The 72,089-nt window shown below is 43.0% G+C and overlaps 2 protein-coding genes, 1 long non-coding RNA gene and 1 pseudogene across 3 annotated transcripts in view; 3 read left to right on the forward strand and 1 right to left on the reverse strand.

Moving 5' to 3' along the window:
* Positions 1-1,974: 1,974 nt before the first annotated feature.
* On the reverse strand, positions 1,975-14,943 carry LOC119844166 (ficolin-2-like). Its single transcript, XM_038374608.2, has 10 exons — positions 14,557-14,943; positions 12,914-13,027; positions 11,761-11,814; positions 11,464-11,499; positions 10,507-10,551; positions 9,606-9,641; positions 8,648-8,775; positions 7,527-7,656; positions 6,785-6,919; positions 1,975-2,437 (listed from the first exon to the last, which is right to left on the reverse strand). The coding sequence occupies exons 1-10, from the start codon at positions 14,636-14,638 to the stop codon at positions 2,190-2,192; spliced, it is 1,008 nt and encodes a 335-aa protein (XP_038230536.1). The 5' UTR covers positions 14,639-14,943; the 3' UTR covers positions 1,975-2,189.
* An 8,891-nt stretch (positions 14,944-23,834) lies between these two features.
* On the forward strand, positions 23,835-43,654 carry LOC122456856. The gene is made up of 3 exons (XR_006275963.1): positions 23,835-24,008; positions 38,546-38,550; positions 43,644-43,654. It is a non-coding gene; the product is annotated as an uncharacterized LOC122456856 (long non-coding RNA).
* A 350-nt stretch (positions 43,655-44,004) lies between these two features.
* Positions 44,005-49,589, forward strand: LOC119844328 (annotated as a pseudogene).
* Positions 49,590-59,622: 10,033 nt separating this feature from the next.
* Positions 59,623-72,089, forward strand: part of LOC119844168 (ficolin-2-like) — a 14,000-nt gene continuing 1,533 nt past the window's right edge. The window contains exons 1-9 of the mRNA XM_043498521.1: positions 59,623-59,885; positions 61,510-61,623; positions 61,973-62,026; positions 64,033-64,068; positions 64,963-65,007; positions 65,870-65,905; positions 66,690-66,817; positions 67,795-67,924; positions 68,511-68,645. Coding sequence (XP_043354456.1) covers positions 59,804-59,885; positions 61,510-61,623; positions 61,973-62,026; positions 64,033-64,068; positions 64,963-65,007; positions 65,870-65,905; positions 66,690-66,817; positions 67,795-67,924; positions 68,511-68,645 — 760 coding nt within the window. The 5' untranslated portion in view covers positions 59,623-59,803. The remainder of the gene's footprint in view (positions 59,886-61,509; positions 61,624-61,972; positions 62,027-64,032; positions 64,069-64,962; positions 65,008-65,869; positions 65,906-66,689; positions 66,818-67,794; positions 67,925-68,510; positions 68,646-72,089) is intronic.

Below are 72,089 nucleotides of genomic sequence, written 5' to 3' on the forward strand. Positions count from 1 at the left end.
GTGACTGAACCTGGAGATAATATGGGGTGGGGAAAGCCTGGGCATAGGAAAGTGGGGGGTGGCTTGGGAGATACGTGGGGCGGTCACGTGCCCTCCACTTTAGATTGTGCCCCCCCACTATGGGGAGGAGCATGAGTCATCTCTGCCTGGGAGCCCTATAAGAATTGGGGCTGACAGCCAGGGACGGGGTTCGACACGTGCAACCCGTGCAATGGCTTCAGCCCTGAGCCAGCCAACGGGCCCCCTGCCATGGCGACTGCGTCGGGTGCTTGTGAAGGTGGGGTCAGGAATCAAGAGGGAGAAGGTAGATAACAGGGGCAGATGAATAGCTGGGGCAGGCTCAGGGCTGCTTGGCCATACAACGTCTGCCCAGCGCAGGCCGCTGCTATTGTTGGGGGGCCTGCAGGAACCCCGAGGAAGAGCCGTGCGCTGAGCCCCACGGCCCACATTTGAATTTGCCCGGGTGGGAGACTCTAAAAGAGTGGCTCTGCTGTGAAGTCTGATGAATAGGACTGGCAATGTATTGGGGGCAGAGCCTCCATTTTGATTGGAGGTCTGTCCCCCCCGCACTCCCCCTTGCTGCCTGCTAGGGCTCTGACTCCAACTCTGCTGGCAGCAGCAGCTGTGGTTTGCGGCGCTGACTCCCGCGGTAGCAGGTCTGGCTTTGGCAGGAGCCGTGGTGATGGCTCTAGCAGCAGCAGCTCTGGTGCAGGGCATGGACCTGGGTGGGGCGTTGGGATGGACGGGGGAGAAGAGCAGGAGGTGCAGAAGCAGGGATGGGGGTTGTGGGGGGTGAGGGAAGAGAGAATGTGGGACATGTGATGGCATATGGGGGTCCACAATAAAAACCTGCACCAAGGCCCATCTTTTTCTTCCTCTGCCCCTGGCACAGGGAGAGGGAGATGGGGGGAGGGATGGGACTAGGGGTCCAGTCAGCATTTGCTGTTAAATTGTTAAATCTTCCGCTGGGAATAATACCAGCATAATGAGGGGAGATTATGGCCTGTTCTGCCTCACAAGGCACCATGGGCTGGGTGATGGGACTTTCTAGTGCAGGTTTAGCCTGAGATCGTCTCAGTGCTCTTCTGTTTCCACCCTCACCCTATTTCAACACTCCCAGCCACAATGCTGCTGGCAGAGGTAGCTCCCCTCTCCTGTACTCCCCAGGGTAGCCAGGCAAATAATGTCCCCTTCTGCGCAGGGCGCACTCTGCCCACAATGTTCACAATGCAGGGCCAGGCACATTTGGGCTTTAATGCTATTGAACTGTCTTGTGTGGACAAACAAATCTGAGACGTGGAACTCATTGAGCAGCCTTTGCTTTATTGACAGAGGGGAAGGTTCTCCAGAGGCAGACGCAGCATCTGAGGGTAATGAGTCCCGAACGCCACAGGAAGAATTGCATGGCAGTGGTAGGAGCTGTGGTTGGTGCTTCTGGTAATGGAATCAAGAGACAGCAGAGCCATGTAGGAGAGGAGACGTAACCTAGACAGAGCTGGCTGACATTTCTCAAATTACGAGTTCTTCTGTGGACAAACAGCTTTTGAAAAAACATGAACATTTTCATGAAGTATCATTGATGTGGTTGTAATGTTTTGTGTGACAGGAAAAAAATCATACTTTTTTAATGCACAAAAGCCAAAAGCAAAAATAGGTTAATTTAGAATCCTTTGAAATGAAAACAACTGAAAAATTCAATTTTCCCCCCACAAAGCTATTTAAATATTTTTTTACCTGCTCTAGTCCTAGTGCACTTTGCTGGGTAAAAAGAAAAGGAGTACTTGTGGCACCTTAGAGACTAATTAATTTATTAGAGCATAAGCTTTTGTGAGCTACAGCTCACTTCATTGGATGCATTTGGTGGAAAAAATACATCCGATGTTTTTTTTTCCACCAAATGCATCCGATGAAGTGAGCTGTATCTCACGAAAGCTTATGCTCAGATAAATTTGTTAGTCTCTAAGGTGCCACAAGTACTCCTTTTCTTTTTGCGAATACAGACTAACACGGCTGCTACTCTGAAACCTGTCATTTTGCTGGGTAAGTGTCTACGATGATGTCTGCCCCCTTGTGGCTCGTGCATAAAGAAAAGATCTTTATTGTCATCTTCAGATTAATGTTTATTATCATAGGCCTATAACTGCTATATAAGAGCTCAGTATAATTATTACAGGTGCCTCCCTGATTGGCTACATGGGCCTGATTTTCATCTCTGCCATCTTGTAGGAGTACCTATCCCCTTTGGATGACATCCAGTTCACCCCATCAGCATAGCTTTCATGGGCTCCTTTCAGGTATAATCCATTCAGGTTGGATGCATGACACTCCTTGTACCACCAGGCTCCTTTAAAGGCTAGTGCACAGTTACCTACAGACCAGTCGTTGTCATTGTCGTGGGTTGAAAACATCATGCCATTGTGCTCCATTAAAGAATCCCCTGTGGAAACAATTGGGTTTATTTATTACCTGTTTTTATAGAGACAATGTGGGTGAGATATTCTCTTCTTGTTTGTTTTTTACATATTTACAGTTCAGTTCTAACAGCCCAGCCTGGCGGTTCTGCAGTGGGTTTACTAAATTTCTCCCTTCCGAGGCAGCAGAAATCTCTGGGGTAAGGAGAGAGATTGCAGTTCTATTTCCAGTGAGGAACATTTTTCACCAGGCCATATTCTGAGGGTATCTCCACACAAGATCGGATAGGAAACTCTTCAACCTGTCATGACTTAACTCAAAGACCAAAGTCAAAAAGGTGCTAATCAGGGAACTTCTTTTAGCTGATTATGCTGCCCTCATAGCCCATGATGAAGATCTGTTACAAGAATTCATGGACCTCCTTTCAAGTACCTGTCAGGCATTTGCTCTCACCATCAGCATCAAGAAAAAGGTTGTATTAGGACAGAGGGTTTCACAAGATCATTCAATCACCTTAAATGCCAACCAGCTAGAAGTAGTCCAAAAGGTTCAGCTATTGGGTTCTACAATGACTACCAACCTCTCACTGGATGAAGAACTAAATATTTGCATTGGAAAGGCTTCCACCACCTTTAGCAGAATAACTAAAAGAGCATGGAACAACTCAAAGCTAACCATCAAGACCAATATGCTAGTGTGCCAATCCTTCATCCTCAGCACTCTCATGTGTGGTGGGCAAATTCGAAGGTCAAATTTACCAAGTGTGACAGCCCTGCTCAAGCAAAGATGACTGCAGTGGTTGGGCCATCCTAGTAGGTTAGAAGACGGACGGATACCCAAGGAGAAGCGATATGAGGAACTATCCAAGGGAACAAGAACAACAGGACGTCCCAAGCTTCACTATAAAGACATATGCAAGCAAGATATGAAAGAATTGATCCTGACCAATGGGAAATCTTGGCAAGTGATCGTAACAAGTGGTGCCATCAGCTCCATCAGAGTATCAAAGTCCATGACAGGAGCTGGCTCCTACAGCTTGAAGAGAAAAGAGCCCACAGGAAGCAAGCAGCTCCCAACCAAGATACATATATTTGCAGCAACTGCCAAAGATCATGCAAATCTTGGATTGGACCATTCAGTCACAGGAGACATTGCAAACGAACTACATCATAGGCTGCAATTCCCACCGTCTCTTGTAGATGAAAGGATGGCAAAAAATGATAGTCTGAGCTTAGTTATACCACTATAAATCCGGAGTAACTCATTGTAGTCAATGTGCTCAGTCCTTATGTGTCCTGAAATAGGTTTGCACCATTGTGATGGTATAATGTGAGCCCAATGTGGTCCTAACCCTAATAGTTTAGCCTGGAGTCTGCTGAGGATTCAGGATCATAGATTCACAGAATCATAGAAATGTCGGGCTGGAAGGGACTTTGAGAAGTCATCTAGTGCAACCCCTAGGCTGAGGCAGCCCCAAGTAAATCTAGACCGTCCCTGAGAGGCGTTTGCCCAACCTGTTCCTTAAAACTTCCAGTGATGCGGATTTCACAACCTCTGTTGGAAGCCTAGTCCAGAGCTTAACTACCCTTATACTTACAAGTGTATTTCTAATATCTAACTTAAATCTACTTATCACAGATTAAGCCGGTGACTACTTGTCCTACCTTCAGTGGACATAGGGAACAATTGATCACAGTTCTCTTTATAACAGCTCTTAACATATTTAAAGGCTGTTACCAGATTTCCCCCCGTCAGTCTTGTTTTCTCAAGACTACACATCACCGGTTTTTTAACTTTTCCTCATAGGTCACGTTTTCTAAACCTTTTATCATTTTTGTTGCTCTCCTCTGAATTCTCTTCAATTTGTCCACATCTTTCCTAAAGTGTGTTGTCCAGAATTGGACACTGTTCTCAGGCCTCACCAGTGCTGAGGAGAGCAGGACAATTACCTACTGTTTCTTACATGCCACACTCTTGTAAATACACCCCAGAATGGTATTAGCTTTTTGTGCAACTACATCACATTGTGCATTTGATTTGTCCTTGCTAAGTGAAAAGTGATTCACTTGTCTTTACTGAATTTCATCTTGTTGAATTCAGACCAATTCTTCAATTTGCCAAGGTCATTTTGCAGTCTAATTCTGTCTTCCAAAGTGCTTGCCACCCCTCCCAGCTTGGTGCCAGCTGCAGATTTTATAAGCATATTCTCCATTCAATTATCCAACTCATTAATAAAAATATTGACTACTACTGGACCCAGGACTGACCCCTGCAAAACCCCATTAGAACCTCCCAGTTTGACAGCAAACCATTGATAACTACTCTTTGAGTACAGTCTTTCAACCTGTTATGCACCCACCTTATGGTCATTTCATCCAGACTGCATTTCCCTAGTTTCCCTATTGATAATGCCATGTGGGATTTTGTCAGAAATCTTACTAAAATCAAAATATATCATGTCTACTGCTTTCCCCTTATCCACTAAGCCAATAACCCTGTCAGAGAAGGAAATTAGGTTGGTTTGACATGATTTGTTCATGAGAAATCCATGGTGGTTATTGCTAATTAATCCGATTGTCCTCTAGATGTTTACAAATTGATTGTTTAATAATTTGAGGGTGTGTCTTTCCAGGTATCAAAGTTCCCTGGGTCCTGTTTGTTCCCCCTTTTAAAGATAGGTACTATGTTTGCCCTTCTCCAGTGGTCTGGGACCTCACCCATCCTCCAGGAGTTCTCCAGAAAATTATTCATGGTTCTGAGATTGTTTCAGCTAGCTCTTTTAGTCCCTTAGGATGATTTTCACCTGGCCCTCCAGACTTGAATACATCTAACTTATCCAAATATTGTTTAACCTTCCTCCTGTATTTGGACTTGCATTCCTTCCCTCTTGTTGTTAATAGTGTGTTAAGTCCCATCACCAATACCCTCTTTAGTGAAGATTGAAACACACTAGTCATGAAACACCTCAGCCTTCTTGATGTCCTCAGTTATTAGCTCTCCATTCCTGCTAGGTAAGGAACTACACTTTCTTTTATCTTTCTCTTGCTGCTAATGTATGTTAAGAACCTCTTCTTGTGGCTTTTTCTTTTCCTTCCTAGGTGTAACTAATTTTGTGCCTTAATCTTTTTGATGTTGTCCCTACATGGGTATGCTACTCTTTTGTACTTCTCCTTCACACTTTGTCCATGTTTCCATTCCTTCCTTTCCTTAGAATAAAGACATCTGTGATTTCATGAACACTTTCACCCAAATTGTATTCCACCTTCAGATTCACAACCATTTCCTCCCTGTTCATCAGAATTAAGTCTAAAATTGCTGGTTCCTCTGGTTACTTCCTCCACAAAATGGTGTCCCCAATACATTTCAAGAACTTGTAAGAAATGTTGTGTTTTTCTTTATTGCTTTTCCAACAAACGTTTGTGTAGTTAAAGTCCCCATTACTGTAGTACACTCATACCAAGAGGTCACTTCTATTTATTATCCTTTTTTTCTTTACCCAGAGACTATCAATTGGTCTGCCTCTCATCTACTCCTGGAGCAGAGAACAAGTGTAAATATTCTTGCTGTATAATTCAACACCTTCTCCCTTTTTACCTTGCCTGTCCCTCCTAAACAAGCTATACCCCACTATACCAAAATTCCAGTAATGAGACTCATCCCACCAAGTTTCTGTGATGCCACTTAAGTAGTAAATTTACAATTGTACTAATCCTTCCAGTTTATTCCCCATCTGTCTGATATTTACTTATAGGTATCTGAGATTCTGAGTATATGCCTCTACTGGTTACCCTCTTCTTCCTCCTCTGACCCTACATACCCCCTCCCCCAAAAAATCTAGCCCTCTTTTTTTATGCTTAGCTGTTGGCTTTTGTCCCCTGCCCTTTTAAAAGCCCTTCTCCCTAGGGGGCTTGTAGGTGTGTCTGAGCAATCCTGCAATGGTATGCAGCAGACTCTGCATGCCACAGAATATTCTTGTCTCTGGTATTCCTGTTTCTGAATAGTTTGCATGAAATGGGGCTTATCTACCCACCCAGGGACTTGTACCAATCCTGGTGTGCCTACTTAGTTTAATTCAGATATTTCTATGGGGCATTAAGATCTAATTTAGGAAAGCAACCAGCAGTAGCTGTGCCTACCTCTGCTCGTTATTCTGCGTTCAATCCTTCACTTGGCTGGATATCCATATTATACTATATATTTTGTTGTCACTAGATCTAGTGTTCTCTAATAGTTCAGCAGGAGAATAACTGATGTTTCCTGAGAGACATCACTTCCACAGATTACCTCGCCTTTTGTTTCTGCCATTGAATATTTTTCATCACTTTTGCTTTCCATTTTTCCATCTGCCATAAAGGATGAGCTCAGAACCTACCTGCAGTGCCATTCACAAAGGGTCCAACGATCAGCGTGTATTTCTCAGTGTCCCCTGAAACTCTGAATGATGAGAATGTAGCAAATTCATAGTTGTTGTCAAAATCTCTGAGATCGATGCGAAGCTCGTTGGGAACTTTAGAAAACAATTTGAAAGCAAAATGTTCAGCAAATTCCATTAGTGTTTATTACTGTTATTGAATGTTTTTATTGCAGAAGCCCCTAAAGGCTCTACGCACAAATCAGGCTCCGTTATGTTGGGACCATTATGATCATCTAGTTTGAATTGCCTGCATCACACACACCACAGAATTTCATCCACTGATTCTTGAATCAAGCAAAATATATTTGTATCGACCTTTATCAATTCATTTTCCATCCACCAACCTGACCTCCCTATTAAAAGACTGCTCCATGTTATGCTTCGCAAAGATAGTTCAGAATCGGTGACCTTATCCAGGCTGTAGCATCCCTTATTGCTGTACTGTGGGCGAACCACCTGAGGACAAAATGCTGCTCCAGGAATCATGACTGGATCCAGCCCAGCTACCATAGCATTATTGGTTTCAATAGCTTTGTGTGGCACGCCTGGCCTGTAAGGAACAGGAAGGGGTGTCTGCAGCAGAAGTGTTACCTCTACTGATAGTACAACTCTATACCCTGTATCCATGGCTAAAGTGTGGGAACAAAACTTGGTGGAGAAGGTTGTTGTAAGGAAAAGAATGCATCAATGATGTCTTTACCAAGGAATGATAACAGATGGATATTTTCGTTCCCCAGCCAGAATTCTGACAGCCGGCTGCCAAAACCTCTTTTGTATGAATTCCAGTCACGGTAAAAGTCCACGGAGCCATCCACCCGTCTCTGGAACACCTGCAGGGAAACAGGAGGTTCTCAGCTGGGAAATCCCATATTGTTTCCCATCCTATATAGAGCAGAAGACCAGAAGCTCTGAGACTGTAAATCATTGGATGAGATTTAACGTGGTCAGGTCTATTTCAGCTCAGATGACTATCACAGAGGGAGGCTTGTCTCAGAGGATCATATTAAATCTTGGCAGCAACAGCACTAGATTAAAGAATCATATGGTCCAAAATCTACAGCACTGGACTGGCAATAAGGAGGCCTGAGATCTATACCCAGTTGTGCTGCTCGAGCAAGTCACATCACCTCTGCTTTCTGCGCGGCCCTATGTCTGCCTTGTCTATGGAGACTGTGAGCTGCAAAGGACGGGGCTGTCTCTCATTATGTGTGTTCAGCACCTAGCGCAATGGGACCCTGATCTTTATCGGATTCTCTAGGCACGACTGGGATATAAATAAGTGTAATAATAAATTAGAAGGTTTAAATGTGATGTGGTTCAAACCCCTCCCATGCTCAGCTCCCTAGAACGCTCTCTCCACTCGTACTCGGAGGTTGCTGGAGTGACAGAGCAGCTGATGCACCAGAAGTGGAAGGAAGAAGGAATTCTGGCTCCGGAGTCTGGGCAGCTATTGAGGAGGCTCTGAGAGCCGGGCAGAGAATAGCCAGGAGAAGGGAAACCTGTGTCAGAGCAGTGACAAATGTCCCCTCAGACGGGGTCTTTTAGACACTAAAGCTCCGGGTTCCCTCCATGAAACCCATTTTGTTCACAACCAAGTTATCTCCACAACCAAGGGCTAGGGAGCATTAAAAGTGCTCAGGAAGTGTCTGTGTTTTTATTTCAGCTACTCATGGGGAGCTAACAACTTTAGAGCTTCTGTTCTCATGCTTTTCTCCTAGCTACAACCCACTGGCTAAGGGCCACCTCCCATTCTTGGGACAGTAAACTGTTTGTTGTTCAAGGAAAAAATATCCAACAAGCTTCATTATGCTCTGTTCTTACAATCCATCCTCCACCATCTGTGTCCATGTCACACAGCACGGTCATGGCTTTACAGTCATGTGGGTAGATGGTGTACCAGCCGCTCATGCGGATCCCTCTAGCTAACAGCTCTTTGCAGTTCTTTGCTCCTGGTTGAAAGAGGAATTGAAAAATTTAAATTAGTTGTATAACTCTCTTTGGAGAAGGGATTCATGGTCTGCTATTTGTTGCACTGAGGGCCAGATCAATTGCAGAATCAGATAACTAGAAAATATTCTTTCAGCCACCATCTTCTCTCCTCCCCACTGTAGTGTTTGGGAATTGGATAGTATCCCTTTAAATAGAACACAAAGGGACCACAAACTATCTTTGGAAACCTACCACAGCAGCAGCATATGTACCTACCAAGGCTTTTCATGCTCTCTGTAGTTAGCAGAACAAATGATTTAGACTCCACTGTGCCAGTCTGGTCTGTATTAACTTTGTTTGCAAGAGGAAAAGATGCAACCACCTGCCTAACCCCATCTGTTCTGTATGAGAACAGCTCAACCTGAACAGAGGATTGGCTCAAACATCTTAAAAACTCATGGAAATTGAATTGTGCACAAAGATTTGTGTTGCAAGTCCCCATGCAGCATTTTCAAATCTCTCTGTGAGTCAGAAGAGCTTCAGGTTATCATATGACTTGGATGAGCATTCACCCCAAAAAAATATCAGATACACACAGGAATAGTCACATCAAACAGTTTGCAAGCGAACCCATTGGCAGAAATGTATTTCTACAAAAGATTCACTGGCCAAATGCTAACAGAAAATACCTTCATTTTAAAAGATCAAAGTCTCTTTGCTCATAGTTTGAGAACAGTAAATGGGGTAAATCACAGATGTATTTTTTGGCAATTTGTCTATCTCTAATGGGTTTTGATGTTTGGGTCTCTGGATGGAATGAGATGACATTTGGTGGTCATAAGAAACTCACCTTTCTTACACTTTCTGTCTTCCAGGTCTTCCTCCACTGGTCATGAAAAGAAACACAGTAGAAAGTGAAATGGAACCAGAAAATATTCTACTTTCTTTTAAACTGTGTAATTGCCCAACAGGTAAAGCTGGGTTAGCAAAGTACTCGATATCTTGAAAATGCACTAGACAGGTTTTTAATTTTGAAAATCCAACTGCTAATGGATTCATACACATCTCTGATCTGAGCCTTCCAGCCTGAACCATCAAGACAGCTCTCATTCGGTAGCTAATGCTATTTTATAACCCTCTTATGAGGCTCCTACTTGCAGAGTTAAGAATTGGTCCTTAATAGACTAAGTTAATTGCTGGTCAGTTCATAGGAGCAATGCCCACAAAGCCAGGGGAGTTGTATGTGCTTACGCTAGCTGTGAACTTGACTCAATATTTTTTAAAAAAAAAATTCCAAGTGACAATGGGAGAATAACAGTTAAATAAAGTACTGGTAGAAAAAGGGTCATTCCTTTAACTGGACATATAAATAGGATCCATTTCTTGTGATTCATACTCCCCACTCCTGGTATGTGCGAAATATAAGGAGGGGTAGGGGAAAGTAACCTTCTCTAGGATACACCTCCAGATCTACAGCTTTCACTTACATTTCAGCTGTTCTCTCTCATACCAAAGGTCATCTGGCTAGTGTTGTTCCGGATGTTACAACACATGGATAGCCTCCTGTTTTTATAGGCACAGCTATTTCTCTCTTTATAGAGCCCAAATCTTACAAGAGGATCACTGAGCTTGATATTGTGGACATGGTAACTATTCCAGAAACAAGCTTCTTCAGCCTCTTAATTTTTAGTGCTGCAAAAATAAAACTGAAATGATGTGTTCAGTATAAAGGAGAATGCAGAGGGTCTCACCAAATGTTCCAGGGACACCTGTAGCTCCCCGGGCTCCTTTATCTCCTAAAAAAAGAACTCAGAATACAATGCTTGTTTTACCTGGAGGTCACCTCCATAATTCACCATCTCACTATAGCAATCACTTGGGTTTAATTGTGTGGAGGGGCTAGTTCAAGGCCTGTGTACCAGCTACACTCCGCACAATCTGTTAAAGTTAGCTTTTTGTGGGACTTAAGTGATGTATGTTGCCAACTCTCAGGATTTGGTCATGAGTCTCATGATAATTATTGTTTTCCTTAAAGCCCAAGCTCCTGGAGTCAAGTGGATGTGACATGATTTCAGACTTCAGTCTTGAAGAAAAAGTAAGTTTCTAGCCCTCAAAGCTACGGTGAAAGCTTCAAAATGTGACCCCAGTGCCCCCTAAATACTCAAAAAGCAGAAGGCAAATAAAAAGAATACCATATCTATTATTTTACATAATCTCATGATTCTGAAACCAGTCTCCTAATTTTTGATGAACCTAACTTAAGTTTTTCAAAAATTTGGGGTTGGCAGTACTGCATTTATCCTATCTTATCTTCTGCATTGGCTGAAATGAAATAGGCTTAGGCTATGTCTACACTGCAGTTGAGATCTATTTCCTGTGACTGCATTGGACTTCATGACATATCAGATATTATACTTAGAGTTGGGTGAAATTTTTGCAGCTAACATTTTATTCACAATTTTGAAATGTTCTAACTCTTCATTTCAGAACAACACTGTGTTTTGACATTTGGCTATTAATCAAAAAGAGGACTTCATGTTTAACCAGAACCAATTTCATTTCAGCTTTTTTGTTTGGCAAGAAGCTGGAAGGAAAAATTGTATAATGAAACGAGGCGGGGGGATTGTTGCTCCCAATTCCTCTATCATGTGAGTAGCGCCATAAAGTGCCCTGCTCTGCAGTGAGAAGAATAATCTGAGGTCTCTCACCTTTCATTCCAGGACGACCAGCAGGACCTCTTTTTCCTGATTGAACAAAAAATAAAATAGTAAAGACTGATCAGAGATAGCAAGATCTTGCAGTGGATCAGAACTGAAGTTGTGTTGCAATAATAAACCCTTAATTGTCAAAAATAGAGTGAAGGGAACTTGTGGTGGTTTTGGAGCCCAGATATTATAGGAATTGATGTTTTATAACTAGCTCTAATAGATATTTGATTAAAAACTTATTTCCTGTTCTTAGGTCACCTATAGGAAAACACAGTTCTCTGCCCTTTGTTACTTTACCTTTTGGGCCAGTTTTTCCCTCCTTTCCAGGGATCCCCAGAGGTCCCCGTTCTCCTGCAAACACAGAAAACTGACTGAATATTTTCCAAGGTAGCATAAATACTGAGTACATAATCCCCACCCACCACCCCAACCTGGAATTACAATAACTCATCTCAGAGTAGCAGCCGTGTTAGTCTGTATTTGCAAAAAGAAAAGGAGTACTTGTGGCACCTTAGAGACTAACAAATTTATTAGAGCATAAGCTTTCGTGAGCTACAGCATCCGATGAAGTGAGCTGTAGCTCACGAAAGCTTATGCTCTAATGAATTTGTTAGTCTCTAAGGTGCCACAAGTACTCCTTTTCTTTTTGCGAATAAATCATCTGTATCAAAATTCAAATCCTGTATCTGCATCTGGCTCGCTGAGTCCCTGATCTCACATCAGGATTCCTTAGCATGGACTCTTACATGGAGGCCCATTGAAGTCAAAGGGACAAGCACATCTTGCTGTTCGGTGAGGGCTAAAGCTGATCAACAACAACAATTTTATACATGCTACCATTAAAAATGTCATGGCTCATGATAATAATCATGATTTCCTCTTCTCTATCCCCCTGATCCAAACTTCTCAGAGCGCTTTTCACAGATCAGTGAAATGTGCCTCAGATAACCACTGGGAGGTAAAGGACCATTATTGCCATTATACAGAGGAGAAAACTGAGGCTCAAAGAGAGTGACTTGACTAAGGTCACACAGCAAGCCAGTGACAGAGACTTGGTTGCCAATCTGACACTTCAAAAGGGAATGGACAATATTTTAAAGCTTGGTTATTCTGAAGCTCCAATCCCTTGCCACGGGATATGGGAGATGGAGGGGAGGTATAGCTCAGTGGTTTGAGAATTGGCCTGCTAAACCCAGGGTTGTGAGCTCAATCCTTGAGGGGACCATTTAGGGATCTGGGGCAAATATTGGGGATTGGTCCTGCTTTGAGCAGGGGGTTGAACTACATGACCTCCTGAGGTCCCTTCCAACCCTGATATTCTATGATTCTATGCCATGTGAGTTTCCTCATATCATGTTTGAGGGGAATCTCCAAAGTCTGAGTATATTACAGAAGTAATTCCCATTTACATCAGCACCAGTCATGCCTTATTCAGTGCCTGGGAACGTACCGCTCGTTCCTGCATTTCCTGGGTCTCCTTTGGGCCCTGTAACACCTGGAATTCCAGGGCAGCCTTGGAGAATGGAGAGTTTATTGGTACTGTTGAAACCCTCTAAGCTCACCTCTGGGGAAAGAAATGAACCCATAATCAATGATTATTAGCTTCTCAGGATCTGAAACTTTCTGCAGAAATCCAGAGGGATAAACTCAGCAAATGACAGCCTAGATAGTTCCTTGGTTTTCTTTTCTCTATTAGTGATAAATCCAACATTTTCTTCAGTTTCATGCATTTCAGAGACAATGCCCTAATATTAAAAGTTGGGGGTTATTACTATTAGTCTTTGTTTTAAGTTATAGTGGAAACAAAAGTTAAAAAGAAGTTATTTAATATTAGTATTAAAAGAAATCACTTCAGACTTAATTTTGATGTACATATCCCTCTGCAGTGTTTCCAACCCGAACATTGCAGCATTGCGTCAGTTCATGAGAATCTTTTAACGAAATTAACTACAGAGAAACAAAAGCGGAATGAAATGCAGAGGAAAAACAAATAGCTGCCGTTCAGTAAAGAAATTGTGCAAAAGTAAAATAATTAAAAAACAGTTGCTCTTACAAACTCAGGTAATACATTTTAAAGAACTAAATATGTTTTTTAACCTAACAGTCCCCTCTCTATATTATACACATTGTGAAATTTAAAATTATTTTTGGGAAATCAGTGGAGAAAAATAGAGACATACCTGTCAACTCCATTGAGCTCTATTGATGTGGAAATTTTTGAGGTAAACAAAATGTGGACATGGTTAATATTACCTGTGATAGATGAACTGTACCTCCTAATTTGAAATAATACATTAATTTATGCATAAGATGGCAAAGCCTATATTCAATCCTTGTTTACCAAACCACCCATTTCCTTTAAAAAGTCTCCACAAATATGACTAAATCTTGCAAAAGGATCACAGGATATCTTGATGAACTAAAATAAACTTCAAATGCTGCTGGATTCTCAACCCAAAGCACAGTTGACATAGAAAGAGTTGTATAGTGGATATGCGGAGATAGATACACAACAGTTGCGATTTTACAAATAATCATCTTAATTTGGTAAAGGTGAATTTTATAAAGCAGAGGGATCTGAAATAATAGACTCACTCTGAGCTTTGAAGACTGAGATTTTATTTTCCAGAATTTAGATCATCTTCCTGTGTGGGTTGGTCAGTCACCAGATTAGAAAGGCTTTGGCCCCAATATGCAAAGGAGGTGGGAGCTTTAGACAGAGAGATTCCAGCAGCAACGTAGGGAGGTTAGAAGATAGTAACTGAGCATGAGGGAGAAGAGGTCAAGTCAAATTTTGAAGAATCTCAATGGAGACAAGAGACAACATTTTCACAATTTGCAAAAACTGTGTCCGATTTCTGAACACCTCTCGTCTGTGTTGTGCACTTCTAGAATATTGATTAATTTCTACAAAGGAATTTTGTACAAAGAAGCTGTTCTTTTCATCATTTTAAAAGCACCATGAGCAGACAAAGCACTTTATAGACGTGTAGAACAACAAACATTCCTAAACAGTTTACAGTTCTCCAGGGTCCAGGTTGGTGAGAGCCACAGTATGAAACACTGTTGGGAACAGGATTGTCTTTCACTCACCTGGGCAAGTATCCTGAGCCTGACAAACCGTTGCTGCTAGACAGAGTAAAGAGAGGAGAGTTTTCTGTCCAGCTCTCCCCATGGCTGGTGCTGGTCTCTGCAATGGCAGCTACACTTGTCTTCTCACCACCTTCTCCTCTCCTTTAGTATTTCAGTCCCTTTAAGCCTTTTATATGCAATAACAATAGAGCCTAGAACAAATAAAGGTCTTTGCCTCCGGCATCTCAGCGCCTCCTTCCCACTCTCCACATTCCAGCAGTTTCCACTGAAATTTTTTTACTGCAGCGGTCACAACTGGAGCTGATTAAATGGCCTGATAGGACATGTTCAATACTGGACCAGCAGCCATTGCTTCCCCTGCACAGCAAATGCAGTATCGTGCAATGACGATTATTGAATGGAGCCAGTCTGAATCTTTCCTCACAAAGTTAATTTATGTCAACATGTCTTCTGAAATAGTAAAATAGTGCCAAATAATGAGCCCAAACTGACTTTCTCCATCCCATTGAAGCCCCTTTTTGGCTTCAGTGGAACCTTTAGGAGAACAAGGAGAGCAGGATTGGATGGATTTACTCGCCAACTGCTCTATTACTATTATGTGTGTGACAGTAGCCACAGGAGGCCTCGTGTCAGATTGCATGCCTCTGTGCTGAGTGCTGTGCAAACCCCCAGTGGGAGCCAGTAATAGAGGGAGAGTTCCAAAACCAGAAGTGACCATTGTGATCATCTCGTCTGACCTCCTGTATTACACAGGCCACAGAACTTCCCCAAAATAATTCCTTACAAAAACACCCAATCTTGCTTTTAAAATGTTCAATGATGGAGAATCTAGCACAACCCTTGGGAAATAGCTCCAGTGGTTAATCACACTCAACATTAAATATTTATACCTTATTTCCAGTCTGAATGTGTCTAGCTTCAACTTCCAGCCATCTCTGCCCCAAAGACCTTACAATCTAAGCAGCCAAGGCAAATGAAGGATGAGAGAAAATAATTATTATCCCGATTTTTGCAGTGTTATGTGTGCCTGTGTGAAAGAAATAATAAATAATAATGATGCATGCCCAGGCCATATCTGCTGATATACCACTGCTGCATTTTTCTACATGTCCATGTGATTTTTCAGTGACTACTGCACGGCAGACACTCAAGATGGCAAATCACTGCCGAGGTTCATTTCTTTATGAGCATGTGTGTTCGCATGAATCCAGTCTGTACAGCAAGAAGGCAGCTGCTGTTCTGCCTGTGTGCAACGGATATTTCCTCTCTTTGCACTGGGGAAGTGTGATGACACTTCCCAATGTAGTGTTGTGGTTTGTAATTGGAATCAGAGATCCAAAGCTGCAAAAGAGACTATTGGACGATAGGGATCTCACTTTGGATAAAGCCGTAAGACTGTGTCAGGCAGCAGAAATCATTCAATAGCATAAAAATTATAGAAGGAAAGGAGAACACTGCCACACTGGATAGAGTGACATGAGAGACAAAAAACTGGCAAGCAGTCAGTCAGTAGAAAACTAACAACAGAGATGCATGAAAATTGCAAAGCACAAGAGTTTGTAAAAACTTCAAAGATTGCTCAGGATGTGGACAAAAAATGCCCTCAACAATGCCCAGCTTTTGGTAAGTGCTGCAATATTTGCAAGAAATACAATCATTGTGCCAACGTCTGCAACCAGGTTCAGCAACTGCGGAAGCGGAAGTGAAGCCTGTATGCTAATGCAAGTGATCCTGGAAGGGAGCACAGACAACAGCTCGGGAGTTCTAGCTAGGAGCTGGTTTCTGAGTAGCAGTCGTGTTAGTCTGTATTCGCAAAAAGAAAAGGAGTACTTGTGGCACCTTAGCGACTAAGGACCAAAGACTGGCCTGTCTCCCAAGATCTGTGAGAATGATGGGTCGTCCTTCAGTATAGGTTGTAGATCCTTGATGATGCGTTGGAGAGGTTTTAGTTGGGGGCTGAAGGTGATGGCTAGTGGCATTCTGTTATTTTCTTTATTGGGCCTGTCCTGTAGTAGGTGACTTCTGGGTACTCTTCTGGCTCTGTCAATCTGTTTCTTCTCTTCAGCAGGTGGGTATTGTAGTTGTAAGAATGCTTGATAGAGATCTTGTAGATGTTTGTTTCTGTCTGAGGAGTTGGAGTAAATGCAATTGTATCGTAGAGCTTGGCTGTAGACAATGGATTGTGTGGTGTGATCTGGGTGAAAGCTGGAGGCATATAGGTAGGAATAGTGGTCAGTAGGTTTCTGGTATACGGTGGTGTTTATGTGACCATCACTTATTAGCACCATAGTGTCCTGGAAATGGATCTCTTGTGTGGACTGGTCCAGGCTGAGGTTGATGGTGGGATGGAAATTATTGAAATCATGGTGAAATTGCTCAAGGGCTTCTTTTCCATGGGTCCAGATGATGAAGATGTCATCAATGTAGCGCAAGTAGAGTAGGGGCATTAGGGGACGAGAGCTGAGGAAGCGTTGTTCTAAGTCAGGCAGAAAAATGTTGGCATACTATGGGGCTATGCAGGTACCCATCGCAGTGCCACTGACTTGAAGGTATACATTGTCCCCAAATGTGAAATAGTTATGGGTGAGGACAAAGTCACAAAGTTCAGCCACCAGGTTTGCCGTGACATTATCGGCAGAAATCACCCAGAAGTCACCTACTACAGGACAGGCCCAACAAAGAAAATAACAGAACGCCACTAGCCATCACCATCATCATTCTCACAGATCTTGGGAGACAGGCCAGTCCTTGCTTACAGACAGTCCCCCAACCTGAAGCAAATACTCACCAGCAACCACACACCACACAACAGAACCACTAAACCAAGAACCTATCCTTGCAACAAAGCCCGTTGCCAACTCTGTCCACATATCTTTTCAGGGGACACCATCATAGGGCCTAATCACATCAGCCACACTATCAGAGGCTTGTTCACCTGCGCATCTACCAATGTGATATATGCCATCATGTGCCAGCAATGCCTCTCTGCCATGTACATTGGTCAAACTAGACAGTCTCTACGTAAAAGAATAAAGGGACACAAATCAGACGTCAAGCATTATAACATTCAAAAACCAGTTGGAGAACACTTCAATCTCTCCGGTCACTCGATTACAGACCTAAGAGTGGCTATTCTTCAACAAAAAAACTTCAAAAACAGACTCCAGTGAGAGACTGCTGAATTGGAATTAATTTGCAAACTGGATACAATTAACTTAGGCTTGAATAGAGACTGGGAATGGATGAGTCATTACACAAAGTAAAACTATTTTCCCATGTTATTTCTCCCCCCCATCCCCCCACTATTCCTCAGATGTTCTTGTCAACTGCTGGAAATGGCCCACCTTGATTATCACTACAAAAGGTTTTCTCCCCCACCCCCCCCACCCGCTGTCCTGCTGGTAATAGTTCATCTTAACCTGTCATCTTAAATGATCACTCCCCTTATAGTGTGTATGGTAACACCCATTGTTTCATGTTCTCTGTGTATATAAATCTCCCCACTGTAGTTTCCACTGAGTGCATCCGATGAAGTGAGCTGTAGCTCACAAAAGCTTACGCTCAAATCAATTTGTTAGTCTCTAAAGTGCCGCAAGTACTCCTTTTCTATCTAGGAGCTGTATCTGAAGAGTTAGAAACAAACAGATGGACAATTTTCTTAGACATGGGATTCTTATAACCTACAAATTGTGCTCTGTCAGGTAAATGTTGTTTCAGGTATTAGTGTCAAAAGATTAGAAAAAACTCAGGGAACATGGTGAGCAAACAGGTCAAACTGAAAGCTTATAATGGAGGAACTCATTCCTATTACAGGTACATGTGTACTAGCAGTGACAGTAAAAGATCAAATGAAATTGTTGGACTTTAAGATAGTGAAAGGGAATAAAGCACCTATACTGGATTTAAAAACACGTCAAGCCCTTAGGCTGATACAAAGAGTGCATGTGGGAGAGGAAGTAAGGGACACATTGTCCAGAACATTTGATAAAACTGTAATAGAAACAGGGGTGGAGTCAGACATAGTGCATGTCAGACGGATAAAAAAAAAATTGTCCAGCCTCAGACAGGAAATAGAAAGAATTTGCTGAGGCTATAGCTAATGGTGAGACTTTACCGAGGGTATTAAGTCTGTTATTACAGGGTTGCCAGGACATTCCATACCATGTCCCTATTTACAGTTTAAAGCAGAACTATCTGTTATTGATGGCATGAGGCTTAGAGGAAATAGGAGAGTAGATGTTACAAGCTGACATTCTGACAAGTATACAGGAAGGGTACTTGGGTATAGCAAATTTTAAATACAGAGCAGAGAGAGACTGTATTGGCCACAAATGGACAATGATAGAGAAAACTGCTAAAATGTGTGAAACATGTCAAAAATACCAACTAAACAGAAAAAAGATCCTATATTTTTACACAATGAACAGTTAAGAGCATGGTATGAAATTGGTATGGATTTATTTACCTATGCTGGTAAATACTGTGTTTTGATGGTGGATTGTTATTCTCTTTGGCTTCAGTGACGATGCTGGTGTTGAGCTGTGATCTTCCCACTTGCCATTACTGAGGGAATCCTGATTAGTTTTTGTTTTCCTCCTAACATGCTTAAATTCAGCGGGTCGCCACTTCTGATCTGAGGTCACAGTTGGATGGGGACCAAGGGGCAGTTCTCCTGTCTGATAATGTTCCACAGTTTGATGGAAATGAATTTAAATAATTGGCTAGCGAGTATGGGGTTAAGCATGGAATGTTGAGTCCCAGGTATCCTCAATCCAACGGTTTTGTGGAGAATGGTGTGAAAATTGTTAAATGGCTTTTGGAAAAGGCCACTGCCACAGGTACAGAGCCATATTTGACTATACTGAACTATAGAGCAGCACCAATGAATCATGGACTGTCACCTGCAGAGAGCCTGTTTGGCAGGAAGCTGAAAACAAAACTCTGTAACTCAGTCGTGATCCCAAAAGGCAAAACTGACTTAGATGCCCATCTATAAAAAGGGAAATAAGGCCAACCCTGGAATTACAGACCAGTCAACTTAACTTCAGTTCCCAGAAAGATAATGGAGCAAATATTTAAACAATCAGTTTGTGAATACAGAGAAGATAATAAGGTGATAAGTAAAGAGTCAGCATGGATTTATCAAGAACAAATCATGTTTTGCCAACCTAATAGCTTTCTTTGACATGGTAACAAGCTTTGTGTATAAGGGGTGTGACGGGGCAAGGCCAGATGGCTATGGAAGAGTAGTGGGAGATAGATATATTAGCTCCAGCCTAAACAAATCCCTGGTACCAGAATAAGTGAAATGGCAGCTGCTCCAGGTCAATTAAGACACCTGGGGCCAATTAAGAACTTTCCAGAAGGCAGGGAGAAGGCTAGGTTGATTGGGACACCTGAAGCCAATCAGGGGCTGGCTGAAACTAGTTAAAAGCCTCCCAGTCAGTCAGGTGGGTGTGCATGTCAGGAGCTGTGGGAGGAAGTTGCGCGGTTGGAGAGGCTGAGTAGTACACACCATATCAGGCACAAGGAAGGAGGCCCTGAGGTAAGGGTGAAGTGGAGCTTGAGGAAGTGAGGGCTGCTGTGGGGGAAGTAGCCCAGGGAATTGTACATGTCATGTTTGTAAAAGGTCAGCTACCATAGCTGATACTATTAGGGTCCCTGGGCTGGAGCCCGGAGTAGAGGGTGGGCCTGGGCTCTCCTCCACCTTTGCCCCCTGATTAATCACTGAGTCTGGGAGACAACAGAGACTGTGCAAGGAAGGATAACTTCTCCTCACCTCCCTTGCTGGCTTATGATGAAAATGGCTCAGTAGACTGTGACCCTTGTCTCTAGAGAAAGAAGGGTTATGTGGAGGGTCACAGTGAGGCTCTGAGGCTAATGAAATCCGGCAGGAAACGCGGGACCAAGGGAGGCAAGGACAGAGCTTTATCACAGGGGGAAGTGTTAGATGTGGTATATCTAGACTTTAGTTAGGCTTTTGATACTGTCCCGCATGACCTCCTACATGTTATGATGCCTCAGGCTGATTTGCTACTTTAAAAAAGTGCCAGGCAAATGAATAGTGTAAAATCAGAGAGACAGGCACTTTTGGGGAGTGTTGTTTTTAACATGCTGGAAGCACCATGGAAAACTGAAAGTATGAAAGCTGGATAAACAGCATAGCCCACTGCACAAAAAATGCAGCTTCAAGCATTTTCCCTTTAAACATTTACACTTGCCTTGGCATGCTATCAATAGGTTAGTGGGATGTGTGGCTTGTGGTCCCCAGTTATTCACACACTTATCCAGGGTCTCTCACCTTTCAGTCCAGATCTCCCAGGATCACCTTTTTCTCCTGATCGCAGAAAAAAACATCAGAGATATGGTATTTGTTGCTTTGAGTCTATAAGCTCAGTTCTCCTGTACAAACACTGCCCTGCTTTGAGGGCAGCGTGGAGCCCTGCCCTGGTGGGAACTCTATGTACATCAGGGAAGTGCAGTGCCCCAGAGACCTTTAAGAGTCCACTTGCTCCTCCACCATGAAGATGACACAGCATATGCATATCCTCTGGCCAGTGTGGATGGGAGGGGAGGACACAGTCCCTGCCTGCCCTGGCCCCATGCCACTCCCGGATGCAGCCAGCATGTCCCCGTGGCCCCAGGGTCTCCACGCGCTGCCGGAATGCCAATTCCGCAGCTTCCATTGGCCAGGAATTACAGCCAATGGGAGCTGTGGGGGTGGTGTCTGCAGGCAGGGGTAGTGCACGGAGACTCCCCCCGCACCAGGGGCGACAGGAACATGCTGGCTGCTTCTGGGAGAAGCGCACAGAGAGGGCAGCACGCAGAGCTCCCTAACCCCGCTTACCTCAGGAAGCTCCTGGGCAGCTGTGTGCAGCGGTGCTAAGGGAGGTTCCTTGCCTGCCCTGGCTCCAAGCCACTCCCAGAAGCCACCAGCATGTCTGGATGTGGCTCCTGGGGTGGGAAGAAGGGCAGGTGGCTCAGAGCCCTGCCCCCATCCTCAGGCACTGCCCCTGCAGCTCCCTTTGGCCATGGTTCCGCATTCCCAGACAATGGGAGCTGCGGGGGCGGTGCTGCAGGCGAGGACAGCGCATGGAGACCCCCTTCCCTTACCCCCCAGGAGCCGCGGCCGAACATGACGGCCACTTCCGGGAGCGGTGCAGGGCCAGGGCAGGCAGGGAACCTGCCTCAGCCCCGCTGTGCCACTGGACTGTTAGTGGCCGATCTCCCAGTTTGGCTGCAGGAGGGTTGGCAACATTAGGGAGCCTGAGATCGACTGTCAGAGATGATCCAGGACTGTGGACCTACTTGAGCAGTAGCCTGATTGACCTGTCGATCACGCTCTACCCGTTGTTGACCACTGCTATAAAATGAAGATGAAAAATGGAAGTTTGTAGAAAAAAATGAAACTCTCCATCTGTCTTATCACGTTCATTGGCCTGGCAAGGACCAAGCTGTGCAAGCTACGCAATTGCTCCAGTGATAAAACTGAATCTTTTGTCACTTGGGACCTTCAAACCTATTTTAACAGGAAGACTCCTCTGGCCTGCTTCATTATTGACTGACTCATCGGTAAGGTATTAGGTTTTGCTCCTTTCAAGGTCAGCAACAGCAGTGGATCTCAACTACTTCCAACCCCAATTTTCTGTTTCTATGATTCTATGAGGTGAAAAGGGGATGTGCCTTTGATGCAAGTGCTACACAGGAACTGATGAAATTATGGACTGATTAAAAGCATTAGTTTGGGTACTAAAAGGAGAAGTTATCAAACCAGTGTGCTAACAGTATTGCTGTATGGTCCGGACCAGGGCTGGCCTTACCATGAGGTGAACTGAAGTGGCTGCCTCAGGTGGCAGACTTTGGGGGGCGGGCGGGGGTAAGGGTGTGGGGGTTGCCAGTAGGACCCAGAGTGTAGAAAATGGCGTCTGCTGCTGTTGCATCTGGATTCTCTCTGCTCTAGATGCACAGAGATGGTGGGGTGCTGTGCTGGAGGAAGGAGGGCACAAGAGACAGAACAGGCAGGCAGGAGAAAAGGTGAGAGGGAATAACAGAAAGCAGCAGGAGCTGCAGGGAGAGAGAGGAGGAGGAGCCTCTTATGTACCTCTCTAGCACCCCCAGGGGCCTGGACCGATTAACCCCAGCTTGTCAGGGAGCTTCCTGTGTCCTGCTGCTTCCCTGAACCCACTTGAGGAGAACAGGCACTTAACTGAAGTAGTAGGATCCAGTTAGGCCCTTAAGATGCTGATATCTTCCCTCACTCAGGCCCTGCTACCAGCCTGCTTATTTGTCCCCTTCAACTGAGTGTTGAGAGCCACTATAGCTGGCAGAGAACAGCAGTCATGAGTGAAAGAAGAAAACGCCCCTCTGGGGCAGCATTCAGAAAAAGAAAGAAAGCAAAGGAAGCTTTTCTATCTAAGCAGGAAGGAGCTCTCCTGAGATACATAGACACAAATGGTCACGGTGAGCCTTCCGGCCCCAGTGGGGATGTGAGTGGTGAGGAGATGCCTGATCTTCCAGTTAGTCAAAGTGCAGGTGACTGACAGCTACTGCGGCATCTATAACTCCATCTCAAATGTATGTAACCATGCACATTCCTGAAGAAAAGTGTAGCTCAGAGAAGAGTGTGTGGTGGAGGTGCAAGAAACAGCTGTTTCTGAGTTAAGTTCCTTAAGTCTAGATGATCCAGGACTGTGGACCTACTTGAGCAGTAGCCTGAGGGACTTCCTTGTAGTACATGGGCCACAGCAAGTGAAAAACTTCATGTTCCCCAAGACAATGAAAATAGAAGTTTCCATCCAACACATTACTGGCGTGAAATCCCCTGGTGACAAAGTGGAGAGGCCATAGCTTATGTACTCAAAAACCCAGAATGCTGCATACTGTTTTTGTTGCAAACTCTTCCAGTCTAATGTTCCAGCCACATTGGGTTCTACAGGAACAAAAAGAAAAGGAGTACTTGTGGCACCTTAGAGACAAACAAATTTATTCATCCGATGAAGTGAGCTGTAGCTCACGAAAGCTTATGCTCAAATAAATTTGTTAGTCTCTAAGGTGCCACAAGTACTCCTTTTCTTTTTGCGAATACAGACTAACACGGCTGCTACTCTGAAACCTACAGGAACAAAGGACTGGAAAAATCTGGCTAGAAATCTGGCATGCCATGAGAAGAGAACAAATCACCAGAGAGCATGAGATGAGGCTAAGGTTAAAGGCCACCATAGATAATCACAGATATCAAGAAAAGATTGCATCAGAGTCTCTTTACTGACAAAATGTTCTGAAAAGGCTCATTGCTTTGTGAGAATGCTTGCTACTCAAAACCTAGCACTGCATGGAACTTCAGATCAGCTGTATGTGCCAAACAATGGAAACTTCCTTAAAATTGTGGAGCTGATGGCTAAGTTTGATGCTGTACTGCAGGAGCATCTTAGAAGAGTCACCACCAAAGAAATGTACATACACCACTACTTGGAAAAACAATTCAAAATGAGATCATACAGTTACTGGCAACAAAAGTCAAACAGAAGATTGTGGCAGATTTGAAGTCTGCAAGATATTACTCTTGCATAATGACAGGTTTCAGAGTAGCAGCCAGGTTAGTCTGTATTCGCAAAAAGAAAAGGAGTACTTGTGGCACCTTAGAGACTAATGTGGGGTGGGGTGGGGGGAGAAATAACAATGCCCTTCTGCCATGTACATTGGTCAAACTGGACAGTCTCTACGTAAAAGAATAAATGGACACAAATCAGACATCAAGAATTATAACATTCAAAAACCAGTTGGAGAACACTTCAATCTCTCCGGTCACTCGATTACAGAACTGAGAGTGGCTATCCTTCAACAAAAAAACGTCAAAAACAGACTCCAGGGAGAGACTGCTGAATTGGAATTAATTTGCAAACTGGATACAATTAACTTAGGCTTGAATAGAGACTGGGAGTGGATGAGTCATTACACAAAGTAAAACTATTTCCCCATGTTATTTCTCTTCCCCTCCCCCCCACTGTTCCTCAGATTTTCTTGTTAACTGCTGGAAATGGCCCACCTTGCTTGTCACCATGAAAGGTTTTCCTCCTCCCCCTTTCCCCCCACTGGTGATGGCTCATCTTAAGTTATCACTCTCCTTACAGTGTGTATGATAAAACCCATTGTTTCATGTTCTCTGTGTGTGTATATAAATCTCCCCACTGTATTTTCCACCGAATGCATCCGATGAAGTGAGCTGTAGCTCACGAAAGCTTATGCTCAAATAAATGTGTTAGTCTCTAAGGTGCCACAAGTACTCCTTTTCTTTTTAAGATATTACTCTGTTATTCTGGACTACACACCTGACATCAGCCATATGGAACAAATGACTTTAATGGTGTGTTTTGTAACAACAACAGAACCTAGTGAAAATGTCCCTGCAATGGTGACTCTCGGAGAGCATTTTTTTGAATGTTTTGTCATTGATGATACTGCAGGAGCTGATATGACAAATGTGCTTCTTAAAAAGCTGGAAGATACGGGAATTGTGATAGCTGACGTGAGAGGTCTGGGCTACGATAATGGTGCCATCATGAGAGGAAAGAACAGAGGAGTGCAGACATGGATCTGAGAGTTAAACCCTCAAACTTTTTTTGTCTCATACAGTTCTCATTCATTGAACTTGGTGGTCAGTGATGCAGCATCAGCTTCTAGTGAGGCCGCTGAATTTTTTAATGTAATTCAAAGCATCTATGTATTTTTTCAACTCATCGATGGCAAATTTTGAAGCAACATCTGGGAACATCCTCTCTGACACTGAAACCACTGAGTGCCACATGATGGGAAAGTTGAGTGGAGGAGATAAAGCCTATCAAACACCAAATTGGGAAGATAGATGATAACATAGTTGCCATTAGGGAGAATTATGCTATGACAGGTACTGTTCGTTGGAGAACAGTGCCAGAGGGAAATGCAATCACCAGAAACATACATAACTGCAAATTTCTGTGTAACTTAGTTTTGTGGCATGACATACTGTCTGAAATAAATGTTGTAAGCAAGAGACTCCAAGGTGTTGACATTGATATATCTGGAGCAATGGAACGTCTGGACAAAGCAATCTCATACCTACAGTCTTACCGGTCAGATGAGGGATTTCAAAACGTTCTGAAGAGTGCACAGAAGTTGGCAGAGGAACTTCACACTGAAGCTATTTTCCCACCCATTCAAGAATACAAGAGTCACAGAAGAAGAAGATATTTTGGTTACAAGGCACAGGATAATCCAATAAGAGACTCCAAACAACAATTCAAAATTGAATTCTTTAACCAGGTGCTAGATTGTGCAATAGAGTGAGTTGAAGAATATTTCATGCAGTTCAAGGAACATAACAGTATATTTGGGATGTTGTATGATATTCCAAAACTCCTCACTATACCTGAAGAAGACCTACACCAGCAATGCAGGGCACTAGAGACAGTGTTGATACCTGATGACATGTGTGATATTGATACAAGTGATTTAGATGATGAACTGAAAGCCCTTTCAAGATACATTTCACAGGATCAACTCCAAAGACTGTTCTGGAATATATGTGCCCAAATAAGATAACCACCCTCTTTCCAAATGCTTTTGTTGCTCTGCACATACTTTTTCCTGTAACAGCTGCCAGTGGAGAACGCAGCTTCTCCAAACTGAAGTTAATAAAAACACATCTACACTCCACAATGACACAGGAGAGGCTGGTTGGCCTTGCAACCATCTCAACAGAGCATGAGCTGGCCCAGACTGTAGACCTGCAGCAGGAAGCAGTTCAAATCTTTGCAACCAAGAAGGCATGGAAAGCACCACTTTGATTATTCAAACAGATAAAAATGCCAGTGTTTACTTTGCAGACAAGAAAAGTTACATTTGCTGTTCAGGTGTTTGAAAGTTAAGTGTTACTTAAAATTTTCAAATGAGGCATTTTAAATTGTTAGTTCTCCTTTATTGGGGTAGGTAGCAGAGCAGTACCATGACAGGAGTAGAACAGGAAGAAGGCAGAATTGAGATCTTCCAAAGTTTTGCCCAAGCGAGGGGGTATGGGTGCGTCATTTGAGCTCCCCACCTCAGGTGCCAAAATGTTATGGACCAGCCCTGATCTGGAAGCAGCTGCATTAAGTGACAGAGATATCAGTAGAGATGAGAATTCTTCAAACGATGACAGGTGTAAAGTGGAATTTCTTTAAGACAAAAGAAGTTAGAGAAAGATGTGAAATCTGGTTATGGGGTTGGCTATAACAGAAAAGATTACAAGGGTGGGGACCCTGCATTCCTTTCTTTGGCATCCTATTGTCTTTGTGTCTTCTGCAAGCACAACCAAGGTGAGTCCAAACTAGCCGTCAGCCACCGATTAGATGCATGAGCAGGAAGCAGCTATCCAAGGAGTCACAACCTTGCTCTGTCCTGCTACATCAGCACTTCAGTGAACAGGGCTAAATGGAAGGCAGAAATCTGGGGGGGGGGCACATGACACCCCCCCATGTGTCACTTCTGAATAAGGCCCGTTGACAAGGAAGTTTACGCTGGGCAGAGGGACTTTCTGCACCTCAAGAACAGTTGGAGCCAGTGAACCCCTGAGTGCTCTTCTTTCTGTGCTATCACTTCACTCACACGCTCTCTCTGGAGCCACAATGCTGCCGGCAGAGACTGCTATTCCTCTTGTGCTCCCCAGCATTGCCAGACAAATTGTCTAGGTCTGGCATGGTGCACTCTGCCCTCACCCTTCTAATGTCCCCAATGCAGAGCCAGGCACATTTTGGTGCTAGTGCTATTGAACTGTCCTGTGTATTTAACAAACATAGCTCGGCTGAACCCATTTCTTAACGTTCGTTGCTTTGCTGACAAAGGGGACAGTTCTGAAGTGAGCTGTAGCTCACGAAAGCTTATGCTCTAATAAATTTGTTAGTCTCTAAGGTGCCACAAGTACTCCTTTTCTTTCTCCAGTGGCAGATACAGCCGCCGAGTGTAATGTCCCACTATCAGCAGGGGAAGACTTACGTGAATACAGAGGAGTTACAGTGTAGCCGCTGCTTCTGGTGCTGGGAGTGGTGGATTGCAGAGCCATATATGAGTGGAGGCATGAGCTAGCTAGAGATGGTCAAAAGTTTTCAAACTGAGAGGCTTTATGTAGGAAAAACAGCCCTTTCCCCTCTGAAAATGAAAATTTTTGCAAAATAGCGACAGGGTTTAATGTTTCTTTTGGCAAAAGCTCCCCCCCAAACCCCCTGCATTTTAATGAAACGTTGGATCGTAATGGTTACTAAAGGTTTTTTCTTTTATTGAAAACTGGGTGTTTGGTAAACGTGAAATTTCAATTGTGGTTTTGACAGTATATTTTGGGGGGATGATAAATTCTACTAAGATTAAAAATCAAGCAAAAATGGGTTTATCTGGAACCTTTTGAACTGAAAACAACTTTGGAGGTTTCTAAGTTTTTCATAAAATTTATGTTTTTTATTTTTCAACCAGCTCTAGTGCTAGTGCAATGCAGCCGCTAAGGGAGCATCATCATGCTGCCCCCTAGTGGCAATTAATTGCTTACACTTAAGGGTTGCTCCTTTAGCTCTGGTGATAACGGGTGGTGCTTGCAATGCTAAAGGTCACGGGTTCTATCCCTACTGATGTGGCTGTAGTGTGACCTTTATGTAGCATCTGTGTCACCTGGATTCTTCAAAACTGGATTGAAAAACAGCAGTGGCCCTGTAATGTAATTTGGTCCCTTTTGTGTGCATGCATTATGAGATGGTCTTTAATTACACAGATCAAATAACATTTTCCCCCATGAGTTCTGTGCCTAATTCAGTTCACAAATTGGACTCAAAAGAGACCTGAAATACGGTTGCATGGGCAATCTTCAATCTTGATGGTTACTGTTCTGTTTGTTCCCTCTGAAGCACCTGGCATTGGCCACTATTAGAAGACAGGATACTGGGATAGATGGACCTTTGGTCTGACCCAGTATGGCCATTCTTACGTTCTTACATGTCCTAATTTTTGAGTGCTTGACTTTGCAATCTTCCAACAAATCTATTCCTTTTCCCCACCACTGCCCTCCCTTAATTTGGAATAAAAATAAAATTTTGTTTGTATAAGAGCATGGGAGTTACATGAGCAACCCAGTATTGAATAGAATCAAATTTTTGTTATTCTGGGTAGATTTGGCTTTTGTCAACTTTAGTTTACACTGGCCCAAATCTTGAGACCCTCATTCAGTATTTACTCGACCAAATAACAGGTCTGTACAGTGGAAGTTTGCCTGATGTATTTTTTAACTTGGAAATTCCTAAAGCAGGTTCTTACGGAAGAGAACTAGAATATGCCCATGGAAGGAAATTGAATAAGGATCTCAAGATGTGGCCCATTGAAAATTCTCTCCTCTCTAGAAGAGCTCATGACAAGAAAGTTAAAATGATGGGCTGTGTAATTCTGATTTATCGTAATATACATGATATGAGCAATTTGCCCTGGAGGGACCTGAACTGCTAGTCACAGAAAACAAAAATGAATGTGACAAGCCTCTCACTTTTTCTCTGCAGGTTTTCTAGAGATGGGCGGATGGGTCATCGTAACTGGGATTCATACAAGAGAGGTTTCGGGAAACAGCTGACAGAATTTTGGTTGGGAAATGACAATAGTCACATGCTGACATCACTTAGTAAAGAAATTACTGGCTCACTTTTGCTTAAGAGCTCCTTCCTGCCATACCCCCGCCCCCCCTTTGTAACATGGCTTAGAGTGATCATAACAATTCCTGTAGCTCTTACATAGTAATTTTCATTGGTAGATCTCAAAGTGCTTTACCAAGTATCATTGCACATAAACCAAGGCACAAAGACACAAAGTAATTTGCCCAAGATCATACAAGCAAGTCTTGCTGGCCAGAAGAGTCAGCAGGTCACTGAATACCCAGCTCCACTGTGGGATTCCACAGGGAACCCAGCCTTTGCAGCTCTGCTCAGCTCTGTCTCTTGTCACATTCCCTCTCCCTGCCCTTCCCCTTATTCCTGATGGTTCCCTCCAGCTCCCATTAGACTCTAAGATCCAGAATTCTGTCCTAATCACTGGGCAAGGAGTCTCATTTGAACCAATGGAGCCAGGACAGAAACTGCATTTGTGTTGTGCTGACTTGCCACTGGACTGGGGCTGGTGGTGGCCATAGAGGAATGGATGCTATAGATTCTGATCTCCTGCCTGGGAGAAGGGTGTTAGATGTGGGTTCTGTTTGCTACTGGAAAGATGAGAGTGGGGGATGGAAACTGGGTTAGCTAAGGCACTCCCAGAGTCAGCCTAGGGGTGACAGGCTGGTGAGTCATGCTCAGGTGGGTGAGGGTCACCACAAATAAACCCAGCATTGTGCAAAGTGTTCTTGGCACGGAGTGAATATTTCACATTACTCCTATGTTCACCAGGAAATAACGAGCTGCGTCTTGACCCCAGAGATGTCGAAAACAGGACCTACTTTGCCAAGGACGAGTGATTCAACATTTTGGGAGAATCAGAACAATACAAACCCATTCTAAGGGACATGCTGGCAGGCAATGCAGGTAGGTGCTGGATGTGCTTACATGCCCATCTAATGGAGACATAGGACATCCTGCAGCAGAAACAAACCAAGTCCCACCCTGGTCCAGGGCTGCAGCACTGAGTTTATAAAATAAAGAAAAAAATGACCCTAAGTTAAATGATAACATTGTCTCTCTAAAGGGACAATGTTTTCATAGATTCATAGATACTAAGGTCAGAAGGGACCATTCTGACATCTAGTCTGACCTCCTGCACAATGCAGGCCACAGAATCTCACCCACCCACTTCTACAAAAAAACCTCACCTATGTCTGAGCTATTGAAGTCCTCAAATCGTGGTTTAAAGACTTCAAGGAGCAGAGAATCCTCCCTCAAGTGACCCGTGCCCCATGCTACAGAGGAAGGCGAAAAACCTCCAGGGCCTCTCCAATCTGCCCTGGAGGAAAATTCCTTCCCGACCCCAAATATGGCGATCAGCTAAACCCTGAGCATATGGGCAAGATTCATCAGCCAGATACTACAGAAAATTCTTTCCTGGGTAACTCAGATCCCATTCATCTAATATCCAATCTCAGGGGATTAGGCCTATTTACCCTGAATATTTAAAGATCAATTACTTACCAAAATCCCATTATCCCATCATACCATCTCCTCCATAAACTTATCGAGTAGAATCTTAAAACCAGATAGATCTTTTGCCCCCACTGCTTCCCTTGGAAGGCTATTCCAAAACTTCACTCCTCTGATGGTTAGAAACCTTCGTCTAATTTCAAGTCTAAACTTCCTGGTGGCCAGTTTATACCCATTTGTTTTTGTGTCCACATTGGTGCTGAGCTTAAATAATTCCTCTCCCTCTCCGATATTTATCCCTCTGATATATTTATAGAGAGCAATCATGTCTCCCCTCAACCTTCTTTTAGTTTGGCTAAACAAGCCAAGCTCCTTAAGTCTCCTTTCATAAGACAAATTTTCCATTCCTCGGATCATCCTAGTAGCCCTTCTCTGTACCTGCTCCAGTTTGAATTCATCCTTCTTAAACATGGGAGACCAGAACTGCACACAGTATTCCAGGTGAGGTCTCACTAGTGCCTTGTATAATGGTACTAAAACCTCCTTATCCCTACTGGAAATACCTCTCCTGATGCATGCCAAAACTGCATTAGCTTTTTTCACAGCCATATCACATTGGCAGCTCATAGTCATCCTATGATCAACCAATACTCCAAGGTCCTTCTCCTCCTCCATTACTTCTAATTGATGCGTCCCCAGTTTATAACTAAAATTCTTATTATTAATCCCTAAATGCATAACCTTACACTTCTCATTATTAAATTTCATCCTATTACTATTACTCCAGTTTACAAGGTCATCCAGATATCCCGATCCTTCTCTGAATTGTCAATACCTCCCAGCTTTGTATCATCCGCAAACTTTATTAGCACATTCCCACTTTTTGTGCCGAGGTCAGTAATAAAAAGATTGGTCCCAAAATTGATCCCTGAGGATCTCCACTAGTAACCTCCCTCCAGCCTGACAGTTAATCTTTCAGTAGGATCCATTGTAGTCTCCCCTTTAACCAATTCTTATCCACCTTTCAGTGTTCATATTGATCCCCATCTTTTCCAATTTAACTAATAATTCCCCATGTGGCACAGTATCAAACGCCTTACTGAAATCTAGGTAAATTAGATCCACTGCATGTCCTTTGTCTAAAAAATCTGTTACTTTCTCAAAAAAAGAAATCAGGTTGGTTTGGCACAATCTACCTTTTGTAAAACCATGTTGTATTTTGTCCCATTTACCATTGACTTCAATGTCCTTAACTATTTTCTCCTTCAAAATTTTTTCCAGGACCTTGCGTACCACAGATATCAAACTAACAGGCCTGTAGTTACCCAGATCACTTTTTTTTCCTTTCTTAAAAATAGGAACTATATTAGCAATTCTCCAATCATACGGTACAACTCCTGAGTTTACAGATTCATTAAAAATTCTTACTAAAAGGCTTGCAATTTCAGGTGCCAATTCCTTTAATATTCTTGGATGAAGATTATCTGGGCCCCCTGATTTAGTCCCATTAAACTGTTTGAGTTTCACTTCTACCTCAGATATGGTAATATCTACCTCCATATCCTCATTCCCATTTGTCATGCCACCATTATCCCTAAAATCCTCTTTAGCCTTATTAAAGACTGAGGCAAAGTATTTGTGTAGTTATTGGGCCATGCCTAGATTATCTTTAACCTCCACTCCATTCTCAGTGTTTAGTGGCCCCACTTCTTCTTTCTTAGTTTTCTTCTTATTTATATGGCTATAGAACCTTTTCTATTGCTTTTGCAAGGTCCAACTCTACTTGACTTTCAGCCTGTCTCACTTTATCCCTACATGTTCTGACCTCAATAAGGTAGCTTTCCTTGCTGATCCCTCCTATCTTTCACTCCCTGTATGCTTTCTGCTTCTTCTTAATCACCTCTCTAAGATGCTTGCTCATCCAGCTTGGTCTACAACTCCTGCCTATGAATTTTTTCCCCTTTCTTGGGATACAGGCTTCTGATAGCTTCTGCAGCTTTGATTTAAAGTAATCCCAGGCCTCCTCTACCTTTAGATCCATAAATTCTTCAGTCCAATCCACTTCCCTAACTAATTTCCTTAATTTTTGAAAGTCATCCCTTTTGAAATCAAAAACCCTAGTTGCAGATTTATTTTTGTTAATCCTTCCGTTCAGTTTGAACTGAATTAGCTCATGATCACTTGAACCAAGATTATCCCCTACAACCATTTCTTCATTGAGGTCCTCACTACTCACCAAAACCAAATCTAAAATGGCATCCCCTCTAGTCGGTTCAGCAACTACTTGATGAAGGAATCCATCAGCTATCGCATCTAGGAAATCTGAGCCCTATTATTATTACTAGCACTGGCTCTCCAGTCTATATCTGGGAAGTTAAAGTCTCCCATGATCACGCAGTTTCCATTAGTATTTACTTTATTAAAAACATTAAAAAGGACTCTTTCCATATCCAAATTAGATCCCGGAGGTCTATAGCACACCCCAAGCACTATCGTAGGAGAGGCTTTACTAGTTATCTTCCCCAATGTAATTTTTGCCCAGACGGACTCTGTTTTATCCATTGCATTGCTTCTTAATTCTTTACATTCTACCTCATCATTGATATACAATGCTACTCCACCACCTTTACCTTTATTTCTGTCTTTCCTAAACAGCACATACCCTTCAATACCTGTAGTCCAGTCATGACTACTATTCCACCATGTTTCTGTTATCCCTATAATATCTGGTTTCACTTCCTGCACCAGTAGCTCTAGTTCCTCCATTTTGTTACCTAGGCTCCTCGCATTGGTGTACAAACATCTTAATTTTTGCTGTTTGGCCTCGCTCACATTTTGTACCCTATTAGGCACAGTCATTCTACAGCCAGTATAACCTATTAGCATCCGATGAAGTGAGCTGTAGCTCACAAAAGCTTATGCTCAAATAAATTTGTTAGTTTCTAAGGTACCACAAGTACTCCTTTTCTTTTTGCAAATACAGACTAACACGGCTGCTACTCTGAAACCTATTAGACTGGTATCCACACTGCCCTTCCTCCTCATATACATTCTCCTACCTACGGCTGTATTCTTTCTTACTTTGTTTTCTTCCCTCTCAATGCTAAAATCTGGCGTAGAGATTACCTGTACATCTCCCAACCATCTCCCCCAAATTCCTAGTTTAAAGCTCTCTTAATCAGTTGTGCCAGCCTCCTTCCTAGAAGTCTATTTCCTTCCCTACTCAGATGAAATCCATCCCGAGAGAACTGTCCTCTGTCCATGAATGCCTCCCAGTGGCCATACATCCCAAAGCCCTCCTTATAGCACCACTGCCTAAACCATCTGTTGATAGTCATAATCTTGTCACACCTTTGTTGCCCTTCTCTAGGAACAGGCAGAATCCCACTAAAGATCACCTGAGCCTCTATTTCCTTAAGTGTCTTCCCCAGCCTATCATAGTCTCCCTTAATACTTTCCAGCAAGAATCTAGCTGTATCATTTGTTCTCACATGAAGGATAATGTTATATGTTGAAATCAGAGCCTTAAAGCTCCAGCTTCTCACCATGGAACTGGGAGGAGAGGGCGAGAAAAGTGCTTCCACCTGTCCTCTGAGACCCTCCAGACCACTTCCTGTTCCTGTTTAAATACCTGCCCTGTGTTTATATCAAGTGAGAACCTCTTCACTCCAATCAGCAGGCGGCGCAGTCCTGAGGGGCAAGCAGGCCCTTGACCTGATCCAAAATCAGTGCATGAGGGTCCTCAGCCCAGTCTCCTCCTGCCCTAAATGCTCTGCAAAGGATCTAGCATAAGCCAATAGGTGCTCATGCTGATAAGGCCAGGGAACTGAAAGGTGCTCATGTATTCCTGTCTGTCTGCCCCGCTCTTCTCGGTGTTAGTCTCCGTGTCTCTTCTCACAGAAATACACAGGCAAATACAGCAGACAAACATTTGTGGATACTCAGGGCATGTGGGAGCGATAGTGTGGGAGCAGTAGGATGTCAAGTCCTATGCATGGGGCTTAGGGGAGGTAACATTGGCTTGCATCCTCTTGCATTTGTCTCTGTGGTGAAGCAATGCTGTTGCTTCATTATCGGAAGCATGTGTTAATAGGTGTTGGCTGATCGCCCTCTCAGTGAGCTGGGGAGCTGGCTTAGTGTTACATTTCCAGTTCTTTCTGAAGTCGGTTTGATAAAGGAAAAGCAGGTGCAGTTTAAAGAGCTGCTGCTTTAGTTTAATGTTTGCTTGTAGCTTGACAGTTGCTAGCATTGTTCTCAATCAATTGGAAATGATGGAGTTGGTGTTTGTGGATGCCACGATTATACCAATCATAGCGCGTATTGAAACCACCAATGAAGTTGCGAATTTGTAAAAAAACTAAAACCAAGTTCATATGGGGGCAGCAATTATTTCAGGGCCAAGGGGCGGCAAAATCATTAATCCGACATTCGGACAACAAAAGTATCCCCCACTCCTTCCATAGCAAAAAATATGAAATGACTTCATTTTATGAAGCAATATAATGGTAGGCCAACAAGTGCTGCTGTACTTCCTGAAAAAGTATGGGTCAGCTTGTCCTTTCCTTGCATCAGTTTATATGCTGGGTCCCCCGAGATCTGGTTAGCCCTGGGCTAAGTACTGTAGTTTATATCTTTGCCTGGGGCCAAATGCTGAACCCTTGGTGCCACGAGTCAAGTGTTCTCCTGAGGATGAAATAAAAGGGTCCCAATCTAGCCATTTAATATGTCCACTTACCTCCCACTGAAGCCAATGTTGCGGGCAGGAAGGCTAAGGCAGGGTCCTATGCTCAAAAGTTATTTCTGCAAAATGTGGACAAAATTCCTTCATTTTTCTAAAGTATGTTACAGTGAAAATTTAGAGCATACACCCTCTTCCATGTGGGTCAGTTATATGCCTGGCTGGTTTTTGTTGTGGATATTTGCTTTGCAGCTATCAATATTAGCTTTGTGAGGCAGGGCGTTGCTGTTATCCCCATTTCACAGGTGGGGAACTGAGGCTTAGAGAGACTGAGTGACTTGCTCAAGGTTACACAGGAACTCTGTGGTGGAGCAGGCAATTTAATACAGGTTTCCTGAGTCTCAGGCTAGTGCCCTAACCACAGGACCACGCCTTCTTTCTGTGGAGAGCATACGGAGAAAGCTGGAGTTTGCCAACAGCATAGGAAATGTTACTCCTGGGGGGATTCAGTGCACAATATTTTAAAATTCTGCATATTTTATTTGTCAAAGTAACACAATATAATCATGCCAGTTTCAATTACTGTATTTTGGTAATTTATTTCAAAATACCTATCAACAAGTATGTCTGTAACAACACAGACAACAAAAAAGATTCAGGAAATGTTTTTTGACAAATAGATTCCTTACGAGGCATATTAATACAGAACTTTGAGTAATGATTCATTTAAACTACAATACAGAACCGTATTTCCCACACCCCTCTGAAGCAGTGCAAAGGCTTGGGGAAGTCAGGGGTAATGAAGGAGCTGAGGGAGAGGGAAGTAATTGCTGGGAAGGAGCCTGGGAGTGAACCAGGAGGGTTGTTGTATGGAACAGTGGGTTTTTTTGGGGGGGGATTGTTAGGGAGTTGGGGAGCCTCCCCCATGCAGACCTTGGCTTACCTCTAGCCTCTCTCATTCAGTCAGGCACATCTGCCCCTGTCTCCATGTGTCCTTGTACCCCTACTCGCCACCCTCCTCTCCCCTTTCCCCATGTGTCCCTGCTCCCCCAGTCCCATTCAGCCCCAACCCCAGCCTGTGACCCCCAGAAGCCCAATTGCAATTGGTTACATTGACCCAAAGCGTCACTGTAACTCACCCATTACACCGACTTAATAACTCCACCTCTGTGAGATTCATAACGCTTTTGGGTCTCTAAGGTGCCACAAGTACTCCTTTTCTTTTTTGCAAATACAGACTAACACGGCTGCTACTCTGAAAATTGAATAGTGATTTGAAGAGGAAAAGAAAGGAGATTTTGCCTTTTTTCACTTTTTCGTGATGTCTAAGGAAGCCCAAACTTTTTCTTTAGCTCTTGGAGTTTTCTTCTGCTGGCTTTTGACCTTAGAAATAGCATGTTGTGCCTTGTCTTCTCAGTTTTGATGGATGTCTCCCATGACAACCCAGAGATATGGACTGGGAGTACATAACCATTTTTTCAGTTCAACCTCTCAATAAAAACATTCAAGTTGATGAAGTAGATGTGGTATATCTTGACTTTAATTAGGCTTTTGATACTGTCCCGCATGACCTCCTACATGTTATGATGCCTCAGGCTGATTTGCTACTTTAAAAAAGTGCCAGGCAAATGAATAGTGTAAAATCAGAGAGACACGCCAATGAAGTGAGCTGTAGCTCACGAAAGCTTATGCTCAAATAAATTTGTTAGTCTCTAAGGTGCCACAAGTCCTCCTTTTCTTTTTGCGAATACAGACTAACACGGCTGCTATTCTGAAATAAATGTAACATACTAGATTGATAGGATTTGAATTAGCAACATCTAACCCTGATGATACAAACAGTCGACCAAGTTTCCATACACAGGCTAGAATGCCCTTTAGCCTGGGACCCGCACTTCCCCTGTTCCGTCTTTGTTCCTCAGATATTTCCAGGAGTTCTCTTGTGTGGGGAGCGAGGCCAAGAGATGATGTCACTCCCACCTTATATAGCTTTTCCATATAGAGGGAATCCTTTTTTTCCAAGCTCAGTTCCCAGTCCAGTTTGTGGGAAACTACAAGCACCAAAATGGAGTTCATTGTCATGTGGTCTGGTCACATGCCCTTGCATGCCCTGCTGAGTCACGGCAGCCATTACTCATAGGCTGTCTGGAGCATTCACAGGAAGACCAAACTCTTTCATAATCCATTGTCTTTGCTGATGGACCATCAGCACTGTCTAGCTTCTTCATTGTTGTACCTGAAAGGCTAGTTGTGGGTGCTACCCAGAGTAAGCACATTTGAAATACAGATATATAGTCAATATTCATAACTCCAGATACAAAAATGATACATGCATGTGACTAGGATAAACATATTCAGCAAATCTTACCTTTTTTATAGATACCTCACAAGACACATTTTGTACAAAATGGATTATAACTATGTCATAATAACAGGTTTCAGAGTAGCAGCCGTGTTAGTCTGTATTCGCAAAAAGAAAAGGAGTACTTGTGGCACCTTAGAGACTAACAAATTTATTAGAGCATAAGCTTTCCGATGAAGTGAGCTGTAGCTCTCGAAAGCTTATGCTCTAATAAATTTGTTAGTCTCTAAGGTGCCACAAGTACTCCTTTTCTTTATGTCATAATAATATCATAATGATACCACTATGATGAATATGCGGTGTAGTGTCACAGCCACCATTTACCTTTGCAAGTAAATGCAAAACTGTTAATGTACAGGGCCGTGTTCTTTCCAGGCTTACAATGGGCTGTAAATGGTATCCATTTGCATGTGGCAGGCAACTTGTCTAACTAAAGAGGAGAAGACATGCAGGAAAGATTTCATTGTGACTCATTGGTATGACAGGTTTCAGAGTGGTAGCTGTGTTAATCTGTATCAGCAAAAAGAATGAGGAGTACTTGTAGCACCTTAGAGACTAACAAATATATATCTATATCTATATCTATATCTATATGTTCCTACTGTATTTTCCATTGCATGCATCTGATGAAGTTGGGTTTTAGCCAACAAAAGCTTATGCCCAAATAAATGTGTTAGTCTCTAAGGTGCCACAAGTACTCCTCATTCTTTTTATTGGTATGAAAGGAGCACTAAGAGACTCTAACCATGATCGGGGTTCTATTGTACTGCAACAATGGGGCTAATAATATTTCCTTTCTCCCACCCTTCACTTAACTTGTCTATTTATGTTGTAATATCTTTGGGGTAGGGACTGTCTCCTAGTAGGGGTATGCACAACAGCTAACATAATAGGGTTCCAATCTGAGATGAGACCTCCAAGGGCTACCGCCATGCAAATAACATTATACCATTTCAGTGTTAGAAGCTGGGACTAGAAATCAGGGGATGGATTACTCAGTAATTTCTCTGTTTTGTTCACTCCCTCTGAAGCATCTGACCCTGGTGACTCTTGGAAGAGAGGATACTGGGACCATTGGTCTGACATAATATGGCTGTACTTATGGTCTCATATTAAATTCACCCAGTCCTGTTCTCCCTCTTCACCCAAAGGTTCCCACTGAAGCCAACAGGGGACTTGAAGTGATGAAGAAGGTCAGATTGGGCTCATTACTTGGGACCCTACTGTAATGTTCCAACAGATTCGTTCACATGAATTAACTTGGGGCGGAAGGGTTAAGACTGGCTCTGTTCAATAATCGTCATTGCAGGAGAGTGCATTTGCCATGTGGATGAAGCAATGGCTGCTACTCTAATATTTGAATGTCTCCTAGCAGACCATTTAATTAGCTATGGCTGTGAAGCCTGCAACATAAACATTTCAGTGGACACTGCTGGAATGTGGAGAGTGGGAAGGAGATGCTGAGACAACAGAGGAGGAGATTAGTGCTCCATGGCTAGTGCATATAAAAGCCTTGCAGAGACTGAACTGCTAAGCAGAGGAAAAATTGGTGAGAAGACAAGCAGAGCTGCCACTGCAGAGACCAGCACCAGCCATGTGGAGAGCTGCCCAGAAAACACTCATCGCTTTGCTCTGCATATCCACTGTTGTTTGTGCTGCTAAAGACACCTATCCAGGTGAGTGACAAACATGTTAACAACAGCATTGCATATTATGGTTCTTGCTAACCTGGAGCCTGTAGAACCAGGAACTCCTTGCATTCAGCTGCCTTAAACATGCCTTCACTACCAAAGGGCAAATGATCACAGAAACATAGGGCTGTAAGGGACCTTGAGAAGTCATCTAGACTACCTTCCTGTACTGAGTCTCTAATCTTGCATCATTAGCCATTAGCATGGACTCTTGCATGGAGGCCCATTGAAGTCATTAGGATGAGCAGATCTTGATGCAGAGTTGGAACCTAATCTGCCAAACAACCATTGTCTACATGCTACCATGTCAGCTTACTCTCCACTCCTTTAACTGAAAAAAGAAAAGGAGTACTTGTGGCACCTTAGAGACTAACAAATTTATTTGAGCATAAGCTTTCGTGAGCTACAGCTCACTTCATTGGATGCATCTGATGAAGTGAGCTGTAGCTCACGAAAGCTTATGCTCAAATAAATTTGTTAAAGTTTTTCCACCGAATGCATCCAATGAAGTGAGCTGTAGTTCACGAAAGCTTATGCTCAAATAAATTTGTTAGTCTCTAAGGTGCCACAAGTACTCCTTTTCTTTTTTGCTGATTTGAAGGTATACATTGTCACCAAATGTGAAATAGTTATGGGTGAGGACAAAGTCACAAAGTTCAGCCACCAGGTTAGCCATGACATTATTGGGGATACTGTTCCTGATAGCTTGTAGTCCATCTTTGTGTGGAATGTTGGTGTAGAGGCTTCTACATCCATAGTGGCCAGGATGGTGTTTTCAGGAAGATCATTGATGGATTGTAGTTTCCTCAGGAAGTCAGTGGTGTCTCAAAGATAGCTGGGAGTGCTGGTAGTGTAGGGCCTGAAGAGGGAGTCTACATAGCCAGACAATCCTGCTGTCAGGGTGCCAATGCCTGAGATGATGGGGCATCCAGGATTTCCAGGTTTATGGATCTTGGGTAGCAGATAGAATACCCCAGGTCAGGGTTCCAGGGGTGTGTCTGTGCGGATTTGTTCTTATGCTTTTTCAGGGAGTTTCTTGAGCAAATGCTGTAGTTTCTTTTGGTAACCCTCAGTGGGATCAGAGGGTAATGGCTTGTAGAAAGTGGTGTTGGAGAGCTTCCTAGCAGCCTTTTGTTCATATTCTGACCTATTCATGATGACGACAGCACCTCCTTTGTCAGCCTTTTTGATTATGATGTCAGAGTTGTTTCTGAGGCTGTGGATGGCATTGTGTTCTGCACGACTGAGGTTATGGGGCAAGTGATGCTGCTTTTCCACAATTTCAGCCCGTGCACGTCGGCAAAAGCACTCTAGGTAGAAGTCCAGTCTATTGTTTCGACCTTCAGGAGGAGTCCACCCAGAATCCTTCTTTTTGTAGTCTTGGTAGGAAGGTCTCTGTGGGTTAGTATGTTGTTCAGAAGTGTGTTGGAAATATTCCTTGAGTCGGAGACATCGAAAATAGGATTCTAGGTCACCACAGAACTGTATCATGTTCGTGGGGGTGGAGGGGCAGAAGGAGAGACCCCGAGATAGGACAGATTCTTCTGCTGGGCTAAGAGTATAGTTGGATAGATTATCAATATTGCTGGGTGGGTTAAGGGAACCACTGTTGTGGCTCCATTGTGGCATGTACCAAAAGGACTGAAGGTAAAAAATCCATTACAATCTACATACCACACAGACTATGCTGACAGCTTGTGCCACACACTCTCAAAGAAACTGCAGAACCACCTGATCAACATCCTCTACAGCAAACAGGGAAAGATTAAGAATGAGCTCTCAAAACTAGATACTCTCATAAAAAAACAACCTTCCACACAAACTTCCTCGTGGCTGGACTTTACAAAAACTAGACAAGCCATTTATAACACACACTTTGCTTCTCTACAAAAGAAAAAGGACACTAAACTATCTAAACTACTACATGCCACAAGGGGCCACAACAGTGGTTCCCTTAACCCACCCAGCAATATTGTTAATCTATCCAACTATACTCTTCTAAGGAAGACTGATGCAGATACTTTATTTTGTTTAGGCAGAGGTGGGTTATTTTATTTCCAAGTTTTGAGGTTTCATTCTCAGTTCACCTTGGAGAATATTCAGTCTGCGTTTTCTGTGTTTGTAGGAGAACAGGGAGCTCAGGGGATCCCTGGGAAGGTGGGGCCAGCTGGCCCAAAGGGTAAAGTAACAAAACATAGACAACTTTGTTCTCTCATAAATAGCAGGAACTTCATTTTTAAACAAATATTAATTATGTGGTAAACCCAGGACAAACAGTGTGGTAAACCCAGGACAAACAGCTACAAAAAAGGGAGGGGTAGTAATTAGTCCCTGGGCATTAAAAGGCCTCTCCCTGTTCACTGGGGATATAACCACCAGGAAAATAAGATCCAACTGGAAAAGGGGTTGCTAGGGAGCTAATTAGGTTCAGCTGGCTCCAACTGGTGAAGACCTTTTTAAACCCTCCCCAGCGTGGAAGGAGAGGGAGGAGATAGTGAGAGAAGTTGTCAGTAGGCTAAGGGCAGCAAGATACCAAACCCTTCAAGGAAGGGAGGCTACGCTTCCTGGTCCCAGAAAGGAAGGAAAACAAACACAAGGGATTGATCAGGGAAAGGAATAACTGGACCCTGTGCTACCTGTAAGGATTTGCCTTGCCCAAGCCGGTGTCTCCAAGGCTAAAAAGGACTGAGTCTGCTGAGGAGAACAAGATACTTTGCCACAATTAGAGCTATTTGTAAAGCACCTATCCCTATAATATCTAGGCATCCAAACCACCATGGCTTCCCAGCTTCCCTTCACTATATATTTGAAAACAGAGGGGCCAAATTCTCCTCAATGTGACCATTGCAACCCTGTTGTTTATTATCACAACAGAACTTCCATTCTGATCCACTATCAAGATCACTGCCTCTCTGATCAGTTCTTATTGTTTATTCAAGGGGAAAGTGGTCCTGCTGGTCCCCCTGCCCTGAAAGGTGAGAAAACTCAGAGGTTCCTTCTCACTGCAGAGCAGGGCACTTTATGGCACTGATCATGGTGAAAAAGGGGATGGGAGCCACATTTTCCTCTCTGTTCCATCGCACAATCCTACTGAGGTATACGAGGGCCTGTGTACTATAGAGGGCAAGGCTAGGCCACGTTATAATGTCTGTTTCACAAGTGCCCAGTCAGTCAAAGGACATAACTGCATGAATCAAATTACGTGTGGCTAATATAGCTTCACTCATTTATTATTATTATTATTAGATAAATGAATAAATAATCTTATTTATTTTATTATGAATTTGTATCACTGTAGTGCGTACAGTCCCCAGTTATGGGTCAGGGCCCCCTTGTGCTAGGCACGGTATAAACAAACAGATACAACCATTTAGCTTGGGAACATTGGAGCCATACTACATAATGTTTTTTTTTTTTTGCCATATGCATGAATTGGTGGAATTGTTGTTTGGATTTAAACAACAATTTGTTAGTACTTAATCAATGGAAAAATGAGGGCAATTTGAGTGAGTGTTTTTCCTGCAGCAGTTCAGGATTAGCACTAAGGGGGAAATTTGACCCGTCCAGAAGGCAAGACAAGGTAAATGCATTCCTTAAGCCCCTCTTCGGTGCACTGAGTGGAAAGTAATTGGTGCTTAGGCCTTGCTCTGGCTCCCTGCCCAGTTAAAGCCCAAGTGGGTGCTGAAGTGAGAACTTGGATCAGGGAGATGATCTCTAAGCACAACAAGGATTTTAATGTGTATTCTTCTCGGCAAGAAAGGAGACCCTGGAGGACCCTAAAACAATAAGCGAGACCCTCTCCTTTATACTGGGAGGATCATTCCAGTTTCATTTCAGAGAAGCTAAAATTCAAGGGGCTCAGAAAACATCCTTTTTGAGTAATTTCCACACCAGAGTGAGCTCACCAATGTTCCTCTAGGTGAGCCTATGCCAGAGTGAAATAGCCCTGCCTGCAAAAACAGGTGGCCATCCAAATGTTGCAGCATCTGCTGTAACTCCAGGCACATGGCCTTGGGTGTTAGAGGGAATATTTATAATGTAAGTGAAATCTATAGATCTGATGGACACCCCAGAGAATGTTACATTCTCCTACCCCTCCTTATACTTCCCAAATGCAGGAAGGGGTGTGTTTGAATCCCAAGGAGTGGATCCTGTTTAAATGTCCATTTAGCATTATTAGTACTTTTTACAGATATTTTACCCTTCGTTTGACCAATATTTTCCCCTTTTCACTTGGAAGCATCATGCTTCTTCAGGCTGAATGGCTCAGGTAACAGATGTCTGTGCCATTTGTCTGAACATAGTTTGCACACCTGCAAACCTTTTATAGCTAATACTTTGCTATCCCAGCTATCACTCTTGGGATGGTTACGCAGTTTAAAAGGTTTCAGAGTAGCAGCCGTGTTAGTCTGTATTCACAAAAAGAAAAGAAGTACTTGTGGCACCTGAGAGACTAACAAATTTATTAGAGCATAAGCTTTCATGAGCTAGTGAGCTGTAGCTCACGAAAGCTTATGCTCTAATAAATTTGTTAGTCTCTAAGGTGCCCCAAGTACTCCTTTTCTTTTTGCAGTTTAAAAGGAAACACATTTTTTCTTGTTTCATTTCTCTTCCATGATGGAGGAGATGGATGATATACAGTGCAAGAAAGGTGAGCATTTCTTAGCACCAGTAAATGTCATCTCATTCTCTCCAGGGAACCCAGACACGAAAGCATAATAGAGGTGGACAAACAAGTTGCAAAGAATACATTTGTGATTTACCCTTTTCCTGGTCTCAGGCCATTGCCAAAGAGACGTTGTTGTTTTCAGAATGAATGTGTTTGCTGTTGCCAATTGGTCAGTGAATCATTTGTGGAAATACAGTTCTGCCAATGGGTTTACTCAGCACTTACTTTATAATGAAAGAGGTGTCAGGGCTCAACCAATTTTTTTACTTTCATATCTGAGGTGACAAGCCCAGAAGTGCTGGGGCTATGAACTGCCGAACCTAGAGGTGCTGGGGCTCTGGCACAAATTAAGCACTGGGTTTCCTTGCAAACTGCTCGCTGCAAGTATGGTTATAATAAGCATTTGATATTCCCTCAGTGTAATTTCTCACCCACGTCATGTGATGATATTTCTCATCCGTAACTGGAAGATCTTCTGTCTCATAGAGAGATTTCAAAACAGCTGCACAGACACTTCCAGTGGAAGTTTTAAGAGAATTTTCTGATTCATGAGTACTTAAGTCACTTTGAGCCAGATCCTTGGTTGTGGCTGAAATCTTCTTGCACAGAACACAGGGCGGAATGGGATGTAGTGTCTTTTATTCTTTACTCCTCAAATTTAACATGAAGAAGCTGCATGGGCACAATGGAGTCTAAATGACTGTGTTTGCTAATTGTTTACAACATGCGAGGCCTGGCTAGAGCCATATGCTGCAGCTCTTGTAGGTTTCTAAATCCAGAAACACTAGAGGGCTCACACACTATTTGAAGGGATACTCCCCGGTTCTTATACACTTGGGGGGGGGGGAGGGAGGAGAGGGTAGCTCAAAGATATCTTTCCAATTACCTGAACTTGCGGCTCATCCAGGAGCAAAAAATTGCAAGGAGCTGTTAGCCCGAGGGAACCTCCTCTATCCCCATGACTGTAACACTGACCGTGCTGTGTGACATGGACACAGATGGTGGAGGATAGATTGTAAGAACAGAGACTAATGAAGCTCTTCATACACTTTTTTCTTGCAGAATAGGTTTCTGTCGTAACATAGAGAGATGCCTCTTAGCCAGTTGGTTGCAGTTTGGAAATAAATATGAAAACAGAAACTCAAACAGGGAGCTGTTTGATCAGCCTGATTAGCTGAAAAAAATATAGGCACTTCCTGATCCCTTTTGATCCTTTCCCACAATGACCTGTTTATCATAGTCTCCAGGTACATTGGTTGTGAACACAATGGGTTTCATGCAGCCTTAGAGTCAAATAATCCCCCTTTGTGAGGGGACATTTGTCACTGGCCTGACACAGTTAACCAGGTTTCCCTTCTCCTGGCTATTCTCTGTCCGGCTCTCAGAGTCTCCTCGATAGCTGCCCCAGACTCTGGAACCAGAATTTGTTCTTCCTTCCACTTTGGTGACAGTCATCATCAGCACTGTCGCTCAGGCGGCCTCTGAATATAAGTGGAGATAGTGTTCTAGGGAGCTGAGGAGACAAAGAGTTTGAACCCTATATATACACATCACATTCAAACTTTCAAATGTATTATCATTTTTATTCTAGTAGTGCCTAGTTCAACTGATCAAGATCAGGTCCCCATTGTGCTGGACCCTGTAAAAACACACAGTGAGAGACAGTCCCTGTGCTCAAGAGCTCCCTGTCTCAATAGACAAGATGGACAAAGGGTAAGAGGGATGCCGGAGGTGATGTGACTTGGCCAAGTGACAGAGCTCAGTATACAACCCAGGCCTCCTGACTCCCAGTCCAATGCAGTCGTGGTTTGATAAGACCCTCTGTGGATAAGTGTTCCCTGAGCCTGAAATAGACCTGAGCAGATGATTTACAGTCTCAGTATTTCCTGTCTTCTGCTCTTTGTAGGAGGGAAAACAATGTGGGATTTCCCAGCTAAGAACCCCCTGTTTCCCCACAGGTATTCCAGAGACAGGTGGATGGCTCGGTTGACTTTTTCCATGACTGGAATTCGTACAAGAGAGGATTTGGCAGCCGGTGGTCAGAATTCTGGCTGGGGAATGACAATATCCACCTGTAAACGTCTCTTGGTTTACATCCCTGATGCATTCTTTTCCTTATAGCAACCTGCTCCACCAAGTCTTTCTCCCACACCCTTCCTTGGGTACTGTATACAGAGCTGTACCAGCGGTAGTGCTGCAGGCACTTGTTACAGCTCAGCCCTTCAAGGAAAGCTATTGAGTCCGATAATGCTGTGGCAGCTGTGCTAGCTCCAGCTATGATTCATGGAGCAGCCTTTGTCCTCTGGTGGTTTACCCATGGAGCAGCAATGAAGGAAGCTACAGAGGGGATGAGGTTATAGATTCTGAGCTATCGTAGTGAAGCACAATATGGAGCACTATAATAGGGAGGCCTGGTTGGTGGATGGAAATTGGGTTAATAAAGATAAATATGAAGATATTGCTTGATGTAGGAATATCTGGGTAAAATCCTTTAGTGTGTGTTATGCAGGAGGTCAGACTAGGTGATCACAGTGGTCCCGGAAGAATGGGGCCTCATACCTGACTGGGACCTCTAGGGGCTTGTGCAATACAATCAATAACAGTAATAAAAGCTCATGGGAGATGCTGAACACTTTGCTTTCATATTGTTTTCTAAAGGAACCAATGAGCTCCGTGTTGATCTCAGAGATTTTGACAACAACTCTCAATTTGCCAATTACGTGTCATTCAAAATTGCAGGAGAGACAGAGAAAAACAACCTAATCCTTGGAGCTTTGGTTGCTGGCACTGCAGGTAAGTTCTTGCATGTCCCACACCTTTCATGGCAGATGGAAAAACCTGGTAATCCAGAGAGATGTAAAATATTCTGTGACAGAAGCCAAATACATCCAACACCAATTACAACATGAGATTTCTATTAAGTACTATACTGTCCCTTTTATACAGCAGGGGTCTCGTGATGGAATACTGTAGTAACAAGTGTTCCGTGCCCCGGCCTCTATATGCAGAGACTGATTGAATAAGTGAAAGGTGATCCCCATGGAAGTGATCTCTCTCTTTCAGGAAGTTCCAGTTACTCTGCTGTGGCGGTATTATTGCAGGAGCACAGATTCTAAAGACACCAAAGATGTGGCGTGATCTGGATAGGCTGCCTAGTGCAGCGACAGAAAGCAGACTTCTAAGCAGAGTTAGGCACAGTCACTGAAGGTTACTTTCCTAAATAGGACTGTAATACCCCTGAGAAAGAAGTTAATTACTCCAAATAGATACACCAGGAGTGATGCATGTCGTGGAGTGGGTGGACATGCCCCCTTTAATGCAAAGAACACATTCAAGCTCTGGAGGCAGCCGTTCTCTAACATGCAGTCTGCTGCTGGATTTCTTAGGGACATTGTGAGGCCTCAGCAGGCCCCTGGTAGGCACTTAGGAGCACATTGCACTCACATTACACCACCACAAAGGTGTGAGTGGCCAGCAGAGCACCCCTGGACTGAGCTCATTGACTGCAACGAGTTACTCTGGATTTATAGTGGTGCAACTTAGATCTGAATTTTACCTGATCAAGACTCTTCCTCCCAGGAAGCAGAACTGGAGTCTCTCTCCTGTACCCCAGGGAGACTTCTGTTGCCTGGTTAAAGGAGAAATTAGTGACCCCACTGCAGAATCTCCAGAATGGGCTGTGGGACCTGAACTGTGCAAACATGGACTAAATACACACAATTGTTTCCATGGTGGATTCATTAACCATCCACAACAACATGCTGTTTACAACCCGAGGCTGTGACAATGACCAGTATTCAAGTAACTGTACCACATCCTTTAAAGGGGCCTGGTTGTGCAAAGAATGTCACTGGTCCAACCTGAATGGATTATATCTGAGAGGAGCCCATGAAAGCTATGCTAATGGGAACTGGAAGACAGGCAAAGGGCAGCAATACTCCTACAAGATGTCAGAGATGAAATTTAGGCCTATGTAGCTGATCAGGGAAGCAGTTATAGTAATTACACTTAGCTCTTATGCAGCAATTATAGGTTGGTCATATTGAATATTTATCTGGAGATGTCTGTTACACCTCTGGTTTTTTTGTTTTTTTGTTTTTTTAAACCATCGTCTCATCTTTACCCTTTACACTCTGTATTTCTGCTGGCCTAATGAGAGATGCAGCCATGTACACAGGGCAGAAATGGGACCTCATTAGCCAGATCCATGTAGTTGGAATCTTGGTGAAAGTCTAATAAATACATGTTTAAATACATACAGACCCAGAGTCATCATTAGGCATAGAACCCATGAACTGCAGCACCACACTTGTAAGCCCTTCCAACCTGAGCTCAAGAACATGTAACGCTTTGCTATAAGTAATAGGCAGTTTGGTTTTTTTGCACAGCAGCAGCTAGAGGACTGCAGCATGACACACATGTAGCCAGTGAGATGCACTGGGAGCACTGGTCATACAAAAAGACAAACCGTTTTTGTGAGAAACTCTGAGCTTTCCAAACTGGTTTTATTTCAAAGGGTGTGTTGACATTTTGCAAAATATGCTTTTATTTTCCCCTTTTTGAAATGTATTATTTAAATGGTATCCTCATTTGCCATTGACCAAAAAGGAGGATTTAATGCGCAATCTTTTTGATAACATATTTGATAAAAAAGGAGATTTAAAAAAAAAAAAAGTTGTGAATTTTTCTTGAAAAACAATGTTACAAACACGTTGATGTTTCACATTTTTCATTTTTGAAAAAAACTGTCCACAGAAAAACTCTTAATGTGAAAAATTTCAATTGTCTCTATCTAGCTCGTGTCTCCATCCCAATTTGGCTCTGCCCTTCTCTGCTTCCAGAGGTAGTCACTCCAGTATACCTCCTACAACAGTTATGCCATTCTTCTCCTGCAAAACATTAATGACTGGAGCACCAGCACCCACTGAAGAACCCTCCCCTCTCTTAATAAATCAGACAGTGGGCTTAAAGATGCCTATTTCACAAACACTTTTTGAGACACAAGGCAGTTCAATAGCATTAGAGCCAAAATCTGCCTGGCCCTGCACTGAGTGTCTATAAAGGGGTTGGAAGACAGAGTAGACACCTGCAAGAAGGGGACATAATTTGTCTGGCTACAGTGGGGAATACAAGAGAGGATAGCAACTTCTGCCGGCAACATTGTGGCTCCAGAGGGCACGTCTGAATGGAGGGATGGTGCAAATAGAAGAGCGCTGAAAGGATTGCTGACTATACCTGGTCTAGAAACTCCTGCTGCTCAGTCCAGGCCTCCTCATGGCAGTATTCTTCCCACCTATGCTGGTATAACCCTAATGTGACTCCATTTCCATCAATCGAGTTACTCCTTATATGAGTGAGTGGGGAATCGGAGACGTTAAATTTCACAAAGGCATGACAGGCTCTAGGGTGCTCCCACTGAGGTCAATGGCAAAACTCTGCACTGTTTGACTCGTGTCAGGGATCAACAGCAGAGGTAGGGGATGACAAGATGTGGCACTGCGGGTGGGTTCTGGGCAGCTCCTGTTTTATCCATTATAGCCCAGAAAAACATGGCAAGGCAAAGAGATGTAGAATATTCTATGGCAGAATCCAAATACATCCCATGCCAATTACAACACGAAATTGCTATGAAGTACTGTCCCTTTCATACACTAGGAGTCTCATGATGGGCTCCTGTAGTAATTGCCCTTTGCCACTGCGTCTATATGCAGAGGCTGATTGAATAAGCGAAAGGTGATATAATCCATGGAAGTGATCTCCCTCTTTCAAGAAATACTATTTATTCTGCTCCTATGGCATTATTGTTGGAGCACAGATTCAGCTATGGTGTAATCTGGATATCCTCCCAAGTGATCTGACTGAAAGCAGAGTTCTTAGCAGAGATGGGTACAGCTACCGCTGATTGTTTTCCTAAATTAGACCTTAATGCCCTTGAGAAACATCTGAATTATATGCAGCAGGAACATCAGGACTGGTACATGTCACTGAGTGGGTGGACATGTGCACTTTTATGCAAACTGCACAGCCTCACTCCCACACACCAGAGGCAGAAACATTGACTGGACTGCAGAGTCCATACTGGAGGTGTACTTAGGCACAGCATGAAGCCTCAATAGGCTCAGTGATAAGTGAACGGGATTCCATTGTGTTCCCATAACACCATCACAAAGGTGCAAACTGATCATGGCGCACCCAAGGATTGACCCCTGACTAAATCCCGAGTAACTCACTGCAATTTGCAGTAGCCCCCTTTTAGTGCACTCCTGATCACTAAAGTTGGTGGAGGCTCTCTGTTTCCTCCCTCCTTGAGTAATATAGGATCTCCCTTTGGGACCAATGAGCCTTGGGTTCCTGATGATTGGTGACTCCTCCTAGGGGTCAGAGATGCAGATGGCTAACACGACAAGGCCTCTTGGATAAATAACTAATATAGCAAATCAGATCTTCCTAACCATATCATTTATTTGTTTCCTGGAACAGGAAAAGGGGCAGCTAAGAGAGGGAAGGGGAGGGAAGGGGTGGTGACTAAATGGCTTCCTGGCCTGCGTTACAACAGCACATTGAAACCCACAACTACAGTGCCTTCAGGCTGGTTGGGGCAGTGAAGCTATAGCTTGAGAGCAGGTTGGCATCACTGTCTGTGCTGTGGGCAGCTTCCCGATTGGCGGGCAGGTGTCCCAGGTGAATCAAGCCATTGTTGAGCCCTGTTCTTCCTCAATAAGGAAGATGCAGTTGCAGATGACGCCTGTTCCTTCAAAACGTAAGTCCTTCAGGAGTCTGTACATCATAAGATTGTGGGGTGACCTCATGAGTCTCTACTGCCCTCAGTGCCCAGCAAGTACCATCATAAATCCCCACAGCATCTCTAGGCTTCAAAAGCACCAACACACTAGACCCTCTATCATAATATATCTTTTGTTTATGCTTATATTGTTTATTCACATAGAATCATAGCATCGTAGAACTGGAAGGGACCTCAAGAGGTCATCTAGACCAGTCCCCTGCACTCATGACTAAGTATTATCTAGACCATCCCTGACAGGTGTTTTCTAACCTGTTCTTAAAAATCTCCAATAATGGAGATTCCACAACCTCCCTAGGCAATTTATTCCAGTGCTTAACCACCCTGACAGGACATTTTTCCTAAAGTCCAACGTAAACCTCCCTTGCTGCAATTTAAGCCCATTGCTTCTTGTCCTGTCCTCAGAAGTTAAGGACAAACATTTTTCTCCCTCCTCATTGTAACAACCTTTTATGTACTTGAAAACTGTTATCATGTCCCCTCTCAGTCTTTGCTTCTCCAGACTAAACAAGCCCAATTCTTTCAATCTTTCCTCATAGGTCATGTTTTCTAGTCATTTAATCATTTTTGTTGTTCTGCCTGGACTTTCTCCAATTTGTCCACATCTTTCCTGAAAAGTGGCTCCCAGAACTGGACACAATACTCCAACTGAGGTCTAAGCAGCATAGAGTAGAGCGGAAGAATTACTTCTCGTGTCTTGCTTACAACACTGCTGCTAATACATCCCAGAATGATATTCACTTTCTTTGCAACAATGTTACACTGTTGACTCATATTTAACCTGTGATCTACTATGACCCCCAGATCCCTTTCTGAAGTAATCCTTCCTAGACAGTCATTTCCCATTTTGTATGAGTGCAACTGATTGTTCCTTCCTAAGTGGAGTACTTTGCATTTGTCCTTATTGAATTTCATCCTATAAACTTCAGACCATTTCTCCAATTTGTCTAGATCATTTTGAATTTTAAGCCTATCCTCCAAAGCACTTGCAAGCCCTCCCAGCTTGGTATCGTCCATAGACTATATAAGTGTATCTCTCTGCCATATCTAAATCATTGATGAAGATACTGAACAGAACCAGACCCAGAACTGATCCCTGTGGGACCCCACTTGATATGCCCTTCCAGCATGACTGTGAATCACTGATAACTACTCTCTGGGAATGATTTTCCAACCAGTTAGGCACCAACCTTATAGTAGCTCCATCTAGGCTGTATTTCCCAAGTTTGGTTATGAGAAGGTCATGCGAGACAGTATCACCTTACTAAAGTCAAGATATACCACATCTACAGCTTCCCCCCATTCATAAGTCTTGTTACCTTGTCAAAGAAAGCTATTAGATTTGACACGATTTGATCTTGACAAATCCACGCTGACTGTTACATATCATCTTATTATCGTCTAGGTGTTTGCAAATTGATTGCTTAATTATTTGCTCAGGGTTATTACCTTTCCAGGTACTGAAGTTAAGATGACTGGTCTGTAATTCCCGGGTGTTGTCCATATTTCCCTTTTTATAGATGGACATCTAAGTCAGTATTGCCATTAGGAGTCACTACTGAGTTAAAGCCTCTTGTTCTCAGCTTCCTGCCAAACGGTCTCTGTGCAGGTGACTGTCCATGATTCACTGGTGCTGCTCTATAGCTCAGAATAGCCAAATATGGATCTGTACCCACGGTAGTGGCCTTTTTCAAAAGCTGTTTTAACAATTTTCATACCATTCTCTATAAAACCATTGAATTGAGGATACCTGGGACTCAAAGTTACATGCTTAAACCCATACTCTCTACTCAATTATTTAAATTCATGTCCATCAAACTGTGGACAATTACCGTACATGAGATCTTCAGGCAGTCCATGCCTGGAAAATATGGATTTCATGCACATTACATGTTTTGATGTGGTATTTTCTCATAAAAGAACCTCTGGATAATGAGAATAACAATCCACCATCAAAACATAGTGTTTACCAGCATAGGTGAATAAATTCACACCAACTTCAGACTATGCTCTTAACTGTTCATTGTTTATCAACCTAGGCTCTTTTTTCTGTCATTTCTGGTATTTTTGACATTCCACACGTTTTAACAGTTTTCTCTGTCATTGTTCATTTGTGGCCAATACCGTCACTCTCTGCTCCGTATTTACATTTTGCTATATCCAAGTACCCTTCCTGTATACTTGTCAGTATGTCAGCTTGTAACATCTACTCTCCTACTTCCTCTAAGCTGCATGCCATCAATAACAGATAGTTCTCCTTGAAACTGTAAACAGGGACATGGTATGGAATGTCCTGGCCACCCTGTAATAATAGCCTTAATACCCTCTGTAAAGTCCCATTATTAGCTGTAGCCCAAGAAAATTCTTTCCAGTTCCTGTCTGAAGCTGGACACTTTGTTTGCATCAGTCTCACAAGTCTGACTCCACCGCTGTTTCTATTACGGTTTTATCAAATGTTCTGGACAATGTGTCCCTTACTTCCTCTCCCACATGTGCTCTTTGTATCAGCCCAAGGGCTGGGCATGTTTTTAAATCCAGTATAGGTGCTTTATTCCCTTTCACTATCTCAAAGTTTATCAGCTCTGTTTGATCTTTTATTGTCACTGGTAGTACACAAGTAGGAATGAAGAAAAGGAGTACTTGTGGCACCTTAGAGACTAACAAATTTATTTGAGCATAAGCTTTCGTGAGCTAAAGCTCACTTCATTGGATGCATCCGATGAAGTGAGCTGTAGCTCATGAAAGCTTATGCTCAAATAAATTTGTTAGTCTCTAAGGTGCCACTAGTACTCCTTTTCTTTTTGTGAATACAGATTAACATGGCTGCTACTCTGAAACCTGTCATTTAGTAGGAATGAGTTTCTCCCATTATAAGTTTAACCTGTTTGCTAGCCATGTTCTCTATTTTTTTCAAACTTTTAACACTAATATCTGAAAGAACATTTACCTGAGCATCAGTGCACAATTTGTAGGTTATAAGAGTCCCATTAGTGTCTAAGGAAATTGTCCATTCATCTCTTCCTTCCTCCAGATATAGCTCTTGGATGGAACTCCTGAGCTATTATCTGTGCTCTTTTCCTGGATTACCACATAAGCATACAGGCTTTGCCTCCTCTTCCACAGTTGCTGATCCTGGTTGCAGACTTTGGCACAATGATTGTATTTCTTACAAATATTGCAGAGCTTACCAAAATGTAGAGGTCGTTTTTTGTCCACGTCTTGAGCAATCCTTTGTTCACATTTTGAGCTTTCCCTTACAAACTCTTGTGCTTTGCCTTTTTCATTCTTCTCTATGTTTTTGTTTTGTACTGACTGACTGCTTGCCAGTTTTTTCTCTCTCTTGTCACTCTATCTAGAGTGGCAGTGTCCTGTTTTCCTTCCATTATTTTTATGTAAGCAGAGTCAGGATGAGCTCCACCCTGACATCTGGTGGTGAGTTGTGGCAAGTTGTGGAAAAGAACTTCAGGGACTGATCTCATTTGCATAGGCACACCCACCCCGCCTAGCATGAGCCCATAGCTGCCCAAATGGTCACTTTAGCTGCTCTGGGACCCCCAGTTTCTCTGTTATTGGGGCAGGAAGAATAAATTGTTATTATCCTGATTATGTGAATCAAGGACAGTGGAACTGTACTTGGCCTTTTGTTATGATGGAGGGACTTGACATCAACTAAGTAGGACTCGCTAGGCAAGGGACATGGGTTCCAAAACTCAGTGAATTGAGAGGGTTGGGTACAGGTATTAGTACATGGTGGTATGGACCCCCTGGTGAGGGCCCTGCATGCTAATAGCACTGCTTTCTCCCTCCACTGTAGAGTGTCAGAGCTAATTTTGATTCCATTAGGAGTCTAGTTACAGGCTGCTGAGCTGAATTCACTTTGGGCTGATGGTGCACCAGCACTCAGGCTCCTCTACTACAAGGTGAAATCACAAAAGAGCTAAAATTACCAAGAGCTGAAATCACTGAGTGTTGTGCTAAGTAGCGGGGGAGCCTGAAGATATATTGTGGAGCAGCTCATGGGAGAGCTGGCAGAGTGGAGTGGCTGGTAGAATGGAGCAGTTTGCGGGATGGCTGGAGCAGCTCACGGGGGCTGGCAGAGCAGAGTGATTCATGGGACAGCTGGTGGAGCAGAACGGAGACCCATGGAGAGGTGGGGCAATCAGCTTCGTACCACATAAAGTGCCCCTTAACCCTCCCACCTCCACCCAGGTTGGGAGGTAAAACTGTGCAAATAAACTTTTGAACTCTGGGGCTGCACTGACCAGGGGCAGAGACTTTTGGGTTGTTGGACTTTTGGGACTTTGGGTGACTTTTGGGTTGCTGGACTCAAGAACTAAAGGGAAAGGAAATGGCCCAATTTGCTTGGGATGGATTTTTGCTCATGGGTTATGTTATGAATCCTGTTGGTGGTGTTCCCCCAATATAATGCCACATTGTTTCTCTCTGTTATTAAAAGGCTTTTACTACTGCGAGAGGGGAAGTATTGCCTCTTAGAGGCGCCCAGCGGGGGGGGGGGGTATATATTTGTCCCAGGTCACTGGGTGGGGGCTCGAGCTGGTTTTGCATTGTGTTATTGGAATGGAACCCCTAGATACTGAACCCAGCCCTTGTTGCTGCCAACTCTGACGAGCAGAAGGGTTACATTTATGCCATTGAATGATTTCTGTTGCCTGACACAGTCTTACTGTTTTATCCAAAGTGAGATAAAACCGTTATTCACCTTCTCGTAACTGTTGTTCTTCGAGATGTGTTGCTCATGTCCATTCCAATTAGGTGTGTGCATGCCACGTGCACAGTCGTCGGATGGTTTTTCCCCTAGCAGCATCTGTCGGGTTGGCTGTGGAGCCCCCTGAAGTCGCACCTTCATGCCAGTGAATATAGGTCCCTACTGACCCACCACCTCTTCAGTTCCTTCTTGCTGGATACTCCAACAGAGGGGAAGGCGGGTGGGTTTGGAATGGATATGAGCAACACATCTCGAAGAACAACAGTTACGAGAAGGTGAGTAACCATTTTTTCTTCTTCACGTGCTTGCTCATGTGAATTCCATTTATGTGACTCCCAAGCCCTAACTAGGAGTGGGGGTTGGAGCTTGTGGAATTGCCGATTGAAGCACCACTCTGCCGAATGCTGCATCATCCCTGGCATGCTGGTAATAGCATAATGAGAGTGAAAGTGTGAACCGAGGACCATGTCGTTACCCTGCAGCTCTCCTGGATCGGGTCCTGGACCAGGAACACTGCTGAGGAGGACTGTGCTCTTGTAGAATGTGCCATTAGTATAGGGGCTGAAACTTTTGCCAGATCATAGCATGCCCGGATACAGGATATGATCCACCATGAAATTGTCTGTGAGGACACTAGAAGGACTTCCATTCTATCTGCAACCGCCATGAACAATTGGTTCGACTTACAGAATGGCTTTGTGTGTTCAATGTAAAAAGCCAGAGCTCGCCGAATGTCCAAGGAGTGCAGCCTTTGCTCCTGAGCATCTGCATGAGGCTTAGAATAAAAGACTGGCAGAAAAATGTCCTGATTGGCATGGAATTGGGAGATAACTTTTGGGAAAGGCGGGTGAGGCCTAAGTTGCACCTTGTCCTTATAAAAAACAGTATAAGGAGGATCGGAGGTTAAGGCTCAGACACTCTCCTTGCTGATGTTATGGTGACTTCCATGATAGATAGAGCAATGAACAAGTCTCTAGAGGTTCTAAGGGGGGGTCCATTAGCCTGGAAAGGTCCCATGCTGGGATAAGTTGCTTAACCTGCAGGTATACAGACCTTTCAGGAAGTGACTGACCATCATGTTGGTGAAGACTGAATGGCCAGTTGCTCCGGGGTAGAAGGCCAAAATGGCAGCCAGGTGGACCTGGAGAGGTGATACCGAGAGGCCCTGATGTTTTAAGTGCAGTAGGTAGTCTAAAATGAATGGTATAGGCACCTACATCGGGGGAGCATGACCTTGAGAACACCATAGTGCAAACCTTTTCCACTTGGCCAGGTAGGTAGCCCTGGTGGAGGGTTTCCTGCTGCCCAGCAGGACCTCCTTAATGGGCTCTGAGCACATCAGCTCCATCGGGTTTAGCCATGGTTTAGCTATGGTGGCCTTTAAACTTAGTCTCATCTCAAGCTCTTTCCACTTATGGAATGCTCTCTGGTGATTTGCTGCCTTCTCATGGCATGCCAGATTTCTAGTCAGATTTTTTTCACTCCTTTGTTCCTGTAGAACCCAATGTGGCTGGAACATTAGACTGGAAGAGTTTGCAACAAAAACAGTATGCAGCATTCTGGGTTTTTGAGTACATAAGCTATGGCCTCTCCACTTTGTCACCATTGAGGATTTCAAGCCAGTAATGTGTTAGATGGAAACTTCTATTTTCATTGTCTTGGGGAACATGAAGTTTTTCACTTGCTGTGGCCCATGCACTATAAGGAAGTCCCTCAGGCTATTGCTCAAGTGGGTCCACAGTCCTGGATCATCTAGACTTAAGGAACTTAACTCAGAAACAGCTGTTTCTTGCACCTCCACCACACTCTCTTCTCTGATCTACACTTTTCTTCAGGAATGTGCATGGTTACATCCATTTGAGATGGAGATATGGATGCTGCAGTAGCTGTCAGGTCACCTGCACTTTGACTAACTGGAAGATCAGGCATCTCCTCACCACTCATATCCTCACTGGGGCTGGAAGGCTCACCGTGACCATTTGTGTCTATGTATCTCAGGAGAGCTCCTTCCTGCTTAGATAGAAAAGCTTCCTTTGCTTTCTTTCTTTTTCTGAATGCTGCCCCAGAGGAGCGTTTTCTTCTTTCACTCATGACTGCTGTTCTCTGCCAGCTATAGTGGCTGTCAACACTCAGTTGAAGGGGACAAATAAGCAGGCTGGTAGCAGGGCCTGAGTGAGGGAAGATATCAGCGTCTTAAGGGCCTAACTGGATCCTACTACTTCAGTTGAGTGCCTGTTCTCCTCAAGTGGGTTCAGGGAAGCAGCAGGACACAGGAAGGTCCCTGAAAAGCTGGGGTTAATCGGTCCAGGCCCCTGGGGGTGCTAGAGAGATACATAAGAGGCTGCTCCTCCTCTCTCTCCCTGCAGCTCCTGCTGCTTTCTATTATTCCATCTCACCTTTTCTCCTGCCTGCCTGTTATGTCTCTTGTGCCCTCCTTCCTCCAGCACAGCACTCCACCATCTCTGTGCATCTAGAGCAGAGAGAATACATATGCATCAGCAGCAGACACCATTTTCTACACTCTGGGTCCTAGTGGCGCCCCCCACAGTCTGGCCACCTCAGTTCACCTCATGGTAAGGCCAGCCCTGGGTCTAAACCCCAAATAAATCTTTTTTACCCTGTATAAAGCTTATACAGAGAAAACTCATAAATTGTTCGCCCTCTATAGCACTGATAGAGAGATATGCACAGCTGTTTGACCACACCCCCAGTTATTAATACATACTCTGGGTTAATTAATAAGTAAAAAGTGATTTTATTAAATACAAAAGTAGGATTTAAGAGGTTCCAAGGAATAAAAGACAGAACAAAGTGAATTAGCAAGCAAAATAAAATAAAACACACAAGTGTAAGCCGAATACAGTAAGAAAGTGATTACAGATGAAATCTCACCCTCAGAGATGTTCCAATAAGCTTCTTTTACAGAATAGTCTCCTTCTAGTCTGGGTCCAGCAATCACTCACCTAACCCCTGTAGTTACTGTCCTTTGTTTTTTTTCTTTCAGGTATCCTTTGGGGGGGTGGAGACGCTACCTCTTGAGCCAGCTGAAGACAAAATGGAGAGGTTTCCAGGAGCTTAAATAGACTCTCTCTTGTGGATGGAAACCCCTTCTCCTCTCCTATGCAGAATCCAGATGCAAAATGGAGTTTTGGAGTCACATGGGCAAGTCATATGTCCATGCATGACTCAGAACTTTACCTGCGGATGGCACATTCCCAGGAAAGCTCAAATGTGGATTGGTGTCTATCAAGGTCCATTGTTCGCCAAATACTTCCGTTTACTTGAATAACCCCTTCACACTATGTTGTTCGAATCTGCCTTACATGCTTTCTACAGCAAACACTTTAAATACAAGCATAGAGCCAATGCTCATAACTTCAGATATAAAAATGATGCATGCATACGAATAGGCTGAATACATGCAGCAGAACATAACCTTTGCAAAGATACATTACATGGCATACTTCTATAAAGTGTTATGGGGTGCAACATCACAGTTTTTCTAAAAGCTCTGCCCTAGGAATTATTTTGGGGAAGTTCTGTGGCCTGTGTAATACAGGAGGTCAGCTGAGATGATCACAGTGGTCACTTCTAGTCTTGGAACTTATCCCTTTATTACTGGCTCCCACTGGGGGTTTCCACAGCACTCAGCACAGTGGGGGTCCAATCTCACACGAAGCCTCCTGTGGCTACTGTCATAAACATAATTGTAATAGAGCAGTCGGCGAGTAAATTCACCCAATCCTGCTCTCCTTGTTCTCCCAAAGGTTCACACTGAAGCCAACAGGGGGCTTCGAAGGGATGGAGAAAGTCAGTTTGGGCTCATTCTTTGGCACCCTATTTTACTATTTCAGAAGACACATTGACAGGAATCAACTTTGTGAGCAAAGATTCAGACTGGCTCCATTCAATAATCATCATTGCACAATACTGCATTTGCTGTGCGGGGGAAGCAACAGCTGCTAGTCCAGTACTGAACGTGTCCTATCAGGCCATTTAATCAACTCCAATTGTGACCGCTGCAGCATAAAAATCTCAGTGGAAACTGCTGGAATGTGGAGAGTGGGAAGGAGGCGCTGAGATCCCCGAGGCAGAGAGCTTTATTTGCTCTAGGCTCTATCGTTATTGCATATAAAAGGCTTAAAGGGACTGAAATACTAAAGGAGAGGAGAAGGTAAGAAGACAAGTGGAGCTGCCATTGCAGAGATCAGCACCAGCCATGGGGACAGTTGCTCAGAAAACTCTCTTCTCTTTATTATGTCTAGCAGCAACAGTTTGTCAGGCTCAGGACACCTGCCCAGGTGAGTGAAAGACAATCCTGTTCCCAACAGCATTTCATACTGTGGTTCTTGCCAACCTGGACCCTGGAGAACTGGGAACTGTTCAGGAATGTTCGTTGTCCTACATGTCTATAAAGTGCTTTGGTTGTTCATGGTGCCTTTAAAAAAATAATAAGAACAGCTTCTTTGTTCAAAATTCCTTTGTCGAAATTAATCTATACTGCAGAAGTGCACAACACAGACTAGAGGTGTTCAGAAATCGGACACAGTTTTCGCAAACCATGTTGTGAAAATGTTGTCTCTTGCCTTCATTGAGATTCTTCAAAATTTGACTTGACCTCTTCTCCCTCATACTCATTTACTATCTCCTAACTTCCCTATGTTGCTGCTGGAATCTCTCTGTCTAAAGCTCCCATCTCCTTTGCATATTGGGACCAAAACCTTTCTAATCTGGCGATGTACCAACCCACACAGGCAGATGAGCTAAATTCTGGAAAAATAAAATCTCAGTCATAAAAGCTCAGAGTGAGCCTATGATTTCAGATCCCTCTGCTTTTTAAAATTCAGCTTTATCAAATTAAGATGATTATTTGTAAAATCGCAACTGTTGTGTATCTATCACCGCAAATCCACTATAGAACTCTTTCCATGTCAACACATTCATTTCTGCACTTTGGGTTGAGAATCCAGTAGCATTTGAAGGTTTTATTTAGTTCATCATAAAATATTGTGATCCTAATGCAAGATTTAGTCAAATTTGTGGAGACCTCATTCAGGCAAATGGTCTCTTTGAAGGAAATGGGTGGTTTGCTAAATAAGGATAGAATACAGGTTTTGCCACCTTATGCATAAATTAATGTATTATTTCAGAGCAGTACTGCTTTCACGTTTCATCTTCTTACATTCATGATCATTTTGAAAATCATTTACTATGTACAATTTATGCCCAAATGTTCTAGATTAGGAGGTAGAGTTCCTATATAACAGGTAATATTACCCATGTCCACATTTTGTTTACCTCAAAATTTTTCACAACAATAGAGCTCATTGGAGTTGACAGGTATGTCCCTATTTTTCTCCACTGATAATATAATATAGAGAGGGACTGTTAGGTTAAAAAACATATTTAGTTCTTTAAAATGTATTACCTGAGCTTGTAAGAACAACTGTTTTTAAAATTGTTACTTTTGCTCAATTTTTTCACTACATGGCAGGTATTTGTTTTTCCTCTGCATTTCAGTCCGCTTTTGTTTCTTTGTAGGTAATTTCGTTAAAAGATTCTCATGAACTGACACAATGCTTCAATGGTCGGGTTGCAAACACTGCAGAGGGATGTTTACCCCAAAATAAAGTCTGAAGTGATTTCTTTTAAATACAAATATTTAATAACATCTTTTAAACTTTTGTTTTCACTATAACTTAAAACAAAGACTAATAGTAATAACCCCCAACTTTTAATATTAGGGTATTGTCTCTGAAATGCATAAAACTGAAAAAAATGTTGGATTTATCACGAATAGAGAAGAGAAAATCAAGGAACTATCTAGGCTTTCATTTGCTGGATTTATCCCTCTGGATTTCTGTAAAATGTTTCAGATCCTGAGAAGCTAACAATCATTGATTATGGGTTCATTTCTTTCCCCAGAGGTGAGATTAGTGGGTTTCAACAGTATTGATAAACTCTCCATTCTCCAAGGCAGCCCTGGAATTCCAGGTGCCTCAGGGCCCAGAGGAGAACCAGGAAATGCAGGAATGAAAGGTACGTTCCCAGGCACTGAATGGGAATCAGGCTTGGCTGGTGCTGATGTAAATGGGAATTACTTTTGTAATATGCTCAGAATTTGGAGATTCCCCTCAACCCTGATATGAGGAAACTCACATGGCACATGACTTCACATGACTCACATAGGCCTCCATGCAAGAGTCCATGCTAGGGGATCCTGATGTGAGATCAGGGATTCAGCGAGCTAGATGCAGATACAGGTTTGAATTTTGACAAAATTCAAATTTGGGTTACTGTAATTCCAGTTTGGGGTGGTAGGTGGGAATTATGTACTGAGTATTTACACTACCCTGGAAAATATTCAGTCAGGTTTTTGTGTTTGCAGGAGAACGGGGACCTCCGGGGATCCCCGGAAAGGTGGGAAAAACTGGCCCAAAAGGTAAAGTAACAAAGGGCAGAGAACTGTGTTTTCCTATAGGTGACCTGAGAATAGGAAATACGTTTTTAATCAAATATCAATTAGACCTAGTGTGGTGTTTAGATGTTGCTTGCAATTATTTGACTTGGGAGCACCTGCTGTTGGGAGTCTGAAAGAACAGGAAACAGGAAGGAGGAGGAAGGAGTTGAGAGGCTGGGAGAGTTACCAAGGGTGCAACAGCAGCTTGGTAAAGAGGTTTCCTTTTTGAAAATAAAGTCCTGTTGAAGCTTGTTAGTACTTTGCTTGGTTGATACAACATTTTGGCAACGAGGATGGATCTTCTGCTTCTGAACCCACCTGCACCCTTTCTGCAAAGCCCAGGTAAGCCTCCAATTGCTTTTACTACCTGGATCCATATGTTTGAGACTTATCTGCTTGCAATCAGTGCTACAGAGATTTCTGAGGTAAGAAAGCGTGCTCTGCTAATCCACTGACTTGGAGCAGAGGGGCAGTGTACATTTTAAACTTTTCCCCTTGCAGATGATAAATATGAGACTGCACTCACTGCATTAAAGAATTTTTTTTGTGCCAAAAGTGAATGTAGTAGCTAATCGCTACAGATTTCGCCAGCATGAGCAGAAATGAGGGGAAACTATAATGCAGTATGTTGCTTCCCTGAGGAGTCTGATTGTAATTTGTGACTTTGGGAATATGGCAGATGAGATGATTAGAGACCAGCTCATTGAGAAAACAACCATGCTTCGTGTAAGAGAACGCTTACTTCTAGAACCACAACTTACACTAGAAAAAGCAATAACCATTGCTACTCAGATTGAGTCAGCTACAGCTGAAGTCAAAATAATGAGCATGGATACAGGAGCCACAGTCCAGGCTGTGACTCCTTTGCGGAAAAGTTCACTACCACTGCAGACACACAATTGCAAGAGGAAAACTAATGAAAAACCACCAAATCAGCAAATTCAAAATACAGTAAAAGCTTGCTTGCTTGTTAGTACCTTGCCTGGTTGATACAACACCTAGTTATAAAACATCAATTCTTATAATATCTGGGCTCCAAAACCACCATAACTTCCCTTCACTCTTGTGAAGGTTCCTTCTACACTCTGAACTCTAGGGTACAGATGTGGGGACCTGCATGAAAACTCCCCTAAGCTTATTTTTACCAGCTTAGGTTAAAACTTCCCCAAGGTACAAACTATTTTACTTTTTGCCCCTGGACTTTATTGCTGCCACTACCAAGCATCTAACAAATATATAACGGAATAAGCCCACTTGGAAATGTCTTTCCCTCCAAAATCCTCCCAAACGCTACCCCCCTTTCCTGGGGAAGGCTTGATAAAAATCCTCACCAATTTGCATAGCTGAACACAGACCCAAACTCTTGGATCTTAAGAACAATGAAAAAGCAATCAGGTTCTTAAAAGAAGAATTTTAATTGAAGAAAAAGTAAAAGAATCACTTCTGTAAAATCAGGATGGTAAATACCTTACAGTGTAATCAGATTCAAAACATAGAGAATCCCTCTAGGGAAAACGTTAAGTTATAAAAAGACACAACAACAGGAATATACATTCCATTCAGCAAAACTTATTTTATCAGCCATTTAAACAAAACAGATTCTAACGCATATCTAGCTAGATTGCTTATTAACCCTTTACAGGAGTTCTGACCTGCATTCCTGCTCTGGTCCCAGCTAAAGCAACACACAGACAGAGAGAACCTTTGTTTCTCCTCCCCCTCCAGCTTTGAAAGTATCTTGTCTCCTCATGGGTCATTTTGGTCAGGTGCCAGCGAGGTTATCCTAGCTTCTTAACCCTTTACAGGTGAAAGGGTTTTTCCTCTGGCCAGAAGGGATTTAAAGGTGTATACCTTTCCCTTTATATTTATGACAACTCTATATTTGACAATAAAGGGTTTATTATTGCAACAGAACTTGAGTTCTGATCCACTGTCAAGCTCTCACTATCTCTGATCAGTCTTTGCTATCTTATTTTTTGTTCAATCAGGAGAAAGAGGTCCTGCTGGTCGCCCTGGAGTGAAAGGTAAGAGACCTCAGATGATTCTTCTCACTGCAGAGCAGGGCACTTTTTGGTGCTATTCATGGTGATAGAGTAATTGGGAGCAACAATCCACCCATTGTACAATTTTTCCTTCTAGCTTCTTGCCAAACAAAAAAGCTGAAATGAAATTGGTTCTAGTTAGACAAGAATGTCCCCTTTTTGTTTTTGTTTAATAGCCAAATGACAAAACACAGTGTTGTTCCAAAATGAAGAGTTGGAACATTTCAAAATTGTGAATAAAATTTCACCCAGCTCTAATTATAATGTCTGATATGTCATGAGGTCATATGCAGTCACAGGAGATAGATCTCAACTGTAGTGTAGACATACCCTAAGCCTATTTCATTTCAGCCAATGCAGAAGACAGGTAAGATAAATGCAGTTCTGCCAACCCCAAATCTTTGAAAAACTTAAGTTAGGTTCATCAAAAATCAGGAGACTGGTTTTAGAATCATGAGATTATGTAAAAATAATAGATCTGGTGTTCTTTTTATTTGCCTTCTGCTTTTGAGTATTTAGGGGGCACTGTGGTCACATTTTGAAGCTTTTGCCGTAGCTTTGAGGGCTAGAAACTTACTTTTTCTTCAAGACCAAAGGCTGAAATCATGTCACATCCACTGGACCCGAGGAGCTTGGGCTTTAAGGAAAACAATAATTATCATGAGACTCATGACCATATCCTGAGAGTTGGCAACATACATCACTTAATTCCCACAAAACGCCAACTTTAACAGATTGTGCGGAGTGTAGCTAGTACATAGGCCTTGAGCTAGTTCCTTCATACAATTAAACCCAAGCGATTGTTGTAGTGAGATGGTGAATTATGGAGGTGACCTCCAGGTAAAACAAGCATTTTATTCTGAGTTCTTTTTTTAGGAGATAAAGGAGCCCGGGGAGCTACAGGAGCCCCTGGAACACCTGGTGAGACCCTCTGCACTCTCCTTTATACTGAACACATCATTTCAGTTTTATTTTTGCAGCACTAAAAATTAAGTGACTGAAGAAGCTTGTTTCTTAAATAGTTACTATGTCCACAATATCAAGCTCACTGATCCTCCTGTAAGATTTGGGCTCCATAAAGACAGAAATAGCTGTGTGTATAAAAACAGGTGGCCATCTATGTGTTGTAACATCTGGAACAACACTAGCCAGATGACCTTTGGTATGAGAGAGACGGCTGAAATGTAAGTGAAAGCTGTAGATCTGGAGGTGTATCCTAGAGAAGGTTACTTTCTCCTACCCCTCCTTATATTTCCCACATACCAGGAATGGGGAGTATGAATCACAAGAAATGGATCCTATTTATATGTCCAGTTAAAGGAATGACCCTTTTTCTACCAGTACTTTATTTAACTGTTATTCTCCCATTGTCACTTGGAATTTTTTTTTTTAAATTTTTGAGCCAAATTCCCTGCTAGCGTAAGCACATGCAACTCCCCTGGCTTTGTGGGCATTGCTCCTACGAACTGACCAGCAATTAACTTCGTCTGTTAAGGATGAACTCTTAACCCTGCAAGTAGGAGCCTCATGAGAGGGTTACAAAATAGTGTTGGTACATAATGAGAGCTGTCTTGATGGTTCAGGCTGGAAAGCTCAGATCAGAGACATATGTAAATCCATTAGCACTTGGATTTTCACAACTAAAAACCTGTCTAGTGCATTTTCAAGATAACGAGTACTTTGCTATCCCAGCTGTCACTGTTGGCTGATTACATAGTTTAACAGACAGTGGAACATTTTCTGGTTCCATTTCACTTTCTACTGTGTTTATTTTCATGACCAGTGGAGGAAAACCTGGAAGACAGACAGTGTAAGAAAGGTGAGTTTCTTATGACCACTAAATGTTATCTTATTCTATCCAGAGACCCAAACACCAAAACCCATTAGAGATAGACAAAAAAAATACATCTGTGATTTACTCCATTTGCTGTTCTCAAACTATCAGCAAAGAGACTCTGATCTTTTAAAATGAAGGTGTTTTGCTGTTAGCAATTGGCCAGTGAATCTTTTATGGAAATATATTTTAGCCGATGGGTTCACTTGCAAACTGTTTGATGTGACTATTCCTGTGAGTATCTGATATCACATGATAACTGGAAGCTCTTCTGACTCACAGAGAGATTTCAAAATGCTGCATGGGCACTTGGAGTACAAATCTTCATGCACATTTCAATTTCCATGCGTTTTTAGGATGCTTTGAGCCACTCCTCTGTTCAGTTTGAGCTATTCTCACACAGAACAGATGGGGTTAGGCAAGTGGTTGCATCTTTTCCTCTCATAAACAAAATTAATACAAACCAGACTGGTACACTGGAGTCTAAATCATTTGGTTTGCTAATTACAGAGAGCATGAAAAGCCTAGCTAGGTATGTATGCTGCTGCTGTGGTAGGCTTCCAAAGATAGGTGTGGTCCCTCTGTGTTCTATTTAAAGGGAAACTACCCAATTCCCAAACAGTACAGTGGGGAGGAGAGGAGATTATTTTCGAGTTACCTGATTCTACAATTGATCTGGCCCTCAGTGCAATGTAAAGCATCCCATGAATCCCTACTCCAAGGAGAGTTATACAACCAATTTACATATTTCAATTCCTCTTCCAACCAGGAGCAAAGAACTGCAAGGAGCTGTTAGCTAGAGGGATCCGCATGAGCAGCTGGTACACCATCTACCCGCATGACTGTAAAGCCATGACCGTGCTGTGTGACATGCACACAGATGGTGGAGGATGGATTGTAAGAACAGAGCATAATGAAGCTCATTGGCCTTTTTTTCTTGAACAACAATTTTCTGTCCCAAGAATGGGAGGTGGCTCTTAGCCAGTGGGTTGTAGCTAGGAGACAAGCATGTAGACAGAAGCTCTGAAGCTGTTACCTTGCCATGATTAGCTGAAATCAAAACACAGACATTTCCTGAGCCCTTCTAATCTTCCCTAATCCTTGGTTGTGGAAGTAACTTGGTTTGAACACAATGGGTTTCATCGAGAGAACCCGGAGCTTTAGAGTCTAAAAGACCCCGTCTGAGGGGACATTTGTCACTGCTCTGACACAGGTTTCCCTTCTGGCTATTCTCTGTCCGGCTCTCAGAGCCTTCTCAATAGCTGCCCAGATTTTGGAACCAGAATTCCTTCTTCCTTCCACTTCTGGTGCATCAGCTGCTCTGTTGCTCCAGCAACCTCTGAGTACGAGTGGAGGAGTGTTCTAGGGAGCTGTGGAGATGAGGGGTTTGAACCCTGTACATTAATCACATTTAAACCTTCTAATTTATTATTATGATTATTTATATCCCAGTCGTGCCTAGAGAATCTGATGAAGATCAGGCTCCCATTGCACTGGGTGCTGAACACACATACTGAGAGACAGCCCCTGTCCTTTGCAGCTCACAGTCTCCATAGACAAGGCAGACAAAGGGCCAGACAGAAAGCAGAGGTGATGTGACTTGCTCGAGTGGCACAACTGGGTATAGATCTCAGGCCTCCTGATTGCCAGTCCAGTGCTGTAGATTTTGACCCATGTGATCCTTTAATCTAGTGCTGTTGCTGCCAAGATTTAATATGATCCTCCGAGACAAGCCTCCCTCTAAGGCTGAAATAGATCTGACCACGTTAAATCTCATCCAATGATTTACAGTCTCAGAGTTTCTGGTCTTCTGCTCTAGTAGGATGGAAAACAATGTGGGATTTCCCAGCTGAGAACCTCCTGTTTCCCTGCAGGTGTTCCAGAGACGGGTGGATGGCTCCGTGGATTTTTACCGTGACTGGAATACATACAAAAGAGGTTTTGGCAGCCAGCTGTCAGAATTCTGGCTGGGGAACGACAATATCCACCTGCTGACATCCCTTGGTAAAGACTTCACTGATGCATTCTTTTCCTTACAACAACCTTCTCCACCAAGTTTTGTTCCCACACTTTAGCCATGGATACAGGGTATAGAGTTGAACTATCGGTAGAGGTAACACTTCTGCTGCAGACACCCCTTCCTGTTCCTTGCAGCCCAGTCCTGCCACACAAAGCTATTGAAACCAATAATGCTGTGGTAGCTGGGCTGGATCCAGTCATGATTTCTGGAGCAGCATTTTGTCCTCGGGTGGTTTGCCCATAGTACAGCAATAAGGGATTCTACAGCCTGGATAAGGTCATCAATTCTGAACTACCTTCGCAAAGCATAACATGGAACAGCTTTTTAATAGGGAGGTCAGGTTGGTGGATGAAAATTGAATTGATAAAGGTCAATATGAAGATGCAAGAGGCAGAGGGTAAAATTCTGTGATGTGTGTGATACAGGGAAAGATGATCATAATGGTCCCAACATAAGGGAGCCTGATTTGTGCATAGAGCCTTTAGGGGCTTCTGCAATAAAAACATTCAATAACAGTAATAAACACTAATGGAAGGTGCTGAACATTTTGCTTTCAAATTGTTTCTAAAGGTCCAAATGAGCTTCGCGTCGATCTCAGAGATTTTGACAACAACTATGAATTTGCTACATTCTCATCATTCAAAGTTACCGGGGAGACTGAGACATACAGGCTGATCATTGGACCCTTTGTGAATGGCACTGCAGGTAGGTTCTGAGCTCATTCTTTACCCTTTGTGGCAGATGGAAACATGTAAATCAAAAGTGATGCAGAATATTCAATGGCAGAAGCAAAAGGCGAGGTAATCTGTGGAAGTGATGTCTGTCAGGAAACATCAGTTATTCTCCTGCTGAACTATTAGAGGAGAAACACAAGGTCTAGTGGCAACAAAACATATAGTATAATAGGGATATCCTGCCTAGTGAAGGACTGAAAGCAAAATAACGAGCAGAGGTAGGCACAGCTACTGCTGGTTGCTTTCCTAAATTAGATCTTAATGCCCCATAGAAATACCTGAATTAAACTAAGTAGGCACACCATGATTGGTACAAGTCAATGGGTGGGTAGATATGCCCCATTTCATGCAAACTATTCATCCAGACTCACGGATACCAGAGACAGGAATATTCTGTGGCATGCAGAGTCTGCCACACATCACTGCAGGATTGCTTAGGCACACTCACAGGTCCAGTAGGGAGAAGGGCTTTTAAGTATGTTTAAAAGGGGCAAAAGCCAACAGCTAAGCACAAAAAAGGGCCGCCTTAACAGCGGGCTAGATTTTTTGGGGGAAGGGACATGTAGGGTCAGAGAAGGAAGAAATGGGTAATCAGTTGAGGAATATATTCAACATCTCAGATACCTATATGTAAATACCAGGCGGATGGGGAATAAACTGGAAGGATTAGTACAATTGTAAATTTACTACTTAAGTGGCATCTCAGAAACTTGGTGGGATAAGTCTCATTACTGGAATATTGGTATAGTGGGGTATAGCTTGTTTAGGAGGGACAGGCAAGGTAAAAAGAGAGAAGGTGTTGAATTATACAGCAAGAATATATACACTTGTTCTCTGCTGCAGGAGCATATGAGAGGCAGACCAAATGATAGTCTCTGGGTAAAGAAAAAAAGGATAATAAATAGAAGTGACCTCTTGGTGTGGGTTTACTATAGTAATGGGGGACTTTAACTACCCAGACATTTCTTGGAAAAGAAATAAAGAAAAACACAAAAGTTCTGATAAGTCTTTGGAATGTATTGCAGACACCGTTTTGCAGAGGAAGTAACCGGGAGGGCGGGGAGTGGGAAGGGGGGGACCAGCCATTTTAGACTTAATTCTGACCAACAGGGAGGAAATGGTGGCGAATCTGAAGGTGGAAGACAATTTGGGTAAAAGTGTTCATGAAATCATAGATGTCTTTATTCTTAGGAAAGGAAGGAGTGGAAACATGGACAAAGTGCAAAGGAGAAGTACAAAAGAGTAGCATACCTATGTAGGGACAAAATCAAAAAGATTAAGGCACAAAATAAGTTACACCTAGGAAGGAAAAGAAAAAGTCATAATAAGAGGTTCTTAACATATATTAGCAGCAAGAGAAAGATGAAAGAACGTGTAGTTCCTTACTTAGCAGGAATGGAGAGCGAATAACTGAGGACATCAAGAAGGCTGAGGTGTTTCATGACTAGTGTGTTTCAATCTTCACTAAAAAGGTTACTGGTAATGACAAACTTAACACACTATTAACAACAAGGGGGAAGGAATGCAAGCCCAAATATGGGGGAAAGGTTAAACAATATTTAGATAAGTTAGATGTATTGAAGTCAGGAGGACCTGGTGAAACTCATGCTAAGGGACTAAAAGCACTAGCTGAAACAATCTCAGAACCATGAATAATTATCCGGAGAACTCCTGCAGGATGTGTCAGGTCCCAGAGCACTCGAGAAGGGCAAACATAGTACCTATCTTTAAAAGGGGGAACAAACAGGACCCAGGGAACTGTAGGCCAGTCAGCCTAAATTTGATACCTGGAAAGACACTCACTCAAATTATTAAACAATCAGTTTGTAAACACCTAGAGGACAATCGCATTACTTAGCAATAACCACCATGGATTTCTCATGAACAAATCATGTCAAACCAACCTAATTTCCTTCTCTGACAGGGTTATTGGCTTAGTGGATAAGGGGAAAGCAGTAGTCATGATATATTTTGATTTTAGTAAGACTTTTGACAAAATCCCATGTGGCAGTCTCAATAAGCAAACTAGGGAAATGCAGTCTGGATGAAATTACCATAAGGTGGGTGCATAACTGGTTGAAAGACTGTATTAAAGAGTAGTTATCAATGGTTTGCTGTCAGACTGGGAGGTTCTAATGTGGTTTTGCAGGGGTCAGTCCTGGGTTCGGTAGAAGTCAATATTTTCATTAATGAGTTGGATAATTGAGTGGAGAATATGCTTATAAAATCTGCAGCTGGCACCAAGCTGGGAGGGGTTGCAAGGACTTTTGAAGACAGAATTAGAATGCAAAATGACCCTGGCAAATTGAAGAATTGGTCTGAATTCAACAAGATGAAATTCAGTAAAGACAAGTGAATCACTTTTCACTTAGGAAGGACAAATCAAATGCACAACAATGTGATGCAGTTGCACAAAAAGTTAATACTATTCTGGGGTGTATTTACAAGAGTGTGGCATGTAAGAAACAGTAGGTAATTGTCCTGCTCTCCTCAGCACTGGTGAGGCCTCAGCCAGAAAACAGTGTCCAATTCTGGGCACCACATTTTAGGAAAGATGTGGACAAATTGAAGAGAGTTCAGAGGAGAGCAACAAAACTGATAAAAGGTTTAGAAAACCTGACCTATGAGGAAAAGTTAAAAAACTGGTGATGTGTAGTCTTGAGAAAACAAGACTGAGGGGGGGGGGAATCTGGTAACAGTCTTTAAATACGTTAAGAGCTGTTATAAAGAGGACTGTGATAAATTGTTCTCTATGTCCACTGAAGGTAGGACAAGAAGTGACCGGCTTAATCGATGATAAGTAGATTTAAGTTAGATATTAGAAATACATTTGTAAGTATAAGGGTAGTTAAGCTCTGGAATAAGCTTCCAACAGAGGTTGTGAAATCCTCATCACTGGAAGTTTTAAAGAACAGGTCGGCAAACACCTCTCAGGGATGGTCTAGATTTACTTGCGGCTGCCTCAGCCTAGGGGGTTGCACTAGATGACTTCTCAAGGTCCCTTCCAGCCTGACATTTCTATGATTCTGTGACTCTATGATCCTGAATCCTCAGCCGGCTCCGGGCTAAGCTATCAGTGTTAGGACCACATTGGGCTCACATTATACCATCACAATGGTGCAAACTGATTTCAGGACAGATAAGGACTGAGCACATTGTCTGACTGTAATGAGTTACTCTGGATTTATAGTGGTGTAACTGAGCTCAGACTATCATTTTTTGGCATCCTTTCATCTACAAGAGACAATGGGAATTGCAGCCTCTGATGTAGATAGTTTGCAATTTCTCATGTGACTGAGTAGTCCAATCCGAGATTTGCATGAACTTTGGCAGTTGCTCTACATATATCTATATTAGCCCTGGTCTACACTAGGGGATGGGATTGATCTAAGTTATGCAACTTCAGCTACGTGAA

Source organism: Dermochelys coriacea, chromosome 16 (genome assembly GCF_009764565.3).
Source record: "Dermochelys coriacea isolate rDerCor1 chromosome 16, rDerCor1.pri.v4, whole genome shotgun sequence".
NCBI lineage: Eukaryota > Metazoa > Chordata > Testudines > Dermochelyidae > Dermochelys > Dermochelys coriacea.

Bases quoted from the DNA above. Each gene is read 5' to 3' on its own strand.
- LOC119844166 (XM_038374608.2), bottom strand. From the start codon at position 14,638: ATGGGGAGAGCTGGACAGAAAACTCTCCTCTCTTTACTCTGTCTAGCA. The intron at 7,657-8,647 runs GTAAGAACAGAG...GTTTCCCTGCAG, and splicing joins CAGATGGTGGAGGATGGATT to GTGTTCCAGAGACGGGTGGA. The intron at 2,438-6,784 runs GTAGGTTCTGAG...TTGTTTCCACAG, and splicing joins CTTTGTGAATGGCACTGCAG to GGGATTCTTTAATGGAGCAC.